Source organism: Juglans microcarpa x Juglans regia, chromosome 8D, assembly GCF_004785595.1.
Source record: "Juglans microcarpa x Juglans regia isolate MS1-56 chromosome 8D, Jm3101_v1.0, whole genome shotgun sequence".
NCBI classification, from domain to species: domain Eukaryota; kingdom Viridiplantae; phylum Streptophyta; class Magnoliopsida; order Fagales; family Juglandaceae; genus Juglans; species Juglans microcarpa x Juglans regia.
This window is the reverse complement of record NC_054608.1, coordinates 25,605,142-25,673,178: the sequence shown is the minus strand read 5'-3', so window position 1 is coordinate 25,673,178 and position 68,037 is coordinate 25,605,142. Positions and strand designations below refer to the sequence as shown.

General features: G+C 35.5%; 1 protein-coding gene and 2 long non-coding RNA genes across 3 annotated transcripts; 2 read left to right on the top strand and 1 right to left on the bottom strand.

The window, feature by feature from the left end:
* The first annotated feature begins 32,602 nt into the window (after positions 1–32,602).
* LOC121243183 lies at positions 32,603–32,947 on the top strand. The gene is made up of 3 exons (XR_005936074.1): positions 32,603–32,670; positions 32,757–32,810; positions 32,894–32,947. It is a non-coding gene; the product is annotated as an uncharacterized LOC121243183 (long non-coding RNA).
* An 18,251-nt stretch (positions 32,948–51,198) lies between these two features.
* Positions 51,199–51,870, bottom strand: LOC121243182. The gene is made up of 3 exons (XR_005936073.1): positions 51,835–51,870; positions 51,577–51,655; positions 51,199–51,399 (listed from the first exon to the last, which is right to left on the bottom strand). It is a non-coding gene; the product is annotated as an uncharacterized LOC121243182 (long non-coding RNA).
* Positions 51,871–65,433: 13,563 nt separating this feature from the next.
* On the top strand, positions 65,434–66,517 carry LOC121243180. The gene has a single exon (XM_041141250.1). It carries the CDS (start codon positions 65,792–65,794, stop codon positions 66,290–66,292), a length of 501 nt encoding a protein of 166 aa, XP_040997184.1. The 5' UTR covers positions 65,434–65,791; the 3' UTR covers positions 66,293–66,517.
* Positions 66,518–68,037: the final 1,520 nt, after the last annotated feature.

Here is a 68,037-nt window from a genome sequence, read left to right as displayed (position 1 = left end):
CTCTCTCTCTCTCTCTCTCTCTCTCTCTCTCTCTCTCTTTACATTAACCTTTGCCTTACCTTTCACTCTCTAAAATAAACAATTGTGTAATATAGTATTCAGTCATACAACAGTCATGTAGTTCTAAAATCATAAAGCATCTATCATAATACATTGGGTTCATATATATAAGAAAGGGACTCTCAAAGGAGGGCTTATACACATACATATATACTTTTGAAAAATACTCTCTCTCTCTCTCTCTCTCTCTCTCTATATATATATATATATATTATATACTTTTGAAAAAAAAAATACTTTCATATGGTTTACTATAAATGATGTAACACTAATCGCATCAGTAAATAACAAAAAACTTAGGCCCAAGTTTCTAATGCACATTTTAAGAAACACATGAAAGTTCCTAATCTTGAAACAAGAAGTTTCAACTTAAAAGTACTATGGTTCCATAGAAGACATAGATATAATGATGTTTAGGATACATGTGAAATTTGAGCCAATGACTTAGTAATTAATGAAAATTTCAAGTAAAAAAAGTCATAAAAAATATTATTGAATAAGATCATAAGCCTGCCTGAGAAAAAACAAATCTGAGAAAAAAAGATCATAAGCCTAATCATGAATTAGAATTAGTTTGTAATTGAGTTCCAACTCTTAATTCCTTTAACTTTCTTTAATTATATCGAGTTTAATCGGTGTCTGGTTTGGAGGGGCCGATTTGGTCAAATATTAATCATGAAAGGGAATGCTGAGTTATGTTGGGTAGGTTTTCAACGTCATAGGAAAACAATTTCCATCACGATTATGCCCAGAACATCCAAATCTGAAGGATTATGTGTGTGCGCATGCGCTACTTTTGCTATACCAAAAATGGTTGCCCTAGTGACCAAACACGAAGGAAATCTGTGACCCCTTGCATGTGACTATGTCGTTTTGGGAATACGACGGCTAGTCTCTTATCTTAGAACATCATCCTCATCCATTAGACCCATGCATCACATCTTTTAGACTATATGACAAAGTATAATGGTCTAGGAATGGGATGGGGTCGTATTAATCTCTATCCTCTAAAACAATAGCTTTGTACAAAGGAGAAAACATGTTGGATTGAGAGAGAATCTCAACTCATCTCTTCTCATATCATTATTACAACTTTTCCAAACTTCCATATAAAATACAATAAACAATTCAAAATTTTCAAATTTAAAAACAAAAATAATATTCTAACAATATTTTTTTCAACTTTAAACTTTTATCTCATCTCAACTCACTATCCCAATCTCCCGTTAACAAAATTCCAAGATCTCGTTAGTTTCTCAACAAATTGGCCTGTATGGTGCAAGTCTAATGTCGCTCGCTCCTTGTGATGACTCTAAAAATTGGCCTACATAGTGAAAGTCTAATGCCATAAAAATAAACATGTCTTCCCTTATACTAATTGATTTTAGTTGGATTGACAGATCTCGGTCCACCAAATGGTATCAGAACTAGTTTTTATGAGTTAATTGAGACGTAAAAGTGTCATCGTGAATGAGGGATTGTTGGGATATATTCACAATAATGCCACATGTAATGTCTTTAGCTTATTCATGATCAATAGTATACTATTCATATATGAACCAACTGTGTTCAAGATAGACATTTTTGTCCATCGATGTGTCTTAAGTATGGAAAACCACTCTGGACTTAAAAGTACCATGCAAACTTCTAATCGCTTATAATCAATCATGCAAGGGTACTTTTGCAGAGTATCTGAGCATAATTATGTAAGATATTGTAGTTATTCTTAATGCAATATATAAATTTTGTATTTTGAAGTACATAATATAAAATCTCAATAATTTGAGGGTGCAAAATGTATCTATCATTTTTTCCAATGACCCATCCTAATGTAAGATATTGTAGTTATTCCTAGCCTTGGTTGCTTTCGCAGATGAGATGAGTTGAGATAAAAATTGAAAGTTAAATAAAATATTGTTAGAATATATATTTTTAATATTATTTTTGTTTTGAAATTTGAAAAATTTGAATTGTTTATTTTATTTTATATGAGAATTTGAAAAAGTAGATGAGATGAGAATAGTTGTGAAAATAAATGAGTATTGGGCTTTTATTAATCTAATCTTGAGCCCAACAAGTGTGTTAAATGGCTTCTTATATTAAATGCATGCATTCTGATCATTTTTGTTAAAAAATCTATTGGAAGGTTATTTAGTTGAGAGCCACTTCCTTGCAGTCCTGCTGTTAATCCTACAAAAACAGCCCTCCATTCAACTCAAGACACGCAAGAAAAAACACTAAAAGAGAAATATGCTAGACCACAGAGAATCAAGGTCGTGGTCGTATGTGTTGCTAGCCCCTTTCTCATTTGCACAGCCCAAAAACATTCTCTTCCTCGCTGCTTCGTTGGTCTCTGTGCACCACCCGAAACAAAAATCTACACGACCTTCAGCTCTCCCACAGTCACTACTCCCACACACTTTAGAAAAAACCCCTTACATTTCATGTTTCTCTTTCACGTCCATATCATCTCCACCACTCCACCTTGTCCCAGCTCCTTTAACTACTACTCTCAATTCTCAAACGTCTATCCCAATCATCGATCTTCAAGCCTTGGACGGAGATGATGATCTTCGTGCCACCATACTTGGGCAAATATCTGAGGCTTGTCGAAAGTGGGGTTTGGCGTGACTTCTTTCACTTGCCAACTACTGGACCGTGCTCGAGAGGTTTGGTGTGACTTCTTTCACTTGCCAATGGAGATAAAACACGTTTATGCTAACTCACCGAAAACTTATGAAGGGTACAGTAGCCGACTTGGGGTGGAAAAAGGTGTCATTCTTGATTGGAGTGACTACTACTATCTGCACTACCTCCCATTATCGTTAAAGGATTGCAACAAATGGCCTACCCTCCCGGAATGGTCTCTGGGGTGTGATTCGGGGTTGTGATTCGTGGGTGGGGAGTTGGTAAGTAACGACGACTCGACGAAGGGGGGTGCGAGGGATATTGTTTTGAAATCGATTTTCTGACGTTTGCTAGTTTAGGATAAATATGGTGGAAGTCATACGTGTAACTGTGTAAGTGGCAGGCTGTTATTTGTTCAAAACCAGCCGGACCGGTCCTAAGGAATTCCCTATTTAGTTTCCTATTAAATACCCATAGGCATTCCATTTAAATATTTTTTATATAGACTTTTGTTATTTGCATTTTTGTTGTCAACATACTAATGTTATAGGATCCCAATAAATAATGCTACTTTCTCTTTATTTACCATCCACCTATTACCCCATGATTATGTTGAGAAGATTACAAGTCTAAAGATGATTTATACAACTTTTTTTTACCCCAATTACTTATAAAATATAAAAATAAATCTGTTAACCTGTTTTTTATATGTTAATGTGTTATGTCTCTATATCCTCCACATTTATGATATAGAGTAATATTAGGTACAAATTCAAAATAAATAAGTTCCCTTGCAGGCCTTTTGTAAAAATGTGAGTCTAACTAATTTTTTTTTTTTTTTACTACACATTTTCATTGTGGGATCCATTTTTTAGAAAATAAACTGCGTGAGACTTGTCTATTTGAGGTTTATACAAATCATTTTTATATGATATATCTTAGTACAATTTGAGTTTGCAAATTGAGGTTTTTTTTTTAATAAGAAATATATATTTATGTTTATATATAGTTTTATACCAATGACAATTCATATGGGTGTGTACTGTTTACTGTGTCCCATTAACTTGTAAATAACCGTAATATTTGCATAAAAATGAAATTTGAAGTAAAAAGATAACGAATCCAATATTTCAAAAAAGGGCAAGGAATTCCAACGGTCCGAAATTGTCGAAAACTCCAAACTTTTCGAAGGGCTATTTGAGTGCTCTGCATTTCCTCGACGCCTCTCATATGTGTTTCATCTTCACCCACACATAAATGGAGAGAGAGAGAGAGAGAGAGAGAGAGAGAGAGAGAGATTGGTTTGTGTACAAAGCTTTTCTTTACGTGACTCAAAGACCAAAGATTTTCCCCTGTTTTCTTTCTTCTTGGTAATTGATTTTAGGCACCCATCTGGTACTCCTCCGCTCTTTGTTTGTTTTCTTCCAATTCTTTTCTTGGATCTCGATCTTTCTTCCTTGTCATACGTTTCTTTTCTTGCTTTCTTTGGTAGCGGAGAAAAAGGGGGAATGGTTGTTTTAGTTGTATTCAATGGTACATCTTTTTCTTTTGCAAACTAATGCGATGCAGCAGTGCCATTTCTAATTTTCCTTTCTTCTCTCTCTCTCTATGCTTAGGATCTTTACTTCTCTGTCATTGGCTTTCAAAAAAGTTATTTAGTGTGACATATAGTTTTTGACATATCGTCTCCGAAAAGGTCAAATTCTATATTTGCCATGTTTTATTCGTATTGGCATGATTTGAGTAAAAATCTGTCAGATTCCATGTTTACTTCAGGTACATCCGGGTTTTCTTTCTTATAATAATTAAAAGTTCAAAGTACTTATCGAAGGAAAAAAAATTGAGTAGACATATGTGATGGCATTCTGGGTGTCGCTCCAATCTGTTCGCCATTAAGGGCCTTTTGCATTTTCACGTGAAGAACCCGTTATATGAACAAGCAACTGTGGCATTTACAAAATTATCCTATAATATCATTCTTTTAGATTAGAGCATAGCTCACCATCAAGGAGATCCACACACCGTTCTTACTGATTGAAAAATTCCATGTTTCTCGGTACAACACTTGAATGAAAGGCAAGTTCTTTTGATTTAGAGACCTTGAACGAAGCAATATTCGTGTTGGTATAGGAATCTTAATTTGTTGTCACAATGTTGGATTTTTGAAATCACCTGCCAATAGGGGTTCTAAGTAGAAAATGACGGATTCTGGGTTTCCATCTTCTTCTAGTTATAACTAACCCATTTGATTCAAATAATGAATTTGATACTAAGCCTACAAGACGAACAGCTCCGGAACACGTGCTGATAACCCCAAATTCTAATACCAACCGTTTTGACAAGGAGGTCGATGATGATGGAAGAGGAGGGCATTCTTCATCATCATCCTTGTATTCTAGTTTTGCAGTGGCAAGAGATATATAGAAATAATTTCCGTGATTCGGGAGGATTGCAGAAATAGAGTGTCAAGAACTGGAGAATTATGCTATGTACAAGGTTGGGGAGAACACAGAGATGGTTAACAACTGCTTGAAGATTGCAGAGGACAACAGGGAAGAAGCTAGAAGAACCCTTGAGAAGTTGCATCATTGGGGTGAGCAAATCACTAGGACCCACACGATGAATGTCGATATTGAAAAGGATTTGAGTGAGGTAAGCTTATTTATATTCTTACTCACGAGAACTTCATTCTTAAGTGTGAAACCCAGGAATGGTTTGTGATGTGGTGGTTAATGTAATCGAACCTTTTTTATATCCTGCCCATCTTTGACTTTGAATATCTAGGGTTGATTCTGCTTTCTTGAAGATGGTAGAAATTTATAATTCGAAGTACAACACTTGAGAACCTTTTGCAATTCATTTCTTGGGGAAAAAGAATAATGAAGCTGGTTTGCATAGCAAATTGCTTGAACTAAATTTAGGGTTGCATATGATTTCAAAGAACGTGGCTGTGAGGTTGTGCATGCGTGGCTGGGTGTGTGATTGTGTGCGTCTGCGGGGGAAGGGCGTGTGTTCATTTGGTTGTGGGTGCACTTGGGTGTGGGTGTGCGTGCGTGTGCATGGGTTTATGTTCGTGTGTGTGTGTGCTTGCGTTTGGTTGTGTATGTGAGGGTGGGTGTCTGGTTGTGTTCGTATGAGGGTGAGCGTGCATGTGTGGGTGGGCAGGCATGTGTGTGTGTTTGGTTGTGGTGTGTGTGTGTGCGTATGGGTGTGGGTGCGTTTGTATATGGGTATGGGCATGGGTGTGCATGCAAGTGCAGGATTGCGTGTTCATGTTCTTGTTTCTATGTGGGTAAGTGCATGTATTTATTTGCGTGTGCGCGTAATTGTGTGCATGTTTGTGGTATTTGATTGAAACTATATGTAGGAGGAATTCAACTTGAACATCTACAAGTTCTACAAGCATGCAAAGGTATGTCTTACATTTCAACAATTCTTTCTCATTTTCTCTCTCTATTTATCTTTATGAGTATTATTTATTTGCTTAAAACTGTATCTTGGAAGAATTCCAATTAGTTGTCACCAAGCTTTATAGGTGTTTTTTTTTAATATATGCACTACTTTGCAAGGCGCGCAATTGTTTTTTTTTTTTTTTTTTGTTAGTTTTTTGCATTACAGACAATATCTATGACAAATAATATATTTTTTGGCATTTGTTCCATCATACAAGAAGGTGAATGGTTTTTACTGTAACAATTACATCCAACATTATAATAGCTTCAATAAGGTATAATTTATTTATCAATATTTACTTTTGAAATTATGTTTCATTTTAGTATAATGTACTCTCTTCTTCAATAACTTTCCATTTACTAGGGAATATTTATATTTATATTAATAACCTAAAAATTATAATTTTTCCTTTATTTTTCTCATCTTCTCCTATTCTCCACCGCTATCATTGTCATCACCTTCTTCTTCTTCTTCTTCTTCTTCTTCTTCTACTCATCCTCAAGTTCTTTTCCTTCTGCTTCTGCTCCTCCTCCTCCTCCTCCTTCATCCTTCCTCCTCCTCCCTCCTTTTCCTCCTACTCCGACTCCTACTCATACTCCTACTCCAACTCTGACTCCTACGCCTACTCCAACTCCCTTCTCACTCTTTTACGCATTCTCATCATCTTCTTCTCATCCTTCCACCACCTCCTCCTTCTACTTCTCATCTCCTCGTTCCTCATCCTCCTCCTACGCCGACTCCGACTCCAACTGCAACTGCAACTGCAACTCTGACTCCGACTTCAACTTTGACTGCCATGCTTACTCCAACTCCCTTCTCCTCTACTCTCTTCATCTTCTTCTCATCCTTCCTCCACTCCTCTTCCTATTCCTCCTCCTCCTCCTCCTCCTCTTACTCTTACTCCCTTCTCACTCTTCTACGCATTCTATTCATCTTTTTCTCCTCCTTCCACCGCCACATCCACCTCCACCTCCTCCTCCGACTCCTACTCCTACTCCAACTCCATAATCTCATTTCTTTGCATTCTCCTCCTCCTCTTCATTTTGCTTTGGTTTTGGGTGCGTGTTGTTGAGGGTGTGAGTGCATATACAGAGGTGTGTGTTTGTGTGCATGTGGGTGGGTGTGCGTGCTTGTTTGGGTGTACGCGTGGTTGTGTGCTTGTGTGTGGTATGCGATTGAAATGGTATGTAGGAGGAACTCAACTTGGACGGATACAAGTTATAAAAAGGTTTTGTCTTACTTTTTAGCAGTGCTTTCTCATTTTCAATCTCTATTTATCTTTTATGTGTGTTACTTATTCGGTTGAAACTTTATCTTGGAGGAACTCCAATTAGTTGTAATCAGGCTCTAGATGTGCTTTTTAATACAAGTAATACTCTACAAGGCAATTGCTTTTTTTTTTTTTCCTCCATTACAGACAATAATGACAACGAACATATTTTTTGGCCTTTGTTCCATCATATAAGAAGGTGCCTGAATTTTGCTAGAGTAGTCGTGTCCAACATTTTGATGGCTTCAATAAAGTATAATTTATTTATCAATTTTATTTTTGAAATTATGTTTCTTTTTTGGAATAACGTAGTCTGCTTCAATAATTTTTCATTTACTATGGAATATTTATATTTATGTTATTGATCTAAAAATTCTAATTTTTCCTTCATTTTTCTCCTCTTCTCCCATACTCTACTGTCATCATCATCATCATCTTCTTCTTTTCCTCCTCCCTCTACTTCTTCAGGTTCAACTTCTCCTCATCCGACAGCGACGCCTACTCTTACTCCTACACCTACTCCGACTCTCTCCTCCCTTTTATTCTCCTTCTCCTACACTTCATCTTCTTCTCGTCCTTCCTCTACTTCTTCTCCTACTGCTTCTGGCTCATCTTCCTCCTTCAAGTCTTACCCCTACTTCTACTCCTGCTTATACTCCTACTCCATACTCTCTCTTCTTCACCTTCTCCTCATATTCATTTCATCTTCTTCGTCTAATTCATCCCCTTTCTCTCTTATGCCTTCTTTACCTTCTTTTCTACTCGTGTTCTTCTCTTCTCCTTTCATTTATTTTCTCTCGATCCTTGAAAGCATTCTTCTTCTTCTTCTTCTCAACTTATTCTTGAATTTATTTATTTAGATAGATAGATCCAGGAATTTGGCTTTGGGTGTGCCAGTGGTTGTGCTTGCATGTGCATGGGTGCGTGTGCATGTGGTTGTGTATGTGTGTGTTGTATTCGATTTAAACTATATGTAGGAGGCTTGGAAATCTACAAGTTCTACAAGCATGCAAAGGTATCTATTACTATTTAGCAGTGCTTCATCATTTTTCTCTCTCTATTTATCTTTATGTTTATTATTTACTCGATTGAAACTCTATATCTTGGATGAACTCCAATTAGTGGTCACCTATAGGTGTTTTTTTAATATATGTACACTATTTTGCAAAGCAATTACTTTTTTTGTTTGTTTTTTACATTACAGACAATATCAATGACAAGTAACATATTTTTTTACCTTTGTTCCATCATATAAGAAGCTTCGTGCATGAATTTTACTATAGCAGCTGCGTCCAACATTCTAATGGCTTTAATAAAGTATAATTTATTTATCAATGTTTACTTTTAAAATTATGTTCTTTTTTAGTATAACGTACTCATTGCTTCAGTAATTTTCCATTTACTAGGGATTATTTAAATTTATTTTATTAACCTAAAAATTATAAATTTTTTCCTTCATTTTTCTAATCTTCTCCCATTCTCCGCAGTCATCTTCGTCTTCAATTTCATCATCTTCTTCTCATCCTCCTTCCTCCTCCTCCTCCTCCTACTTTGACTCCAACTCCAACTTCGACTCTGACTGCTATGCTTTCTCCAACTCCCTTCTCCCTCCTCCTCTACGCTCTTCAGCTTTTTCTCATCCTTCCTCTAATCCTCCTCCTACTTCTACTCCTACTCTGCTTCTGACTCCTACGCCTACTCCAACTCCCTTCTCATATTCTTCTACGCATTCTCTTCTTCTTCTCATCCTTCCACCACCTCTTCCTCCTCCTTCCTTCATCCTTCAACTCCCTCCTCTTCCTCGTACTTGTACTTCGACACCTACTCCTGCTACAACTCCAACTCTACTCTAACTCCTTTCTCACTCTTCTACGCATTCTCTTCATCTTCTTCACATCCTTCCACCACCACCTCCTCATCCTCCTCCAACTCCTCCTCCAACTCCGACTCCGACTCCAACTCCGACTCCAACTCCAACTCCAACTCTAACTCCTCCTCCAACTCCGACTTCGACTCCGACTCCGACTCCGACTCCTACTCCTACTCCAACTCCAACTCCATCTCCTATTTTAACTCCAACTCCTACGCCTACTCCAACTCCCTTCTCACTCTTCTACGCATTCTCTTCTTTTTCTAATCCTTCCACCACCCCTCCTCCTTCCTCACTCCTTTTCTTCCTACTCCTACTCCGACTCTAACTTCCTTTTCACTCTTCTTCAAATTCTCTTCATCTTTTTCTCATCCTTCCATCACCACCACCACCACCTCCTCCTCCTCCGACTCCAACTCCTCCTCCAACTCCCTACTCTCATTTCTTCGCATTCTCTTCCTCTTCTTCATTTTGCTTTGGTTTTAGGTGCGTGTTGGTGTGGGTGTGAGTGCATGTGCAGGGGTGTGTGTTCGTGTATGTCTGGGTGGGTGGGTGAGTGTGCGTACCTGTTCTCGTGTGCACGTGGTTTTGTGCTTGTTTGTGGTATTTGATTGAAATTGTATGTAGGAGGAAATCAGCTTGGACATCTACAAGTTCCAATGCAAAGGTATTGTGTCTTGCTTTTTAGCAGTGCTTTCTCATTTTCTATCTCTATTTATCTTTATGTGTTATTTATTCAGTTGAAATTTTATCTTGGAGGAACTCCAATTGGTTGTAATCAGGCTCTAGACGTGCTTTTTTCTACAAGGCAATTGCTTCTTCTTTTTTTCCCTCTCCATTACAGACAATAATGACAAGAAACATATTTTTTGGCCATTATTCCATCATATAAGATAGTGCATGAATTTTGCTAGAGTAGTTGTGTCCGACATTCTGATGGCTTCAATAAGGTATAAATTATTTATCAATGTTATTTTTGGAATTATGTTATTTTTTGGTATACCGTAGGTTGCTTAAAAAAAAATTCATTTACTAGGGAATATTTATATTTATGTTATTAATTTAAAAATTCTAATTTTTCCTTCATTTTTCTCATCTTCTTCCATTTTCAATTATCGTCGTTGTCATCTTCTTCTTTTCCGCCTCCTTCCTATACTTCTTTAGGTTCAACTTCTCCTCCTCCTTCTACTACAACGCCAACTCTTACTCCTACATCTACTTCGACTCTCTTCTCCCTCTTATTCGCCTTCTCCTACTCTTCATCTTCTTCTTGTCCTTCCTCTACTTCTTCTCCTACTGCTCCTGGCTCCTCCTCCTCCTCCTCCGACTCTTACCCCTACTTCTACTCCTGCTTATACTCCTACTCCATACTCACTCTTCTTCGCCTCCTCATCTTCATCTCATCTTCTTTGTCTAATTCAATCCTCTTTCTCTCTTATCTCTTCTTTACCTTTATTTTCTACTCGTATCCTTCTCTTCTCCTTTCATTTATTTTCTCTCGATCCTTCGAAGCTCTCTTTCTTCTTCTCAACTTATTCTTGGATTTCTTTTAATTAGTTAGATAGATCCATAAATTTCTGCTTGACTTTGCATGTGGGTGTAGTTGTGCGTGCATGTGCACCAGTGCATGTGGGTCGGTGGGTAAGTGTGCGTGCTTGTTTGTGTGTGCGTGTGATTGTGTATGTGTGTGTTGTATTCGATTGAAACTATATGTAGGAGGAACTCTGCTTGGACATCTACAAGTTCTACAAGCATGCAAATGTATCTATTACTATTTAGCAGTGCTTCATCATTTTCTCTCTATTTATCTTTATGTCTGTTATTTACTCAATTGAAATTGTATCTTGGAGGAACTCCAATTAGTGGTTACAAAGTTGTATTGGTGTTTTTTTTAATACATGTACACTATTTTGCAAAGCAATTATTTTTTATTTTATTTTTTTTTTTTTTTTGCATTACAGACAATATCTAGGACAAGGAACATATTTTTTGACCTTTGTTCCATCATATAAGAAACTTCGTGCATGATTTTTACAGTAGCAGTAGCATCCAACATTCTGATGGCTTCAATAAGATATAATTTATTATCAACGTTTACTTTTAAAATTATGTTCTTTTTTAGTATAACATACTCATTGCTTCAGTAATTTTCTATTTAACTATTTAAATTTATTTTATTAACCTAAAAATTATAAATTTTTCCTTCATTTTTCTCATCTTCTCATCTTCTCCTATTCTCTGTCGTCGTCGTCATCATCTTCATTTTCATCATCATCTTCTTCTTCTACTTCTTCTCCTTCCGCTTCCGTTTCTACTCCTTCTCTCTCTTCCTCATCCTACTCCAACTCCAACTAAAAACTCCGACTCCGACTTTGACTCTGACTGCTACGCTTACTTTAAACTCCCTTTCCCCTCCTCCTCTACGCTCTTCATCTTCTTCTTTTCCTTCCTTTCCTCCTCCCCCTCCTCCTCCTACTCCTACTCCTACTCTTATTACTACTGCTACTCCTACTTCAACTCCAACTCCCTTCGCACTCTTCTATGCATTCTCTTATTCTTCTTCTCATCCTTCCACCACCTCCTCTGCCTTCCTCTTTCCTCCTCCTCATCCTCCCTTCTCTTCCTCTTACTCCTACTCCGACTCTAACTCCTTTCTCACTCTTCTACACATTCTCTTCATCTTCTTCTCATCCTTCCACCACCACGTACTCCTCCAACTCCTCCTCCGAATCCTACTCTTGCTCCAATTCCCTACTCTCATTTCTTCACATTCTCCTATTCCTCATCATTTTGCTTTGGTTTTGGGTGCGTGTGGATGTGGGTGTGAGTGCATGTGCAGGGGTTTGTGTTCGTGTATGTGTGGATGGGTGGGTGAGTGTGTGTGCTTGTTCGCGTGTGCACGTGGTTGTGTGCTTGTGTGTGGCATTTGATTGAAATTGTATGTTGGAGGAACTCGGCTTGGACATCTACAAGTTCTAATGCAAAGGTATATTGTGTCTTACTTTTTAGCAGTGCTTTCTCATTTTCCATCTCTATTTCTTTATGTGTTATTTATTTGGTTGAAACTTTATCTTGGAGGTACTCCCATTAGTTGTAATCAGGCTCTAGATGTGCTTTTTTCTACAAGGCAATAGCTTCTTTTTTTCTCCTTTACAGGCAATAATGCTTAGGAACATATTTTTTGGCCTTTGTTCTATCATATAAGAATGTGCATGAATTTTGCTAGAGTAGTCGCGTCCAAAATTCTGATGGCTTTAATAAGGTTTAATTATTTATCATTGTTATTTTTGAAGTTAAGTTCTTTTTTGGTATAACATAGTCTACTTCAATAATTTTTCATTTACTAGGGAATATTTTTATTTATCTTATTAATCTAAAAATTCTAATTTTTCTTTCATTTTTCTCATCTCCTCCCATTCTCCATTGTTGTCATCGTCATCTTCTTCTTCTCCCCTCCTCCTTCCTCTACCACTTTAGCTTCAGCTTCTCCTCCTCCTCCCTCCCCCAATAGCGACGCCTACTCTAACTCATACTCTTACTCCTACACCTACTCTGACTCTCTTCTCCCTCCTATTCACCTTCTCCTACTCTTCATCTTCTTCTCGTCCTTCCTCTACTTCTTCTCCTACTGCTTCTGGCTCCTCCTCCTGCTCCAACTCTTACCCCTACTTCTACTCTTGCTTATACTCCTACTCCATACTCACTCTTCTTTGCCTTCTCCTCATCTTCATTTCATCTCCTCTGTCTAATTCATCCACTTTCTCTCTTATCTCTTCTTTTCCTTTCTTTTCTACTCGTATCCTTTTCTTCTCCTTTCATTTATTTTCTCTCAATCCTTGGAAGCTTTCTCTTTCTTCTTCTCAACTTATTCTTGGATTTCTTTTAATTAGATAGATAGATCCATAAATCTTGGTTTGACTTTGGGTATGGGTGTGGTTGTGCGTGCATTTGCACAGGTGCGTGTGAGTTGGTGGGTGAGTGTGCGTGCTTGTTTGTTTGTGCGTGTGATTGTGTGTGTGTGTTGTATTCGATTGAAACTATATGTAGGAGGAACTCTGCTTGGACATCTACAAGTTCTACAAGCATGAAAAGGTATCTAATACTATTTAGCAGTACTGCATCATTTTCTCTCTCTATTTATCTTTATGTCTGTTATTTACTCGGTTGAAATTATATCTTGGAGGAACTCCAATTATAGTGGTCACAAAGCTGTATTGGTGTTTTTTTAATACATGTACACTATTTTGCAAAGCAATTGCTTTTTTTGTTTGTTCTTTGAAGTACAGATAATATCTATGACAAGGAACATTTTTTTTTTTTTTTTACCTTTGTTCCATCATATAAGAAACTTTGTGCATGAATTTTATAGTAGTAGTCGCGTCCAACATTCTGATGGCTTCAATAAGATATAATTTATTTATCAATGTTTACTTTTAAAATTATGTTCTTTTTTAGTATAACGTACTCATTGCTTCAGTAATTTTTCATTTACTAGGGACTATTTAAATTTATTTTATTAACCTAAAAATTATAAATTTTTTCCTCCATTTTTCTCATCTTCTCCTATTCTCTGTCATTGTTGTCATCTTCATTTTCATCATCTTCTTATTCTACTACTTCTTCGTTTACTTCTTTTTCTTCTTCCGCTTCTAGTTCTGCTCCTCCTCCTCCTCCAATTGAAACTTTGACTCCAACTTCGACTCTAACTGCTACGCTTACTCCAACTCCCTTCCCACTCCTCCTCTACATTCTTTATCTTCTTCTCTTCCTTCCTTTCCTCCCTCCTCTTCTTACTCCTACTGCTACTGATACTCCTACTGCTACTGCTACTGCTACTCCAACTCCAACTCCCTTCGCACTCTTCTACACATTCTCTTCTTCTTCTTCTTCTTCTTCTTCTTCTCATCCTTCCACCACCTCCTTAGCCTTCCTCTTTCCTCCTTCCTCCTCTCATCCTCCCTCCTTTGCTTCCTACTCCTACTCTTACTTCTACTTCTACTCCGACTCTAACTCCCTTCTCACTCTTCTACACATTCTCTTCATCTTCTTCTCATCCTTCCACCTCCACCTCCACCTCCTCCTTCGAATCCTACTCCTGCTCCAACTCCCTACTCTCATTTATTCGCATTCTCCTATTCCTCTCTATTTTGATTTGGTTTTGGGTGCGTGTGGGTGTGGGTGTGGGTGTGAGTGCATGTGCATGGCTTTGTGTTGTGTATGTGTGGGTGGGTGGGTGAGTGTGCATGCTTGTTCGCGCGTGCACGTGGTTGTGTGCTTGTGTGTGGTATTTGATTGAAATTTTATGTTGGAGGAACTCGGCTTGGACATCTACAAGTTCTACTGCAAAGCTATATTGTGTCTTACTTTTTCGTAGTGCTTTCTCATTTTCTATCTCTATTTCTTTATGTGTTATTTATTTGGTTGAAACTTTATCTTGGAGGTACTCCAATTAGTTGTAATCAGGCTCTAGATGTGCTTTTTTTTCTACAAGGCAATAGCTTCTTCTTTTTTTCTCCATTACAGACAATAATGCCAAGGAATTGGCCTTTATTCTATCATATAAGAAGGTGCTTGAATTTTGCTAGAGTAGTCGTATCCAAAATTCTGATGGCTTCAATAAGGTATAATTTATTATCATTATTATTTTTGAAGTTATGTTCTTTTTTGGTATAACATTGTCTACTTCAATAATTTTTCATTTACTAGGGAATATTTTTATTTATCTTATTAATCTAAAAATTCTAATTTTTCTTTCATTTTTCTCATCTCCTCCCATTCTCCATTCTCCATTGTCGTCATCGTCATTGTCATCTTCTTCTTCTCCCTTCCTCCTTCCTCTACCACTTTAGCTTTAGCTTCTCCCCGATAGCGACGCCTACTCTGACTCCTACTCTTACTCCTACACCTACTCTGACTCCCTTCTCACTCTTATTCGCCCTCTCTTACTCTTCATCTTCTTCTCGTCCTTCCTTTGCTTCTTCTCCTACTGCTTCTGGCTCCTTCTCCTCCGACTCTTACTTCTACTTCTACTCCTGCTCATACTCATATTCCTACTCCATACTCTCTCTTCTTCAATTTCTCCTCATCTTCTTCGTCAATTCATCCCTTTTCTCTCTTATGCCTTCTTTACCTTTCTTTTCTACTCGTATTATTCTCTTCTCATTTCATTTATTTTCTCTCGATCCTCGAAAACGTTTTTCTTCTTCTCAATGTATTCTTGGATTTCTTTTTATTATTTAGATAGATAGATCTAAGAATTCTGCTTTGGCTTTGTGTATGGGTGTGGTTGTGCCTGCGTGTGGGGTGGGTGGGTGGGTGTGTGTGCCTGTGCATGTGGGTGGGTGAGTGAGTGTGCATGCTTGTTTGCGTGTGTGTGTGGTTGTGTGTGGTATTTGATCGAAATTGTATGTAGGAGGAACTCAACTTGGACATCTACAAGTTCTAATGCAAAGGTACTGTGTCTTACTTTTTAGCCATGCTTTCTCATTTTCTATCTCTATTTACCTTTATGTGTTATTTATTCGATTGAAACTTTATCTTGGAGGAACTCCAATTAGTTGTAATGATGCTCTAGATGTGTTTTTTTTGCAAGGAAATTCTTTTTTTTTCCCCTCCATTACAGACAATAATGACACGGAACATATTTTTTGGCCTTTGTTCTATCATATAAGAAGGTGAATGAATTTTGCTAGAGTAGTCGCGTCCAACATTCTAATGGCTTAAATAAGGTATAATTTTTTATTAATGTAAATTTTGAAATTATGTTCTTTTTTGGTATAACGTAGTCCACTTCAATAATTTTTCATTTACTAGAGAATATTTTTCTTTATGTTGTTAATCTTCTCGCATTCTCCACTATCTTCACCGTCATCTTCTTCTTCTCCTCCTCATTTCTCTACTTCTTCAGCTTTATCTTCTCCTCCTCCTCCTCCAACAGCGACGCCTACTCTTACTCTTATACCTACTCCGACTCCCTTCTCCCTCTTATTCGCCTTCTCCTACTCTTCATCTTCTTCTTCTCCTTCCTCTACTTCTTCTCCTACTGCTACTGGCCCCTCCTCCTCCTCCTTCAACTCTTAGCCCTACTTCTACTCCTTCTCATACTCCTACTCGAACTCCCTAGTCCAACTTCATACTCTCTGTTCTTCGCCTTATGAGGCATCTTCTTCGTCTAATTCATCCTCTTTCCCTCTTATGCCTTCTTTACCTTCTTTTCTACTCGTATTCTTCTCTTCTCCTTTCGTTTATTTTCGCTCGGTCCTCGAAAGCTTTCTTGTTCTTCTTCTCAACTTATTCTTGGATTTTTTTATTTTGATAGATAGATCCAGGAATTTTGCTTTGGCTTTGGGTGTGGGTGTGGCTAAGCATGCATGTGCATCGGTGCATGTGGGTCGATGGGTGAGTGTGCGTGCTTGTTTGCGTGTGCGTGTGGTTGTGTATGTGTTTGTTGTATTCGATTGAAACTATATGTAGGAGGAATTTAGTTTGGACATCTACAAGTTCTATTACTATTTAGGAGTGCTTAATCATTTTCTCTCTCTATTTTATCTTTATGTGTATTATTTACCCAGATAAAACTATATCTTGAAGGAACTCTAATTAGTGGTCACTAGGTTGTATAGGGGTTTTTTTTAATACATGTAGATTATTTTGCAAAGCAATGACTTTTTTTGTTTGTTTTTTGCATTACATACAATATCTATGAAAAGGAACATATTTTTTTTTTTTTTTTATCTTTGTTCCAATATATAAGAAGCTTCATCCATGAGTTTTACTGTAACAGTCGCGTTCAACATTCTGATGGCTTCAACAAGGTACAATTTATTTATCAATGTTTACTTTTAAAATTTTGTTCCTTTTTAGTATAATGTACTCATTATTTCCGTAATTTTCCATTTACTAGGGACTATTTAAATTTATTTTATTAACCTAAAAATTAGAATTTGTTTCCTTCATTTTTCTCATCTTCTCCCATTCTCCATCTTCGTCATCATCTTCATTTTCATCATCTTCTTCTACTACTCTTTCCTTTACTTCTTCTCCTTCCGCTTCTACTTCTCCTCCTCCTCCGACTCCAATACCAACTTCGACTCCGACTTTGACTCTGACTAATACGCATACTCCAACTCCATTCTCCCTCCTCCTCTACGCTCTTCATCTTCTTCTCATCTTTCATCTACTCCTCCCTCCTCCACCTACTCCTACTCCGACTCCGACTACTACGCCTACTCCAACTCCCTTCTCACTCTTCTACACATTCTCTTCTTCTTCTTCTTCTTCTCATCCTTTCACCACCTCCCCTCCTTCCTCTTTCCTCCTTCCTCCTACTCCTACTTCTACTCCTACTCCAACTCCGACACTAACTCCATTTTCCATCTTCTTCTCATTCTTCCACCACCACCTCCTCCTCATCCTTATCCTCCGACTTCTACTCCTGCTCCAACTCCCTACTCTCATTTCTTCGCATTCTCCTCCTCTTCATTTTGCTTTGGTTTTGGGCACGTGTGGGTATGGATGTGAGTGCATGTGCAGGGGTGTGTGTTCGTGTATGTATGGGGTGGGTGAGTGTGCGTGCTTGTATGCGTGTGCACGTGGTTGTGTGCTTGTGTGGTATTCGATTGAAATTGTATGTAGGAGGAACTCAGCTTGGCTTGGACAACGACAAGTTCTAATGCAAAGGTATTGTGTTTTACTTTTTAGCAATACTACCTCATTTTCTATCTCTATTTATATTTATGTGTTATTTATTCGATTGAAATTTTATCTTGGAGGAACTCCAATTAGTTGCAATCAGGCTCTAGATGTGCTTTTTTCTACAAGGCAATTGCTTTTTTGTCTCCATTATAGACAATAATGATAAGGAACATATTTTTTATCCTTTGTTCTATCATATAAGAAGGTGCATGAATTTTCTAGAGTAGTCACGTCCAACATTCTGATGGATTCAATAGGGTATAATTATTTATCAATGTAATTTTTTAAATTATGTTCCTTTTTTGGTATAACATAGTCATACTTCAATAATTTTTCATTTACTAGAGAATATTTGTATTTATCTTATTAATCTAAAAATTCTAATTTTTCCTTCATTTTTCTCATCTTCTGTCATTCTTCACTGTCGTCATCGTCATCTTTTTCTTCTTCTTCTCCTCCTCCTTCCTCTACTTCTTCAACTTCTTCTCATCTTCCTCCTCCTCCGAGAGTGACGCCTACTCTTACTCCTACACCTACTCCGACTCCCTTCTCCTACTCTTCATATTCTTCTCGTCCTTCCTCTACTTCTCCTCCTACTTCTACTCCTGCTCATATTGCTACTCCAACTCCATACTCTCTCTTCTTCACTTTCTCCTTATCTTCATCTCATCTTCTTCGTCTAATTCATCCTCTTTCTCTCTTATACCTTCTTTTCTACTCGTATTCTTCTCTTCTCCTTTCATTTATTTTCTCTCATTCCTCATAAAATTTCTTGTTCTTCTTCTCAACATATTCTTCGATTTTTTATTTTTTTATTTTATTTAGATAGATAGATCTAGAAATTTTGCTTTGGCATTGTGTGTGGGTGTGGTTGTGTAGGAGTGTGTGTGCTTGAGTTAGTGGGTGAGTGTGTGTGCTTGTTTGTGTGTGTGTGTGTGTGTGTGGTATTCGATTGAAACTATATGTAGGAGGAACTCAGCTTGGACATCTACAAGTTCTACAAGCATGCAAAGGTATTGTCTATTACTATTTAGTAATGCTTCATCGATTTTTCTCTTTATTTATCTTTATGTGTATAATATACTTGGTTGAAACTGTATCTTGAAGGAACTCCAATTAGTGGTCACTGGCTCTATAGGTGTTTTTTTAATAAGTACACTATTTTGCGAGGTAATTTTTTTTTTTTTTTTTTTGCATTACAGACAATATCTATGACAAGGAACATATCTTTTTTTACCTTTGTTCCATTATATAAGAAGGTGCATGAATTTACTATAACAGTTGCGTCTAATATTCTGATGGCTTCAATAAAGTATAATTTATTTTTCAAAGTTTACTAAATATAAATAGTCCATAGTAAATGGAAAATTACTGAAGCAATGAGTACGTTACACTAAAAAAGTACATAGTTTTAAAAGTAAACATTGAATAGATATTGTCTATAATGCAAAAAATAAACCAAAAAAAAAAAAAATAATTGACTTGCAAAGTCAAAAAAATAGTGTACTTGTATTACACTATAGAGCCCCTGGTGACCACTAATTTTAGTTTCTCCAAGCTACAGTCTCAATTGAATAAATAATACAGTTACAAACTTCCCGAAAACTTACCTCCCTGTAGGATTTAAAGGGATAAGTCATGCCAGAGGCTGCTCTACCCCTCCCGAGGAGGAGTGCAGGTCCAACCCTCAAGGCAATTCGAATACTTATCTCGACCTCTGCTGTGAACAAAAATTCAGCACCAGTCTGACCCAAATCTTACCTTTTCCTATGATGTCAACGAGCGGGAGTGAGTTCAGTCTCAAACTGCCCAAACATATTACCTCCCTGTGGGTTAGCAAGGGAGTTGTGACAGAGGCCGCTCAGACCTGCCCACGGAGGAGAGCGGGTCCAACCTTTCGGCTGCTCGAATACTTACCCCGACTCCCATTGCAACAAAAGAGGAGACCTGCCCCATGGCTGTCCGAAGAAGTTACCTCCTCAGGGAATCAAAGAGGCATCTCGACCTCTCCCTACCTAACATGAACAAAGCCTCCAATGGTGAAACGTCGAAGTAATGAGTGCGTCACCTCGAAGGCCAAAATAGCGGACAACACAATGTCAATGAGTGGGAGGGGGTCCAGTCTCAAACTGCCCGAACAAATTACCTCCCTGTGGGATAATAAAGGCGAGTTTTGTCGAAGGCCGCTAGGTCCCTCACCCAAAAGAGAGCGGGTCCAGGCTTTCGGCTATCCTAATACTTACCCCAACTCCCATCACAATAAAGAACAAGTCGGCCCCATGGCTGCCCAAATTCATTACCTCCTCAGGGGTTAAAGAGGCAGGTTGGTCTAAGGCATCCTGACCTGTCCCCGAAGGGGAGTGAGTCTGGTCCTTCGACAGTCTGAATACTATGCTAAGGAATGCGGACATCAACAACCTAGCAAAAAGCGACAAACGAATCGAGTCATAGGCCAAAGGGCCAAGGTTTGCAAAATCTAACATGTTTGCAAAGCTAAGGATGAGGTGATGATGACATGTTTATCTTCCAATCAGGAGCCAAATACACAATGACAACAAACGGGAGTAGGTTCAGTCCTAAACTGCCCAGACAACCTACCTCCCTGCAGACCAAGTAGATGGGTCAAGCTAGAGGCCGCCTTGTCTCCCCGAGGCGGAGAGCAGGATCAGCCCCATGGCTACCCAAATAACCTACCCCGGCCCCCTTTGCAGCGAAGAGCAGCCCAGTTTAGTTACATTCAAACTCCACGGTCACGGAGCTGTTTGGAGGGCATAGCAAAATGCTTCCCGGCCTCTCCCACCAAGGAGGCGATCGAAGTCTCCCTGACGCGGCTTAACTCTAAAGGGGGGATTTCCATCCCCACCAACCTAACGACAGCAAGGGCCAACACACACTAATGACACTTCTCTCTTCTTTCAGTTACATATCAGAATAAAGCACAACAGCACAAAATGGAAGAACTGAAGGACTAGGTGGGGTAGAGAGAGTCCAAGGGTAAGAAGGAAGATATCAGTAAAAAGAAGGAGTGGAGAGACATCTGCCTCGTCAAACAATATCGCTAAAAGCCCCAAAGGAACAACTAACAAAGGGACAACACAAGCAGAAGAGCGGTCGACCAATGAGGTCATCAGGAATAGGTTAGGCGCTGGCGGGGTGGACCGTAAAGCTCTGTATAACGACAATCCCACAATTTCTTACAACAAAACCCCATGCTGGCTATATAAAAAAAAAAAAAAAAAAAAAAAAAAAAGGAAAACATAGAAGGAAACATCAGAGAAGTTACACAACAAAGTATAAAGACAAGCAGCCCAACACAACAAAGTATAAAGCAATTTCATTAATGATAAAAAAATTACACACAAGTCGTATGGAGAAAGAAGAGCAAAATGAGATAACAACAACGGCACCAAGAAGCTAAGGCGTAGCAATGTCAAGCACCATGCACGGAGACCTCGGCATCAGGAGCATCAATCTCAGGGACATCAAGATCATGATCGTCGAGTTCGAGGGTAGCAAGCTCGGGTATGGCCGGGAAGGCAAGACCCGTAAAGGTATTGGAAATCTCTTTCATCCCCAACTTGTAGTCGAACGCAAAAGTTGCATACTCTCCAGGATGTGATCCCGCATCTACTTAAGGCCCTTAGCAAACCCATGCCCCCACGCGGTATTGCAGACGTCCCCGACCAACTTTAGTTGGCTGTCCAGGCAGGAGGCGACGCCCTGCACACGGGACAGGTCACCCCTAAGGTCTGTGACAAGTCGCTCCAAACCCCCCATCCATTGGGTGTCTTCCCTTGCTTTCTTCTTTAGCTTCTTCCGACGACGGTTAAGCTTCTCAGTTTTCTTGCTACCCTCCTCCAAGGCAAGTGTACCCTCCTTAGCTCTTGCTCCACCCACTCCCTCTCATCTCTCTCTCCTCGAGCGTACCGAAGGGCAGTTCGGGTCATGGCATGAAAGGTCTGGTTTTCCTACTCAACGACCTTTTTGCCGTCGACAATGAAAGCTACTAGATGAGAAGAACTCTGACAACAAGAGAGGCCAACATGAAACGGTCAATAAAAGGAATTTAGAAAATAGCGGAAGGAAGGAAAAAGATGGAAAAAAAAAGTCGCCAAACCTCATGGAAAAAGCCAAACAAACACTTGGCGACCTAGCTGATGGCTTCCGCACGCCACCCCCTGTTTCCAGCCAGGCCAAAGGGGGGATAACTTCCATCGAACCCTTAGCATCAGACGCTTATGTGGCTGCCTCGGTCCGACGAGCTTAGTCAACAACCTCCCCAGTTGCAAGGGTCGAAGGATGATATGACCCTAAATCCTTTTTATGTAAGGAGGGACAACCTCTTCAGCATCCATTCTCACTTGCCCTCCCCCCGCCGGGAACCTGCCCAGGGTCCCTTGAGTAAGCCTCGACCTCGCCCTCCAAGGAGCAATTGCTAGCAGCAAAACGAGCAGAAGACCCCACCCCACAACGACCCGCTGAGGTATCCTAACCTCCAAGACTCCCCAGATTATGGTGTCAAGGTCATCGGTTTCTGAGAGCACGTCACTAGCATCAGTCGGTGGGGATGGGGACGGCACCACAGGGAACCTCAGCAGGAGCAACTCAAGGCCAGACAAGAGTCACCTTGTTGTCAAAAGACGCTTAGGCTCTTCTCAAAGAGAAGGGCTTCCGAAAAGATGCTTCGAATCCCATAAAATACGCACCACGAAACGACGTGAAGGCAAACAGCCACCTAACGCCCTCAATAACTGAAAAGATGCCATCAGATACTAGCATAGTTCTCGAGAAACATGCCACCAAAGGCAAGAAGTGAAATGGTATCAGGGTAGCCAAGCGACAAGAAATCGCCTCAAACTTCAGAGCCAAACGCACGTCAACAGAGGGACCCCGACCTCGACGTCAGGGTGGGTTAAAGATTGAAAATAATTCCTATTGTACAAGTTTGATGAGAATTAGTGGCCTACCAGTAAGGGGTTTCCCCGTCTTAGCGGGCTTGGGAAGGGCTACTAAGGGAATGAGAAACGATGGCCCAACCCAAAAAGAATAGACTTTTCATCCCGACCCAAGGGTAGGCACCCTGGACGCAACCTCCTTAAGGGAGCGTATTACAGGGGGATGGGACTCGCCGTCCCTCGAACAGCCCTTAAGTACCTGTCGGCGTAATGGGCCAAAAGTAAGGGGGACCTTCAATCCTCTAACAAGGAGACATCGATGGACCACCAAGGATGCCAGTAAGGTAAGGCAAATTGGGGAACCACGTTGCATTAATGGAACCACTACTCGAGCTACATGCCACATCAATGATGTCGTCGCAAGGCACACCACATTAAAGGATTCTGACAGAAAGAACAATAAAAGGACACGGACTCCATGGGGGTAGCCACAATTTGTCCCCCCTCCCCCCAGACTCCTGGTATAAATAGCAACCCTCAGGTAGAATAAACCTCTCTGATCCCTTGACTCTCTCACTTATTTACAAATTTTCAAAATAATTTACTAACGTTGGCATTGAAGACTCCCCGGCGCCAAGACCGACCTCTCTTAGTTGCTTTCTACTTCACTTTTGCACGCCCAGTTCTGAAGACTTGAGTTGTTGGAACCTGGTCCAAAGGCGTACGAAACACAACGTTAACGGGTTTAATTTTCTCAAATTCCACAATAAAATAAGCCAACACATTAACATTGCGAAAAAACCAACAGTCGGTCGTAATGACCATAAATCCAGTTTATCATCTGACAAAGTCTAAATCTCCAATGGACCAACACACAAATCTCTCACAAGCTCTCTTCTTATACCTCTCTAAAGATTGAAACTAACAATCTTTATATTATCTCTTATTTTTATTTCTCTTGTACTCCAATCTCTAGAATCCATTAAATTTTGCTCGTAATTTGTCAATCATTGAACATTGCTTACACTCCCATTGTTGACGTTCATTGGTGGTTGACGAAGGTGAGAAATCAAAGAGTAAAGATAGATGAATCGACCTTTTCCATTTATATATGTAGTGCGGTTTTACTGCCACATGATTTATGCATACAAAGACTGTAAGAATCAAAATGTAAGCTACACTAGTTTTTCACACTTTCTTTTTTTCTAGAAAAGTCCATACTTGTTGGGATAAACTTGATCGGGTCCAGCCTTTTGAAAATCTATCACTAATAATAGAAGGTGATAAGGCAAGAAGGGATAAGGAAAGTTAACTCAAACTCTTAGAAGGAAATGACTTTATAAGGTAAGTATGACTCAATCACCCTAAGGAAGGAGACCTCTATATAAGGAGGAGATCTCCACAAATCTACAGGGGCTCCCTACGTATAGACTCCACCACACACAATGACTCCAAAGGATCTTCTCTCAAAGGAGACATCATTTTCAATCTCCTGAAATCCTAAACTCCTTTATTCTATTGTGAGAGATTGTAAAATCGCTCATTATAGTGGATTTTGCCCTCCAAACAACTTGTGGACGTAGACATTATGCCGAATCATGTAAATCTTTGCGTCTTTTTATTTATTTTTATTTGCTTATTTATTATTTATTTCATGAATGAATGAAATGCGAAAAGCATCGTATCGACCACAGTTTTAAATTTCGTACCGTACCGGCCGGTACGGCCGAAATTTTTCGTTTCGGCCGTCCGGCCGGTACAGGTACTATACCTGTTCCGTACCGGCCAAAATACCGGCCGTACCGGCCGGTACCGGTCATACCGGCCTAAATTTCGGCCTGTACCGGCCTATATTTCGGCCGATACCGGCCGATATTTCGGCCTGTGTTTTTTTTTTTTTTTTTTTTTTCGTTTTTTCAAACTACAAACTTATTTTTTAACCCTCAATTCAGACTAGACTATTTATAATTTATATATATATGTATTTGTATATAATTTATTTATATATAGACTATTATTTTAGAATATAATTTATATATATATTTATATATATAATTTATTTATAGATCGACTATCCCGAAATATTATCCCGAAACGCTACCCCGAAACGGTACCGGTACCGAAATATTTCGTTCCAGTGCCTTGACCGGTACGGTGTCCGGTACGGTATTCAAAACATTGGTATCGACACCCGGATCACCATCGTGGGTCGAGGATAATTATTTCCTCCATTCCGGTCTGTTGTGCAATTTTGGGCATTAACAATTGGTGTTGTCTGTAGGATCGATTTCTTATTCTTTGTACTGGAAAGGGTAGTAAGACGATTTTACGTCTCATGAGTAGGGGTGTAAGCCGGTCGGTCCAGACCAGAGAAACCGACCGGACCGGACCGAAAAAATGCATGGTCCGATCCAGTCCAATAAATAGGAAAATTTCGATCTTCGGTCCGGTCCCGGTGTGGAGATTTCTCGGACTGGACCAACCGAATAAAAAAAATATTATATATATAATAATTGTACAATTAACAATATAAAATTTTAAATATGTTATTAATACTTGTTAATATTCTATAAATTTAACAATATTTTATATATATCTTCATCTAACCTATCACTATTAACAATATAAAATTCTATGATTTAACTAATATATAATATCAATTAGTTAATTATATAGTAATTATATAAATTAATAATGTAATTTTTATCTAATTTATTATCATTGACCATATAAAATATTTTTTTATTGAGTTTGTTACATAATCCACATTAGTAAATCACTTAATTTAATTTAGTATTTTCAATAATTTTTTTTATTAATTGATTTAAAAAAATAAAAAAATAAAAAGAAATTAGGCCGGACCAATTGGACCGGACCGAATATTTTCAGTCCATCGCCGGACCAGACCGACTGGATTACACCCCTACTCATGAGATCGTTTCCAGCGAAGGAGATAAGTTTCCTCTCAGACATTCAGCCTTATTAATTTCTATAATTTGGCCTTTTTGGATTGGTCCCTATTTATTTATAATTTATAATGTTAGCATAACATCATGCCCTTTGACCTTTGCAGCCCAACCCAATAAAATAAATTTTAAAAAATAGAATTTAAAGCTATAGAATTTCACAACTCATTAAAAGATGAGGAAATGAAATAAAATAAAATAAAATAAGTAAAAGGAAAACCCAAATTAGGTAAGCAAATGTAATTGTTCTGTTCAGAATCCAAGGGCGGACCACGTGCAAGAAGGATTATGCACGTGCAACATGCACGTCCCATGCACAGGGTACGTATGGCCACACAGGGTCGAACCCGCAAGTAGCCACATCTGTGCGTGGGGTGAACTAGGTCTGACCATAAGGACAGACAACTAGACACAACCAACAAGAATTCCACTACTGATTCCTTGCTGCAGTGGCGCACTATGCATGCCATTCACTATGCATGTAGAGGAAGCACCTCGTTGTGCACCCTCCGTGAGCCAGTGAGACCACCACCCACTATCTCCTGACCCACCAGAGTTTTCTATCTCCGGTGAGGTTGTCCTCGACCACGAAGGCCCCTCTTGATGGTTTATGTCGCCATACGTAGTTCTACAAAGGAGCATTTTTGCCAACCACCTCCGTGTGTGGTGTGGCCCAAATTTGGCCACCAAGACTGACGGTCAGACCTTGGCGGTGGAAATGAAGTCCTTGGCATGACAGCGCTACCTATCTTGTCGGTGCTCCCTATGGCCCGCTACCCTTGTGGCTGGCAACAAGCACATCATAGGAGTTGGAAGGCGACGGGTAAATCACACGCTAGCTGTATTCTCGTAAGTGACTACACGGCGGCATGAGCACCCACATTCCCACCATGAGAAGCCACAAAGACCAACAACAATCATTTGTGTTGTCGGCAAGCTTCCACATAGACGAGGAACAATGCCAAAAAACTGGGCATTGCCATAATCCCTGCCATTCTAGTGGCGGGCAATGGCCACACCTAAAGGAATGAGGCCTTTGGCAATCGGCAACACTCCCTTCGAGCTCGCCACCCTTATGGCAGACAACAAGCACACAACACCTCTAGTGAGCAATGAGCATGCAATAACAAGCCTCAGTCGTGCAACATCTCGCCACCCCACGGCGACCAAGCTTTCACGCCATGGAAGCTCCTCGCCACCCCCACCACGTTTCATGCCGCAGAAGCTCCTTGCCACCCTCACCAACATTGTACACCCTTGATATTTCCTTGCACACAAAGACAACCTCAAGCAACCCATGGTGGCAGTCAACTGAAAGGAAACAACAAGTAGCTCACACGACAGGCAACAACTCACCAACACCTCGCCACCCTCATGGTGGGCAACAACCCACCTTTGCTCAACCAACGTGCACCGCCTCATGGCAGCCAACAGCTCCCCAACATCTCACCTCCATCATGGCGGTCAATCTCCTGCCACTCCACAAAAGGCAATGCCCACCACACCACACTCCAGTCATATGGTGCTTGCTCGCCACACTTCAGTCCAACTAAATGCTCGCCTATAAAAACTTGCTCGAAGACAGGCAAATTTTTTCGTCCAAAAGAGGCAATTTTTTCGTGCAAAAATATTTTAATAACTAACTCAATCGAGGCAAAACTGAAAGTAGCGACTAAATCATTCTATTTTGTCTCTCTCAAACTTAATATTTTAATTTTATTTTTACAAACAAATTTTGTTTTTGGATATTTTCCCCACCGAAACTCCTTGAGATTCCATGAGAACCCGAGTGGCCACATGCTCTGAAAATATACTTTGCAAGAATTGCCCGCGTGGCACAGAATTCTAGCTACTAAGTCCCTCTCGGGAGTCACCGGCTTCTTAATCCGTTTGCATTAGAATAGACCGCTTGGTATCCCAGACACCCTAGAACTTTATCATTGTCGAAGCATGGCTACCTGGAGGCCTCGCCTGTGTGCCTCAAGCCTTCATCATGCTCTAGCAAAATGGCTCAGGTTTACGAATCTCAAACTTGTAATTTGTATTACACTAACATATTTGGTTATTGGTGAAAACCTCCTAGGACGATCAAAATTCGTCTCCGACTACAGCAACAAGGTGGAACTTAGCCTCCCGCCACAATAGTGTGGTTGAGCACCTCGCCCACTAATGTCAAGTCCTTAAACTCATTGTGAGGAATAGACCATGCAAGTCCTCATACTGCGTGACACTCGCCCACAAATGGCGAGTCTGTAAGCTCACTATGAGGAATAGGGTGTGCAAGTCTTAGGCTGCCCAACCCTTGCCCACTAATATTGAGTCCTTAAACTCACTGTGAGGAATAGGGCATGCAAAACCTTAGACGGCATGACCCTTGCCCACTAATGTCGAGTCCTCAGACTTCGTGACACTCGCGCCACAACTGCTACCAATGTGTTACCCTCGGGAACGAGCCTCCGAGCTCCACAACTGCCATGCTTGGCAACCACCTAAGATGGACCCAAGGGGTCGACGGGCTTCCTGACCACTTAAGTAAAAGTTACTACTAACAAATTCTAACATCAATCGCAAAATGGGAACATCAAACAACAATTTACATTAAGGGACAAAAGGTCCATTATTGCATACAAATAGCAAAAAATAATCATAGAAATATGTACTCTTCGCTGACAATAAACTGTCTCATGCAACCAAGCAGACAAACGTTCACACAAGCAAACTCAAAGCTGAACTCCACGCTCGCACCTAGTGCGGTCGAGTACATCTCCAGCCCATCCGAGCTCCACGCTCGCACCTAGTGCAGTCGAGTATATCTCCAGCCCCTCCGAGCTCCACACTAGCACCTAATGCGGTTGAGGAAATCTCCCGCCTAACTTTCAAAGCCAAGCTCCTCACTCGCACCTAGTGCGGTTGAGCACATCTCCTACTTAACTTTCAAAGTTGAGCTTCGCATTAACACCTAGTGTAGTCGAGCACATCTCACGCCCAAGTCGAGCTTCGCGCTTGCCACTAGCATAATCGAGGACATCTCTCATCTATCCTCCAAGTTGAGCTCTTCATTGCTTAGCACAAAACAAACAGTAAACCAAAGACCAATTTTTGAAGTTTATTTTTCAGCAAATTATTAACTTGAAGATTTTCAAGGCCTTCTTGTTGAGTAAATTGACCTTAAGAATCATAGGCAACTATTGGGATAAACTTGATCGAGTCTAGCCCATTGAAAATCTATCACTAATACTAAGAGAAGAAATAAAGCCAAGAGATAGGCAAGTTGCCTCATACTCCTAAAATGAAAGGGTTTTATAAGGCAAGTAAGACTCAATCACTCTAAGAAATGAGACCTCTATATAAGGAAGAGATCTCCACAAATCTATAGGGGCTCCCTACTTTCAGGCTCCACCATGCATAATGACTCAAAAGGATCTTCTCTTAATAGAGGCATCGTCTCCAATATTCAGAAGTCTTAAATTTCTTCATAGTATTGTGAGATATGTAAGGTTATGAGAGATTGTAAAATTGCCCATTATAGTGGATTCTCTCTCCCCCCGCCCCCCACCTAAACAACCAGTAGATGTAGGCATTACGCCAAACAACGTAAATTTTTGTGTCTCTCTTTATTTATTTTTATTAATTTATTTATTATTTATTTTATGGATGAAAGTGGAAAGCACCATATCGATGCTCGAATCACCATCGTGGGTTGAAGATAATTCTTTCTTCCATTCCAGCCAGTTGTGCAATTTTAGGCATCGACAATACTTATCCTTTTATTCTTTTGTCTTCTTCTTCCAACTTCCACATGAGCTATGTATTCTACTTCTTATTTTTTTATTATTTTGTTTTGTTTTTTTCCTTTCAATTGCTCTAATTTATAACTTATTTTCTGGTTCTGAATATTAATATTTAGACATTTTCTTTTGTTGTGCAGATTAAGAGTTTTATATCAACTTTATAATTAAATCAAGTTCTCTTGCTCTGTGTTAATATTTATTTAGTTTTAGAATATTCGTAGGAATAGTAAGACTATATAATAGATACTATTCTTTTCACTTATAAGCATTCTTAATTAATTACATATGTCTACTGTAAATTTGTTACTACAAAAAATTTGGTCTTTTCACACGAATTTTTTTTTCAAGATCTACCATCGTGACAAATACTTAGTCGATGACACAAAATTGTTCGTGGAAAAAGAATAAGTCTTTTGCAGCGAGATCACATCTGGCGAGCAATACTTTCTAGAAAAATGACCTTTTGTCGCTGCAAATAAATTTGCAGGATATTAGTTTTTGTGGCGATAATGAACCGCCGCAAATATTTTTAAAAATTAAGAGTGGTTTGGATTTAGAGATAGATTGAGATAGTTTTTAAATAGTAAAATAAAAGTTTAATTATTTATTATATTTTATGTAAAAATTTAAAAAAATTATAATTATTTATTATATTTTATCTCCTTTTCCCCCCTTATTTCTTTCTTCCCCAGCCCGATGACTCGGCCCCCGTCCCTCCCCCCCTCCTCCCCAGTCGAAACTCCACAGCTTACCTCCCAACCAGGCCACGCCGGCGCTATCAACAACACCACCTCCACCGCCACCTCACGCCGGTGACCCTCCCCTTCCGATCATCCCTCTATCTCTCGTGCTCTGTTTTCTCTCCACCGAAGCTCACTCCCTTGTAGCTTTCTCCCTTCTCCTTCAGTTTCTCTCCTCACGGCACAACGCCACCAGCTGCTCCGCCCTCGCCGGTAAGCTCCTCTCCCTCTGATGGCCTCCCTCCGACGACCTCCCTCCCTTCCCTTCTCGGTAGCTCTCTCTATTTTACTCTCTCTCTCGGTAGTCCTAGTGACGCTGTGCGCCGCCGCCGTGATCTCCCAGCACCACCACGAGCCATTATGGTTTCTTCTCCCCCCAACAGAACCTTGCTCTCGACCGCATCCCCCTCTCAGATCTTCTCTCTCTCTCACCATCTGTCTCCCTCTCTGTTTCTCTCCTTCATCCAGGGCCACCACAGTCTCCGCCACCACCAGCTGCCATGAAGAACTGGTAGCGATGCCTTGAGCCTCCAGCCCCTTGATTTTCCTCCAAACCCTTCACCACCAGCCACCTCTCAGCCCCTGCCCAGCCGTGAGCCACCTCACGGGTTGCGTCCACGTCCCAAGCTAGAGCTCTCCACAGGCCCCTCTATAGAAACCCTCATGACACCACCAGTGTACGCCTGCCTCAGCCCTCAGCTGCCACTGCCTACATCGAGAACCACCACATAGTATCCCTTCGATTTATGGTATATTTTGTATCCCTTTACATTTAGAAAATGTTATGTTGTGAAGCTGAAATGGTGTTGTGTTGAATTGGATAGATTTTCTATATGTATTGATTGTGTTGATTGTGGTAGACTTAGAAGAAGTGAGGTGTGGTTGTGATTGAGGAGTAAGTGTGGATGTGTATGGTGTTGTGTTTGAATATATGGATAAATTTAATGTATGTATCAAATGTGTTGGCCTGTGATTAGTTTATGTGAAGTTGTGAAGTGATTGGTTGGACAGATTTTATGCATATTCAATGTAATAGGAAGTTATATGGTTATATTGTTGTGTAATGGGTTTGTGTTGAACTCAAGTGCTAGATGGATTGAGTATGTGTAATTTTGCTAAATTAAATTACATGGACAGCAAGCATGTGGTATTTTTTATTAATTGAATTATGTATATGGAAATGTGTAGAGGAATTTGTGACGTTGGTGCTAAGTAGTCAAGTAGTCAAGATGATGTAATAAAATCATTTTATCGCTCTTGATCAAGAGCGATAAAATGATGTTATTAACTAGAGTCATTTTTATTCGCTGCTATATATTTGGCTTCCTACAAAAGGTAATTTGGTGCTAATACCTGAAGTTTACTATGTTGATGTGTTGTTTGTGTTGATATTTACAAAACAACAATTTTTGACTAACTTTTTCGAGTCATTTGCTTCTTCAGTGTTCTCTTGATGTAACTAACTTTTGAGTTGTATGGTTGTGGAAAGTGGCCATTGACTCTTTATGAACATCCTGATATGATGGTAGATATTTTGTATTTGACCTTCAATTTGATTGGCTGGTTGATTTAATTTCATAGGGTGCTCTTGCATAATTGGTTGGAGACCGTACAAATATGTTTCACATCGAATGAATAAAGTTTAACATACCCAAGTGTCTAGGCAAAGTTTAACTTCATGTGGAAATAGAAGTGAATAGACCAGCGCTGGAGCTGCTAGTAGGCAGAGTCCGTTCCGAACTCCGCCATCTCTATCATATTGCCATGATAAGGTAATTTTGTGTTCAATCGGCTGAGAGTAGGTATGAATTGTTCAGTTCTGTTTGTATTCTAGGAAGATGGAGGACAAAGTGAAAAATATTTCATTGAAATGTCTGGGTACCAAGAGAAGACACCAAATTATAGAATCCCTTCAAATAAGTTTAATATTTTATATTCATGAACTTGGTTCATTTTGTTTTCTTGGCAGTAAACGCCAGAAAAATTACAAGACAAAGAATTTTCTGACTTCTCATCTGTCAACTTGAAGTTTGCACTTTTTATTTCTGATTTGTGCTGGAACTGAATTTCAGATAGCTAATGGTTATTTTACTTATGCTGATCATTTTTTTCATACTTCTTTTCCAATTCAAGTATTTGATTATCTCATGAACATCAAGTGCAAGTTTATAATTGTTGAGTTGAAAGTTTACACGATTTATTGGGCAGGAGTAAAACTTGATCGTGCAGTAGAAAGAATGGCAATGAATTTACCAACAGAGGTCAATGGGGCTTCTTCCCATTGTAATTTTCTAGTATTAGAGGTATGCTTTACTTTTTCCAAACTTATCTTGTTGTGTTGGCGGTATGCTTTTGAAGATTGATAATATGCAACACATTTCTGCTGTAGGTGTCTGAGAGGCTTAGACCAGCTGTCTCATCTGGTGCTGAGGGCCCATATAAGGTTTTCATTGAGCCTTATACCCAAACCACTTCATTACTTCAATTGAGCTAGGAACTGTACTAAATTGATCACTTGCTTTATAGGTTCTTCGTCTACTGAATGAGCATAGCGGAGAAGAGTGTACTGTGTATTTGTGGGAAGAGTGGTAAGTTGACTTGTAATATTTTTATGAAGCATTTTATATCCTCTCCACTATGTCATAAAGAACTTTTTCCCCTAATGTAAAAATGTAAAAATTCACTTTGTGCAAATCATTTGGAGATTGATCATCACTTGATACGTGGCACCTTTTACGTCTTCTCCACTTGTTAACAGTTCTAGTGATGGAACTGTCGTATTATTGATGACTCAGGACAGAAGCATGACTTCATGGCTTCAAGTCTCTATAGTTCATCATCATTGTACAATCACGTTTACAGAATAATTTAACTTGCATTACCAACCATTTTAACCTTTTGATTTATGGGGTTAACCTATGTTGTTTGATCTGATTGGGAATTCAAGTCCTGCTGCATTTTAATTTATATAAACACAACTCCTTTTGGGAATTGGAGTTGTTTTCATTTATATTTCTACAGCATGAATAACTATTGGCTATTAACCCTGTTGTCTTGATGGTCTAGTATTTTTCATCATTGTTGTTCTTGGCAATCGAAGTTTCAATTAAGTGATGAATATTCATTTGTTTTTCTTCTGTCATCTCTCATGAAACTTATCTCCTATTCTTAATCAGGTTGGTTAGAGCATATTTCATTTCCACTTGAATGTTCTCATTAGTGCCAAAGCATTAAACTCTTTCTCGCTCTTGGACTTTTCCTTGGGAGTTTTTCTCGTAAACATGTTAGCACAATTTTAATTGTTTTTTTGAAATTGTTATTAATGTCAATTTGAATTTTCAAGATTTGCATATATATTTTTTAGCTTATATTAGACAATTTTGTATGATTATTTTTTGCTCAGTCTCATCTTCTCTTGCTTTTACAATATTTTTTTCTGAATTCTTGTATTCGCGGCAAATACTATTTTTGCTGGAAGTTGTTTCTTCCACCAAGATGTTCTAGTGGGTATTAGGTACCTATCGTGGTAATTGGTCTTAGTCTCACGAGCAATGATGAATGTAAACATGCTTTTGCAACAAGCTTAGTAGACTATATATTGTCGTGGGAATAGCCTGGTATTTTCCATGACTTCGACTTTTTGTGGGATGAAATACTTTTTGCGGCAACTTATATCCAACGAGCCTTCCACGAATGAAATTGGTGGGAATAGGGTTTTTCCCACAAAAATGATGCTTTTTGCCACCAAAACATGCATGGAAAAACATGGCAAACATGCTTTTGCCGCCAAATGATGCTTTTAGGTGAAACACTTGTAGATGATAGAGAAATACACCAAAATAGTTTAGAAGATAATGAAACAAATCAAGATATACAATAAAAGGGATATGAGGATACTAAAACAAGACCACAAAATCATGATAATGAAAATAATTATGATAGTGTTTAAAGATGTACCGTTACAGTTCTTGTTGGAGAATTTGGGAAAAGCATAGAAGAAAATAAAAATACCAATGATGTATATGATTCTATTCCTACAAATATTTATGACCCTTAATGGAAATATATTGATATAAAATTAAGAGATTTATTAGCATAAAATAGTCCAATTAGAGATAGCGATATGAATTTTCCAACAAAAGGTTTGGTATATAACATCTTAATATATATTACATACTAAATTTATCAAATTGGGAGAAACATGATAGAAAATGGCTAGTGTGTATTTAAAAGCCATGAAAGAACCAATGAGCATATTACTAACATGGTTGTCTAGGTTGATTTAGAAATGAGATTGTTAAGAAATAAAACAATTGATAAAAAAAAAATGTTATTGAGAATTGTTTGCTGATGTGGTAAAAATACTCTGTCCTTTTGTGACAAAGATGAAAAGATCTACTAAGAGAATAATGGAAACTTTTTAAGTCTGATTGACATAATTTTCGAGTTTGAACACATTCGATGTCAAAATGGTAAAATTCATAATCATTATCTTGGACATAATATACAAAATGAATTAATATATTTGCTTAAAAATAATTTTATTAAAAGAATCAAACAATTCCACAAGCATTATTGGAAATATATCTTATTGTTGCAGAGTTAATCTACCAAGAATCTAACATTAGTTCTACGAGCATTATTTATGAAACTATCATCACAATTTACTCATTATCTTATGTTTCTTTCTTACTAGGACACTGTAATTTGTGATGCCTATTCTTTTCATATTTAAAACAGTTTTCAAATTGTTTACTTTGTCTCTTATTCAACCATTTATTTTTCTTAAACTGTTTTTGGTTTATCTTGCTCTGTGGAGAACGTGTGTCTTGAGCCACCATAAGGTTGGATGATCCATTCTCTCTCTTCCTCATTTTCATCATTTCTTCCTCAAGTACCAAAAGTACTGGGAGTGAAGTCATGGTTATTTCATTTCCAATATGTGTTAAGGAACTAACAATGTGTTTTTAAGATAAATGAAGACTATTAAGTATGGTTGTAAGTTGCATTTTATTAGTAAGAGGATGACCAACATCAAATAATTCCTTTGTAATCAATTTCATTTGTAGTACACAATCACTTATACTTCCATTCACTTGAATGCAAGTCCTGTTATACTTATCCAATAATAATTGTATATAAGTATCATATCTTAATCCATACTTGCCTTCAACTGCATCCATGATTTTCTTTGCAGTTTCATAGTCTTCGAAAATAAGAATATTTTCATCATCCATGCAATATAAAATCAAAGTTCTTGCCTAAACATCGTATTCGTCCCATTTATCTCTAGTTCTTTTGTGGCTTCCACTTCCACTTTGGTCATTTTCGATATATTCATATGGATTTGGTATTATTAATGTATATATGGTCTTTTCATGGGTTAGAAGAAAATTTATATGCCTTTTTCATGCCCATAACTTTCTTCCATTTAATTTTTCAATAACAAAATGGAGAAATTATAGTAGATGTGTGTTATTATGGTATTTAAAATGTAGTAGTTCAAACTGTAAAAATTAAATAATATTGCAACCTAATCAATAAAATTAATAATAGTTGCTCTTGCACTTGATCCAACGTGGTTGACAAGAAATTCTTCTATTATATCTCAAACAAGGAGGATAATGGAAGTGGTGCTTTGATCGAATATTGTTTTGAAGTCCCCTCATACTTTCTCTCATTTCAAGAACTTTTTTATGATTATTCCGAGCAACATGTGCTCTATTAAAATTTGGCACAAAACCAGGGATGCAATGGTTTTTAAACAGACCAAAACGGGCTTGAAACGACTTAAAACAATAAAAAAAAACACCAAAATTCGTTTGAATCAAGTTGAGCGGTTTGAACCAGGTCAAGCGCAGTTAACTGGTTTCTGGCGCGGTGAACGGCTTAATATGCGGCTCGCTTCTCAGCTTGGCTTGCGGGTTGAGGTTTGGGTCAAATATGGGTCAAGCAGATATCCGCAGGTCAAAAGCTTGGTCCTTTTCCTTCTGGGTTTGGGTCCAGTCCTTTATAAGCTCGCGAGCGTCAACCGAGTGGGCTAGAATGAGAGTTCGTTTGTGGGTTGTTTGGTGTCACTTGGGTCCGGAAAGAATTATGTCGGTTGATGTTGTATGAGCTTTGTTCAAAATGTTGTTGTGTTGCTTCTTGCACGCAACCTCAAATTTCCACAGAATGATGTCGTATGTGGTCTTGTGCAAGACGACATCATTTTCAATCAGAGTATGAATAATAGATGCAAAGTTTTTGTTTTAATCGGGATTCTTTTCAATTGGTTGAACGACAATGTTGTTTCGACCAACAATGCCATTTTCAACCTCCACCCTTTGGAAGTCGTGACTGAAATTTTCAAACTCTCTCCCTCTTTCCACATTTTGGACAATGATGATACAACAGATGATGAGTCCTCAACACTCTCAAAGCCTGGCGGTGGTGAAACACTACAGCGACCAGCTAGAAATTTTTATGGAATTTCTTAGTTCACCTCTGTTTCGGACACTACATGTTTGTCCCCCTGACTAAAAATCCTCTAATAATTTTCCTCAAAGTAGTACTTGGTAACCAAAATTTTTAAATTACCAGTGTACTCGAGCCCTCCCTTAGTGATTTGAAAAAGCTTTTGTGATGCATCCTTGTTTAAGTGATTGTAATATGCAAGTGTGGTTACAAACCAAACATTGTCTATTACAGGTTTTTTCTATGCGAGAAACCAACCCCTTTGTCATTGACAATGCTCTTGATACCACTGTCGGATATTCATGGATAGATTTGGTGAGAATCTCGTTAGGCTCACGGGTTGGTGTTGGACAAAGGGTTGAAAGTAAATGCTAGTCTCTATTTATAGACCTATAAGCAGTGCTTGGCAAGATGCACAACTATTAGATTAAACCGAACAATTGTGTTTTTTGACACTCCCTCAATCGACACTCCAATGGGAAATCGTCACCATGAGTAGGGTGCACACTGTTTTGTATCATCGTCCCCATTCATCTACTGACCTTGCATTGGAGTTAATGATTTGGGGAGTGATGATATTTTAGAATTATTGGAATTTTAGGAAAAGAAAGCGTGAAGAAGAACAATTGTGAAGGAAGAGAAAGCGTGGGGAAATGAAATGATTGTTGGGCTTGCATTTGAGTTATTTATGCAAATTTTCATCTTTCATTGTGGATGATATCTTAGCTCTAAAAATATCTTTAAACTTGCCTAGCTAGGATAATTAACTTAATATGAAAATATTCTATATAACTTGAGGAATAAATAGGATATTACATGGGATACCTCATTTATATAAATGGTTTATGGTCCTATGTGTTATTAATGTTGATAACATTATATATGAGATTTTAAACAACATAAAAGAGAATAAGAGACCAAATACTTCAGGAAAAGTACTAGTGATATTAGAAAACTTAGTCATTGCAATTAGTTGATAATTATCTACCCTTAAGTCTAAGAGCATGTCAAGTCTGATATTGAAAGATACGTTCGGATTAACTCGAGAGATACATGAAGAAGATAAAACAGTAGACTTTGTAAGAACTTGTAAGGTGACATGGTGGACTTTAGAGAATATATAATTTAAAGGGTCACAAAGGATAAGATAATGGATTGCACTAAAGGATAACGTGGATTGCAAAAAGAATTTGAACACAAATATGCAGTGGAAATGTAGAAATAGTGGTGCTACCTTGGGTCAGGATTTGTTCAAGTATTATATGAAATCACAAGTACTACAAATACTCATTCATACTCTAAAAAAATCTTTTAGCATCTCCATCTTTATTAACCATTAATTTGTAGATCATATATAGTGTATACAGACTTGAAATGTACAAGTTATTCTCACAAGTACTACAAATATCCATATCCCGCTGCCCCGCCCCGCCCCTCCTTCTCATGGGCAGGACGGACCCTTCGCTAGATGCAGGTGACAAGACCACCCGCCCCGCATCTAAATAGTGAGTCTCACATTGCTTAAGTAAGACTCTTGAATTGCTTTGGCCTCTTATATAAAGGTTGGCCTAAAAGGCCAATGTAATACAATCTTATGAACAAGTCTAACAAATTTAAAAACTAATAACATAGTTTTTATGTATTGATTTGTTAAAAATAAGTTATCAAAAAATTATAAGTGTATCATTACTCTATAATTTGTATATCTTTACAGTAGAATCTCATCGGCCTCTAGATCCCATGAACGTAGACTTTATTGTCGAACTAAGCAAACCCATGCCTCATTTATTTTATTCTATTTTCCTCTCTCTTTTTTTTTTTTTTTTTTTTTTTTTTAATAATGTTACAAGTGTGCATCTCCACCATTGGCATCGTCCCCAAGCCATCTAACCAACTGTTGATCGCCGCATCCAAAAATCTGGCAACGAGAATAATAATATCTTTAACTTGGTGATCAGTAGTTTGACAAGATCGTTCAAGCCTTATAAGTTGAGTACTGCAATGCAATATTCTTTCATTGGAATAACTCCAACGTCCATTGTGATAACTTATGAGTCAGACGCAAATTATAATGGGAGAAGAGATCATCAGTAGTTGGGGACAGCACCAGAAAAGCATGTATTGGGGGCCCCCGGAGGAATAGGGCTGCACAAAAACTGTGTCAACCAGCTATATATTGTGTTTCTTCTTCAATCATTTTCACTTCAGGCTTTTAAAAACCTAACCAAGTCTGCATGCACCTAAGACTGCTCTACATAAAATGCCAACGTTTCTTATTACATTCCAGACCAGAGAAGGAAAAACACTGCTTTTCAGACTAGAGAACACAGTACAGCCATGGGAGTAACATTTGTATTGTCCTCAACATTTAATGAACAGTTGAGGACCAATTTCATTTCTCAAAAACCAACACTCCCAAATGGGTCCAACAAAACTAAACTCTCAATAAGCATTTGCATTTTGACTCTGAGGTGTTGATTAGGCACTCTGAACAGTTTGAGGAAATAAGTGAAATACTCAAAAACCAGCCACACCGTGAACAAAATCCCAAACAAATCGATCCAAAAACAGGAGATAAGGAAATCTAAAAATGAAAACAAGTAGACAAAAAAAATGAAAACCAATCCTGGAATAAACACCCACAAAAACCAAAAACACCCAAAAATCTCACAAAACACCCACAGGCCACAGTAACCTTACCTTCGATGGTCGTAGAGTGACTGAGTGCAAGCTGCGAGTTGCGAGAGAGAGTGATTTGCGAGAAAGAGCGGGAGTTGCGAGAGAGAGTGAGAGCAGGAGAGCTTTGGAGTTGTGAGAGAGGGGCAGAGGTTTTGATGTGAGAGGGTTTTGAGTTTTTAAAACGGGTAACGGCTAATACTCGAAAAAAGAAGGAAACGGGTCGGCAAATTCCGGTACCCATTTTATGCGCAACGGGTCGGATTTTCAGGTCGGGTACACGACGGCCTTTTTGTTCAGCCCTAGAGATAGCTGCATGGGGATTTAATACTCAGATTCTCACAAATTATTTGTACTCTTATTTTATGCTTTTTACTGTCACAAATAGATCTTATAAAAATAAATTTATAAATTAATATTACTTTATATAATAATACATTATATTTTTTTTATAATAAAAATAATTTTACAATCTAATTAACGTATCACATTAAAGTCACGTCAGTTTGAAGATTTATTTTTGTTAAATTTTTTTGTGAAAAATATTATATTATATGACCTATTTTTCATCAATTTTATTGATTATAATTAGATGGAATATGATATTTATCAATATTTTAGAGTTCAATGATGCAAAATGTTAAAAGGGAGGGAAAAATACCAAGTATCAATATTGCTGTGAAATTCATGTGATTTATCGTTTAAACTTCAAAACTTCAAAAGGGAGTGAATTGGTGGGTGGTTGACTTTTAACCCTCTAAAGTTGGTAATCATCATTTTCCTTCGTCTTGGGATGGCCAACCACTCTCTTGAAATTCAGGATTCGAAAGAGGTTCCCAGACTAGACATTTTCAAGAGTAAAAAAAGTAATAATATTGGGATAGCCAGTATCGTCCAATCAGGTTAGGTCAGAAATGGTGGCCCTACTCTGTTTTCCACGTGGCATGATAGTCTCCATGGTCTAGCCGACAAGAGCCTCTCATTTTGTATTGAAAAACTATTCAAAGTCCTTTCCCACTTCCGAAAGACATGCATGCACAGAGACTCAAGGGAGAGAGAGAGAGATGAATTTTGGGTTCAACCTGTTTTCGGAGCTTGTGTAAGCACACGCAACGATGATGGATCTTTGTCTTTAGAGGGTTTTGTTTTTTAAAATGTCCATGTAATGTAATGTGAGTTATGAATAACTGATTACATAGAAATATTTTTATAAATTGATGTAGTTTACGTAATTTATCAGATTATAAAGTTATTTTTATTATAAAACATATCTGATAAGTAATATTAAACTACGTCAATTTAAAAAATTACTTTTACGTAATCTCTTTGTGGTTGTAAGACTCTCATAATTATATAATATAAGAGTTTGGAAAACAGAATGAATAAACACAATTAGTTAGACAGAAAATGATACACGTATAATCTTTTAATATAACTATAATTTAAATAAAGAATATTTTTATAAAATAATTTATAAAAATAATATCATTTTTCATAAATATTATTATACAGCTTGTGATGCATGAAAGTTTTAAACAAAGTCATTTTATTCGTAAATTGGAGTCTTCCATCCTGAACTATAAATATAATTTGATCTACAATAGAATTTAATTTAATTTGTTATTCAAATCAAATCGTGTCATATTGGTGGTACGGATAATATATACGTCCAGCTTGAAAATATAATTTTCCAGATTAACCACTAACCCAAAAAACAAAAATGCAAAAAATAAAAGAACTTAATATGTTTTAGGATTATGACTATTAATATCAATTATCATTAGTTTTAGAAGGCGTTGAGGAATAATCTCACATTACCTATAGATAATGTCTTGGGCATGTTTATAAGAAATGAATAATCATCTCTTGTTGAAATGGTTTTATGAGATGAGTTAAGCTTATGAATTTTTTCATGGTATCAGAATCTATCACAGAACGAATGAGAGTCCACACTATTTATCTCGTCACAAGGATCAAGAAAAATACTAGTCTACACGTAAGGAGGGTGTTGAGGAATAATCTTACATTGCCTGTAGACAAGATCTTAGATATGTTTATAAAGAATAAACAATCATCTCTTGTTGAACTAGTTTTATGAGATAAGTTAGACCATAATTAATTTTTTCAGAAGGAACTTTTGACCATAGAAAACGATTTATGAATACGTAATATTCAAATCATGGTATAAACCAAAACAAGCCTAGAATTAAAGAAACATATAATTAATAAATAAGTGGGAAAAAAAAACAAATTAAGACAAAATAACAGAGTAGAAAGGAGTCTAATTGAAGCAAGTGTTTTCTCCCATGCAAACATATAGCGTGTTCCAACATACTTATAGGCTTGTGCACTTTCATTTTATATTAATTTTTCACTGTTTTTCTTTTATTGGTACACAATTCCAAAGAATTGCTTTAATTGTGATTGTATGGTCAAACCCATTCACATATCATCGTATGCTTTCAAGATATGTAATATATTATATATATTATAGACACAAAGACATTATATAAAAGAAAATTTACAAATTAATATAGCTTCACGTGATGTGTTGGATCTACTTTATATTAAAGTAACTTTATAATATGACGTATTGTATCAATTCACGTCAGTTTATAAATTTATTTTTATGTAATTATTTTATCGTTAAAATATTTCTGTATATATACACACACATACATAAACGTGGACAAATCTATTAAATAATAAATTAATTTTGAAGGTCGGCCAAAGCCAGATCATGAATTCTTGATTTCTTTCTTGAATATCTATGAGTTATTTTTTTTTTCTTTTTTTTTTTAACTTTCAATTTTCCTGGTGCATAGTAGTAGTGTGCATTTGAAGTACGACCAGACTGGTACGTTGAGCAAGGAATTAATCCTGCCAACTGTTTCATTGGCTAATCATGTAACGTAAACTTGGATGAAACAATATTAAATTATTAATTATCCTACCTTTGGTTTGATAATTGAGATGTTTTATTTAATTTAATATTGTAATAATATATATGTGCCAAAAATAATTTTATTTTGATGTAAATATCAGTCGTGTACTAAGTTTTAAAAAGATTAAAGAAATACCTTTTATGTTGATTAAATATCTTTTTTTTTTGTTTTTTTTTACATGTAATTTTTAACACTTTTAAATATTTTTTTTAAAAAAATTATAATATTATTTAAAAATACTTCCTCAATTACTAAGTAAAAAAATAAAAAATAAGATAAAATATCGGTAATTTTAAGAATAAGCTGTAAGAGTAGCATTTTTCATTATTTATTGCTTACTCCTTTCGCAATTATAATGTCCTGTTTTAGACATACGTTGCTCATCTATTTCTTTCTTTCTTCTTCTTCTTCTTCTTCCTCTTGTTGGGTCATACCAATATATAATTCAAGGTTTGACAATCTGCTTTTATTGTTCCCCTGTTCCTTGAACGCAAAGGAAGTTTCATTGAAAGAATAATATGCTCGACAACTCCCACCCCCTCTCCGCATCTCCTGGGTAAAACTCTCTCTCTCTCTCTCTCTCTAATATAGTAATACCAGAGTCTCATGGAAGCAAGCACTCTCCCATGTCAACCTTCTGCAACGTTTCTTATGCTAATACCCTAGCAAATTCAAGCTGTCAAAGCTTCCAAAACCCTCTTTCCTCCTTTGAAAACCCCCACTTTTTTTTTCTCCGTTTTTCCCTTCAAATTCTCTCTCCATGCTCTCTTTTCTGATCTCCTCCTCCCCCATGCACCATGGCTTTAAGGCTTTCTCATGTATTAATTAGTCTCCTTCTTTGGCTCTCTCTTCTCCTGCTTTTTTTCTCTCATGGCGGCCGGTTCTTCAGTTTCTATAGTACCAAGAACATCAGAAGCATCCAAAACCACCACATGTCCATCTCTCAACACACCTTGATCAGCAACAGGAAAGTATTGGCCGGAAAAATCGACTTCAAAGCGTACCGCCGGCATCGGCATCAGCGGCATCGTCACCCCAGCGGTCAGGGTCATGTACCTGTGCAGCCTGGACCTGCTGCCGGAAGTGAGATTGACCCACGCTACGGTGTTGAGGAGCGTCTTGTCCCTACTGGTCCAAATCCATTGCACCATTAATAAGGTTTTTCACATATATATATATGCTTGATCTTGTTGTAATCTTCTTAATTACTATTCAAAAAAGAAGAAAAAGAAGAAGAAGTTAGTGATCAGAGAACTTCTGAAATTACTTGTATCATTTTGTAAGATTTTCACACCTCTTTAGAAACTGAGAAGCCCTGTTAGCTCATACTCAGCTCCTTTCATTGATCTCCATTCAAACGGATAAAAACGTACAAAGATATATGTCTGTATCATATATATATATATATATATATATATATATATATGTTTGTCAAGTAATTTATTTTATGTTGCTAATTAAGAATATCGTATAATTTATGTTTGTTTTACAGCAATCCAAAAAAGAAAAGTGTTTGATTAATTCTGCTATAAATGTGTGTGTGTTTGCGCGCGCATCATATTCAGTTTAGCGGACATCAAAACCCAAGCTGATCATGAAACAGATTGATTCTGCCAATAGTATATATACCTACTCTCATCTGTTTCTGATATGAAAGAAAGAAATTAACCAGAGTGACTGAGACTCCACGGCCGTCATGGGAAGAGGAAATTAAGTAGCCTATATAAAATAGACTTTCATATTGAGGTTAGTTACGAAAGTAACTTTATTAGAAAGATATTTAAGTAGTTTTTATGTTGAATTTTGTTATCTTAGTTTCACTTGATATGACATATTTTAAGCGACTTTCTATTTAAGTGGTTCACTTTATAGAATCATCTAAAACATCAAGTCATGTTAGTTGTTGTTATTAATGTGACTGATTACGTTGAGGATGAATAGTGTGCAGTTTGGTTTTTTTGCTCTAAATCCGATCAACCCATTAACCGCTGGATTAAGGTTTACTTATATCTTATATTAATATATCCTTATACAACCGCGCGACATACTCTTTTGTCATCGTCTGAAATAGAACTCTCTGCAACTCTGTGAATTTAGTAGACACATTATCGAACCACGTAAATTTTGTATCGTGTGTGATCGATTTTACATTTTTTTTTCTTGTTCCTAACAATATAATGTAGCAAGGCAGGGATGCAAAAGAGTTGACTTAGGTATACATAAATTATATGTATTGTAACATTATATATAATTAGGTAAAGATTGATCAGGATGATCCTAACTAATCAGAATATTGTCTGATTCAACAGTATCAATATTTTAGAGATCAGGAACGGCCAATTGGGGTTGATTACAATATTCTCTACATAGGATCCTTATAAAGTGGGGAGGTTTCTTGTATTCTAAACCAAAGTGCTTAACATGATGTTTTTCAACGTGCAAGGTCAACCCCCCCCATATGTAGGTTTGTCGTGGTGAGGAACCTTTCCATTCATTTTGAGCTTCACGGGCTAGCGTTCAGCTGATTTCAACACAGAGTTGGTACTAATTAGTTCTAAAAGGTTAAACTACTTCATTTACTTTGTGTTTTGTTTTAGCTAACCCAATGCATTGGCGCATGTACGTACGCACACAGAATTCATTTGTTTTGTGAATGTCCAATCAGTACCACTATTATTTGTTTATAATAGTGTTTGGATGATGATATTGCTTTTGTGTGAAACTGTGACTCAGCTTTATCAAGGTTGACATTTGGGATGTTAGTGGCAACACCACTTGGTCTTTGAGGATTCTCTTGTTTAGGCCATGATTGTGAGAGATTAATGTACCAATACAAGTTTTTCTTTTTCTTTTTTTTTTTTTTTTCCTTTTTTTAGTGAGAATATGGGTCGTCTCTATAAATCAATCAAAGAGATAATTAGCCACTTTTGGGTAATAAAATGAGATGAGAAATAATTTCTCACAATCTCTCAAACATTACAACTTTTATAAATAATTTTTCATCTAATCAAATTATATTCAAACAATTTTTTAACTTTATAATATTTTTATTCAATTTTTTTCTCTCTTTTCACATAATACAATAAAATATTTTAATTCAAATAATTTCATTACTATTCACAGAATTATGAGATCATACTCTAACTCGTTTGTTTTTACATTTTCTTTCAACTCATTTCATGTCATCTCATTTAATCATTATAACTTTCTCAAATTTTCACACAAAATAAAATAAAATAAACAATTCAACTTTTTCAAACCTCAAAATAAAAATAATATTAAAAAAATATATTCTAGTTGTTAACGCCATTTTCCACACACCTTTAGGCCAAGCTCCGACAACTCAAGTTTTCAGAAATGGGCCCTGCAAAAGTTAGAGAGTAGTGCAACTAGGAGAGGGTGGTCTCGGGGCAGAGGAACCTCCGATGTCAAAGTTAGTAAATGTTCTTGGAAGTTTGTAAATAAGTAAAGGAGTCTAGGGATCTGAGAGTTTCTTCGTAGCTAGAGCTGGCTATTTACAACGTGGGTTGGGGGGTGCAAGTCGTTTTCTGTTTCTGTTGTCAAACCTTCTTTAATGCGGCGTGGCTCTGCGACGGCTCCGTAAATGTGGCGTGTAACTCAACAGCGGTGCCATTAATACGGCGTGGTTTTCTGATTTCGAGTCTGGTCTATATGCGCCATAGATGGTTTGACGCCGATAAATCTGAAATGTGTGATGTCGCTTAAAAGCCTTGCTATTGGCTTTCTCAGCCTTTGTTTCAAAGGATTCTAATGCTTCAGCCTCTTCTTTAGAATTGGGAATTCTCTTAACTTCAGCGGCTTTCATCGTTGATGAACACCTGTGCTAATAAGACAAAGAAGTGGGGAGTCTATGCGTTGAATGAATAAGTAACAATGAATTAGTGGAATGAGGGATCAAGAGATGGATGGGGGGGGGGGGGGGGGGGGGGGGGGGTGGGGGGTGGGAATGGCCTATCAATTGTTGGTGCATAGTTGAAATAAGGCCTATATTCGCAATTGAATAACTCACAGGCAAGGAAGAAGTAGCATCCTCCATTGAAATCTTAACTTATAGCTCGTTCTCGATGGCTCATTTAAAAGGCCCTCCACATTTTCTGCTATGCTCTGTGCTAGTCTCTGAGTTCAGAAAGTTGTCGTAGACTGTCAGGCTGATCTATCTTATCTACTATTCGGTGCCCCTCCCTAGTAGATGTTCCTCCCCTTGCGCGGCCTTGGGGCCCCTCGGGCTGGGCATGGGGCCAAAGCCTAATGGGTTTTGAGAAGTGGGAAAAATTCCTTTACAGTTATCCCGTCAATTCCCTTCGGACTTTCTTCATTCACTACAAAAAAAACTAAGAATTGTTGGCATCTATATTATCAACATTTAATTTTTACGCCAGTAAATAATTGAATTTTCTAACGTTTATATTATTGCGCTGATAATAATATATAGTTTTGGCAGCGTTTGAAAAAACGTCAAAACTATATCAATTATACGCCGGTAATTTAGTCGTTTCTCGACGTTTATATTATTACGTTGGAAATAATATATAGTTTTACAGCGTTAAAAAAAAGCCGAAAATTGAACAAGTTTACGCCGGTAAATTATTGAGTTTTCCAGCGTTTATATTGTTATGCCGAAAATTGTATGTAGTTTTTTCAGTGTTTAACAAAACTCCGACAATTGATCCATTTTACGCCGGAAAAATTATTGAGTTTTTCGGCGTTTATATTATTTAAAAAAATGCTTACAATTGATCAATTTTACGCCGGTAATAATATATAGGCTTGGCGGCATTAAAAAAAATCGAAAATTGATTAATTTTACGTCGTACATTCCTTTTGAAAAAAATAGAGTCTATTATTAAAAATTTAATCTTTTAATATGAATTTCATATTTATTATTTTTTTAAAAAGAATGTAGTGTTTGCAAACTTTATAACAAAATATGTTAAAATATGTTGGGAACCTTTTGAATTTTAATGATTGGTTTGAGAAAAATATATAAATTCAAGAGACTTGAATAATAATTTTTCTTTATAAATATGAGAAAGGTTCCTAGTTGCTAAACCAGTTGAATATACACAAACAAAAAGTACAACAAATATATTGTACAAACTCACCGAAGTGTCAAAACTGTATGAATATTATACAAACTAATATCTATCAAATCATGGTTGTCTTCGTACATTATTCTTTAAGTAGCTATTCAATTTTCACCTTTGTATTATGAGTAGATGAAATGCTATACCGAATTCGATTGTTCATTCAAAGAATGGGTCATGAACTCAACTAGTAAAGGTCATTTTACTAAGATTCACAACTTCCAAAAAGAGTAGTAAAACTAATGCATAATCCACCACTTCACCTAGCACCTGACTTCAAAACTTTTATAATCCGTTCTGTGATTACCCAAGTACCCCTGTAACATAGCGAAAATATCTATCAATTCACTCAACAAATTAGTTAGGCGTCAAACATGCAATTAATTTATTAATTAAGCAATATTATAAAATAAACGAAGTGCGTAACACCTAAATTGGTATAAAAGGAAAACTTTTTAAAGAACTTTTTAAAAGTAAAACTCTATGGGACAACCAAACTAAGAAAAATCAATTTGATTGTATGAAAATCAATTACAAGTAAAGTTCAATTATAAAGCCTTTGTCAATTAACATTCTTATTGACTAGACAAATGACCTATTTTGTCTTCTACTGCAATAGCAGTCAGAACTTCTGACGATCTTCAAACATTAACTTTTCTCCTGGAACTCTAGTGGCTGAAACTTGACCAATCAATTCTCCAACATGGAGTATGCATGTACTCAAAAAAATAGATAAAACATTATATACTCAAGTGTCACTCTTTGAGAGAAACAATATAAAAATTCTTCAAGGAATTTTCTCACCAAAATATGCACTAGAAAGTGCTCTAAAAATTATGCAGATATGAATCTCTACAGATCCTAACCAGTAAGATCCTTTAAATAAACAATCTGAAAGCAGTTTTAGTTTCAGTAGGATTCTTCTGACGGTCGCGAAATCGTCTCCTAACGGAATGCTGACATTTCACGATAACTCTTCACTACAGTAACAGATTTCAAATCAGCCTCTTTTCTAGATAAGTGCAGATTCATTGGGACTCGATTTTCCCACTTACGACTTATCTAAACAACCTCTAATACCTCCTAGATAAATTTAATATTGTTATAGATAAAATTAATCGATAATTTACATTCATTCAGAATTACCAACTTAATGATAGGATAAACTCTATCATTTTAGTCACCTAATCCTATACAAACTTATCAACTTACTCACCTAGTTCTATTCAAACTTTTACATCTACAATCCCCCCTTTGGCGGATTGGTGACAAAGTCAACTTGAGAAATGTCTTACATCTACAATCTCCCCCTTTGGCAGATTGGTGACAAAACCAACTTGATGAATGTAATATGTACCTGAGATAAAAACAACCGCAAGACCAAGATCTGGTGTAGAAAATCTTAATATAGTAATGAGAAAAAATGACAAAGAACACTTTTTGAAATTAGTCTAAACAAAATCAAATACCTAGTACATTTGGTTCATCAACCCATCTCAACTCATTACAACTCATCATTACAACTTTTTCAAATTCCAACACAAAATATAAAATAAACAATTCAACTTTTTCAAATCTCAAAATAATAATAATATTAAAAAATAATATTCTAACAATATTTTATCATTTCAATTCAATTCAACTCAATTCAGTTCAATATCCAAACGCAGCCGTCTAAACCTACTAAAATAGTGTTCTAATCATTATCAATAACCATGTTCAGTATTTAGTTTTCACCTTCAATATTCTGCTGCTCCCCTCAAGTATTTAATTCTCACCCTCAATATTCTACTGCTCCCCTCAACCTCTCCTTCTTTTTAGCAATACACTTACTTCACTTACTCATTCAACTCTCCCTAAGTTCGTTCAACTCCCCATCAGCTCGTTCAACTCCCTCTCAACAACATATTTAAATCTCTCCATTTTTGTCACTAATCTGACAAGACTCATAAGATAATAAATACTACTTATGTGAGCCGAGATGAAGACACTAAGAAATACATAATGAACACTATCATGTGTCTCAACTTTTCATGAATTAAATGCACATAATGTATGTGCATGAATGCAAGTAAAATCATGACAAAATGAATAAAGTAACTTGGTTGAGACATAAAAACAAACACTTGGAGCAAACGTCGATATATGACATAACCATAAATATTATCTCAATTAAGGAAAGTTTCAAATACCATTAAACTAAAATATTAATATAATTTGAGATTCTTCACTTATAATCCCCTCAACTCTCGTCATCATCGTTCTCTTCCTCTTATTTATCTTCCTCTTCTTCATCTTTCTCTTCCTCTTCATTCTCTATTTGATTTTGTCCTAAGCCTGAATATAAATTCAAATGAGAGTCCAAAAATTCTAGAATAAGGTTGATTGATATCAACTAAACATATGTGGGGTGCTCACCTGTGCATGCATGAATGTGTTTACTAAGTTTCACAATTCAGTTAATTCGTTCCGCATTTTATCAAACTCTTCCTTGGATATACCATATTCTTGCTTTGAAGTTGGTAATGAATGTTGACAAGTTTGCACACCTATTTCAGGCTCAGTACCTTCAACTATTTCAGGATTAAATATAGGAAAAATATCATGTAACATAGTTGTCATCCCAATGGAGTCTTCATTTATTTGCTCATTATTGTTTTGAGCATTAGTAACAAGGTAAGATGGCTCTCATTTTCTCTCCCCATGAGCATGCCAAATGGTATAACCTTAATAAATTCTATAACTAATCAAATGATCATATACCATGTTGGGCATGAACATCATACGTAATCTACATTTTCTACATAGGCAACAAATCGACAAATGTGTGGGACAATTCTCACATGCAAACTTCAAAAACTCATTGACACCATTGACATACTCTTTTGTATGTCAAGATTTTTTTATCTAACTTTTGTTCATAGCTTAATTATATTTAAAATATGAAAATAGAATTGAATGAGAATGCAAGATCATCAATAATTTATAACATAGTATAGAAAATAATATTAGACTTTAAAAAGTAAAGCAAAATAAAACATAAGTACAAGTATAACGACGTCTATGTGAAAACAGAAACTTGGACGAGATGACCAACTTGATGGTGAGGAGAACTCGGCAAAATGCATACAGTAGCCCAAATCTAAAAACATTATAACAAGTACACACCATTAAATGCCGTTAATTTAATTTAAAAACATAAATTAAAGCCTGCACACCTTGAAGGTAGCATGTGTTTTTCCCAGTGTGAACTTGTTAATTTAATCTAAAAACATTATAATAAGTGCACATCATTAAGGTTACGTTTGGGTATTAAAAGTACATCAAGTACTCTTATTACTATTCTTTATTTTATTATTACTTTTCACTTACTTTTTTATTATTTATTATTTTTTACTTATTATTTGTTATTCTATTATTACTTTTTCACTACTTTTTTACTACTATTCATAAATATTCTCAATACTTTTCAAGTATTTTCACTACCTAAACGTAGCCTAATTAAGCACTCATTAGGCATATCTGAGAGTTTTTTTTATTGGTTCTTCAATTTTTTTTTTAATTTTTTTTCAACATGTTTCCAAGTTTTAAAATTTTTTTAATAACTACTACGTTTTTTTTTTTTTTTTTTTTTTTTTGAAACGTGGCGTGCAATGTGGCATGCCTCATCAGCACCGTTAACAATTCACTAATGGGTTTTAAGAAAGGAAAACCATAGAGAGCAAACAATTCAATTAAAAAACACAAAATGGGTGCTATTATAATCATCTAAAGTTCCTTAATTTTTGGCCCGCTTCATTGAATTACAATAAAGTTTTCTGGAAATATTTTGAGCAAACAATGCATCTTACTTATAAGATAAATTCTATTTACAGTTCTGAGTGGGGTGTTGCGTGTGTAATCTCATTAATAAATGAGAGTAAAAGAAAAAAAAAATATCATTTTAAAAAAGATATTATTATAATTTTAAAAATTTTTAAACATAACTGTATGGATTTACATAAAAAATCCTTATATATAGACTTACTCTACTTATAAATACTGTTTCACGAAGGAAACTTGCTCACAAAGTTACTCTCTCTATATATGACATATAGCCCACTAATCTTTAGGTTGTGTTTGAATGTTGAAGCGAGTTGAGTTGAGATGATAAAATATTATTAGAATATTATTTTTTAATATTATTATTATTTTAAAATTTGAAAAAGTTGAATTGTCTATTATATTTTATGTTAAAATTTAAAAAAATTATAATAATGAGTTGAGATGAGTTAATGATCCAAACGAAATCTTAGACTGCTCTTTTGCAACCTGCCTATAATATCATGCACCCATTAGTCATATCAACTTAAAAATATATTCTATTAATATTTTATTCAACTTTTTAACTTTAATTTCAACTTATCTGATGCAAAAACAAACGAATGCAAGTCATGTCACGATGCAAGCGTAAAGTAGTGTTAAAAAATGGACACAAATCTTCATACTGGTTGGACAACAAGAAACGATCAATAACCTCAAGTGATGATGGGTCAATAGGCCTCTGCAATGTTCAATCATTTTTACCCTCACAAAATGACCTCAATGGGAAGATCCCTCGTAGATAAAGTCAACCATACCAGAATAAGGAATAATCTGAACACAAGATACAACTAAATTTATATGCAACATGATGTTTTCCCGGGAAACCTAGTTCAGAAACCGAGTTAGAGAGTCTTAAGTACGTGCGGGAGTGTTTGATGGTGGAGTGCTCTGTTTTGAGGGTGCAAAACAGAGGAACGTGGTTGCACGATGACAACACTAGATACGTAATGCCCGATGACAACACTGTGTGGAGGAGGAGATGTGAGCAGTGGTTACCGATCGAAGGGACGTTCTATGGAGGCGTTGCAGCACGATGACAACACTGGGAGCAATAAATTTTCGGCAACCCTAGCTATGTTAATGGGGAAGATCAAACGGCATGTTTAAGATGGGGTTATGTGGTGAAAAAATATTTCTCTACTATGAAGTTGACGATCAACGCATGATCAACGGCAATAAAACTTTCAAAATTTTAGTCTTTTTTTCCTTTAAATTAAAAAAAAATGATGATATATAAAATGGGAATAAAGTATAAAATTTGAGAAGTGATAAATTTTATTTAATAATTAGAAGAAGAAGAAGAAGAAGAAGAAGAAGGGAGTTTGGTAGAAGCCAAAGCTGAGAGAATTTCATCAGAGAGTGTTTGCAAGGAAGAAAATAGAAGTAACACTTGGCGGCCTCACACCAACCTACGATACCACTTTGCTAGGCCTTTCACCTATAATTCAAAAGTTAGATTTACATTTTAATAAATTTGTATTTAGGAAAAATTTAAGAATCTTCTTTATTTTCTATAAGTAGTTTTAGACAAATAAATGATTCTAGTAAATTTAGACAAATAAATTTACATTTTAGGACTCGTTTGTTTTCAGAGATGAGATGAGATGAGATGAGATTAAAGTTAAAAAGTTAAATAAAATATTGTTAGAATATATTTTTTAATATTATTTTTGTTTTAAGATTTGAAAAAGTTGAATTGTTTATTTTATTTTATGTGGAGATTTGAGAAAGTTATAATGATGAAATGAGATGAGATGAGATGTTTCCTGAAAACAAACGAGTAAATTTGAGTAAATTACATTTCATACATTATGGTTTAGTGGTCAAGTTTTATATATCCATGTTATTTCATTAATCATTATAACTTTTACAAACAATTTTTCATCTAATCAAATTATATTCAAATAATTTTTTAATTTTATAATATTTTTATTTAATTTTTTACTCTCATTTCACATAATACAATAAAATATTTTTGAATTCAAATAATTTTATTACTATTCACAGAATTATGAGATCATACTCTAAGTGTCCAAACGAGGTTGGATTTTTAAAAGAATATTTTAACAACCTTTGTTATTTTATGCTTTTCTCTTTGAATAATTATCATATGTCTCATGGTCGATTAATTAGAATAATAACTCTTACATGTGTAGTATAAAGAGGATGGTAAAGCAGGGACAAATCACTGATCTGATAGTCTCTAGTGTTTATTGCATGTGTGCTTATAGGAGTGGGCAATGGGTCACTTGGCCACCTGGCCTGCCCACCCCACCAGGGTAAAAGGCCAGCAACCTGGTCAGCTACCATTGATGAGTCGGCAGATTAGGGTATTTTGAAAGGAAAATGTTAACTTGTCCATGGTTTTATCTTTTAGTTTTGACTGTTCGTGTGTTTTATTTTTTTTTTCTTTTTTTTTTTTACTTAATGGGTAAGAAAGTGACTATTAATAAATTTGTAAAATTTGTAAATATTTAAAGATATTTAAAAATGATTGAAAGAAAAGGAAAATAAAGTATAATTTGCACTAAGAGCACGTCCAGTGGTAGGACAGCTGATAAGAGCCCACTGGAACGAAGGATGATAGAAGGGAATGTAAAAGGAAAAAATAAAAAAGACAATAATCTAGATTTTCGAGTAAACTACTACCTCCAAATTTGGGCAAAATGCCTTATAAGTTATCTTCTATATTTACCTTTAGAGCATTCTCATTGGTTTGGTCAAAATCTAATAATAGCTAAACTTTAGCTAATATGTACCAAAAAATCACCACATTGGATTAGGCATTGCTATAAAATCTTAGACTTCAACTACAGTGATTCTACAAATTTGTAGGTGAACAGTAGGTTAGTCAAACATTAAAATATTCAATTCTCACTCCTCTCACAAAATATGTAGGTAGATTTTATAATTAAGAAATTTGGTTTGATTTATTATTATTAAATATAAAATGTGATAAAAATAAATTAATTAGTTAATATTAATTAGAATATTAATTATTACGTTAATTATAATGATAAGTTAATTATAATATAATTATTATTAATATTAATATTTAATAAATGTGATAAATATTAAATTAATTTAATTAGAATATAATTATCATTAACATTTAATTGGTAGAACTACAAAATGTGATAAAAATAAATTAAATAAAAAAATTATTAAATTAATAATTTTTTATTATTATATAGAGAGTAAATAGATAATCCAATATGAGGATTGGATTTTAATGAAATAGATAAATACAAATTCATATAATATTAACTAAATTTTGAAGATGCATTTGGTCAATGAGGATGCAAAATTGACTACAGTGCCCCTAACATGATAATGGGCTTGGTCATTAACCTAACTATAAGTAAGGTCCACGATGCACTATATGAGTTCATTAATAAAAATGCTCCACGAGCCCACGATGCTCAACGGAACACCTAATAGTTAACGACTAAAAACTAAGTAAAAGTACACACTTCCTTGTTCACTTCATTTGCCAACCTTGAGGGTGTCTGAAACCCCAGATCAGCAACATCTGCCTCTCCCGCAAAAGACCTTGCCCTCAGGGTCAGGAGATTACCACCGCAAGTTCCAGGGGTGTAAGACTATTAGTCTGGATTAGAAAAACTTATTAGACCTATTCGATAGTCTTGGTTGGTCTCAGGGTGTGATTTTTTTAGACTGGATTGACCAGACCGAGACCGACTGAATATATATATATATATAAATATTAAATATATAATGCATTATTTTATACAATAATTATATAAATTAATTATGTAATTTTTATCCAATGACTATATATAAAATGTTAAAGAGATCACTTAATTTTAATTTTATTAATTTAATTAATTTTTTATATTAACTTCTTTGTCAAAAAAAGAAAAAAGAGGAAAAATATATATTCATGGACTGAATTGGATCGAATGGGTTGCTGACCGGACCGATAGCTAACGGTCCAGTCCCAAAAAAAATGATAGATCGAAATTTTTAGTTCATGACCTCTCCTGAACCGAACCGGATCAGATCGATTACATCCCTAACTGCAACTGTTCAATTGATGCCCAAGTGGAGTTCTCCTCGAGCTCACCTCTTCATTTCACCAACGCTCAACCAGGGGTTTATTCGACACTGTAAGATGCACTTCGGCTTAACTCTGAGGCCCTATATGGGTCCAAGGGAGCTATGGTTGAGGAGCCCAGGCATCTCTTAAGACAGGCTACATCACCGATTCACTACAAAACCTCAAAGGGGCCAAAGTACCGAGGAGAAAGTTCGGAACTTAAACGACAGGCCACACTCTGCTTCTTATGCTTTTGGAGCTTAAGGTATACCATGTCCTCCTCCTCAAATTCTCTCATCGTATACTTATCGTGTTGTGTGTAAATTCTTCTTTAATACAGCCAAAATTTCATCCCTTGATCTTAATTGTCTGTCAATCTCTGAGTTTTGTATTGTACCCACAACATACTATAGTAAGGTTGGTGGTTTAACACCATATAAGGCCTCAAAGGGAGTGCTCTAAGTGGAAGAGTGAAGGTTGGTGTTGTACCACCACTCCCTTCACAGTAGCTAGTTACCCATTCTTTAGGGCGATGGCTCACAAAGCACCTCAAGTACTGTTGGATCACTTTGTTAACAACTTCAGTCTGACCATTAGACTAAGGGTAATATACTAAGCTAAAGGATAAGCGAGTTCCATGCAACCTGAAAAGCTCCTTCCAAAAAGAGCTTGTGAAAGTAACATCCCTGCCAGTAACTATAGTAGAGGGCATCCCATGGAGCTTAAAGACTTGTAAAATGAATAACTTCGCCACTGTAATTGCAGTATAAGGATGGAAGAGAGGGAGGAAATGGGCATATTTTGTAAGGCGGTCTACCACAACTAATATTACAGAAAATCCCTTGGATGTAGATAAAGGCTTAATGAACTCCATAGAAATATCTATCCAGCTACCCTTCAACAAATTGAACCATGTTAATGTTTGTAATCATTGCTACAAATGGCTCCTCAGTTACGTTCACTTGAGGATTATTTCTTCACTCTCAAAATTTGCAAATTCAAGCAAAGTATCAACTTTTACCACAAACAAAACAAGGTTGATTTTGTGAATGGGGCCCTTGGTTTTTATCCTTTTGGTTGGGAAAACCTTTTTTGTGAGGTCTAAAAATTTTTTGAAATTTTTTCTTTGTGGCTTCAAATGACTATCTTTTGATAGTCTGACCTTTAGGCAAGCCACCATTTTCAGAAATTATATTTACCTTCTTGAAGTCTCATTTCCATCTTGAACCATTAAAACATCTTGGCCTCTAACTTTCTCTTCTATACCCGAATACGCATAACTAAGGTCTCCAAGGTTGTTTCCTTTTGTTTGTGCCGCATAAACTATTAAAACTCCCTCCATGAATATGGTAGCTTGTCAATGATGCCATAAACAATTAGATTGTCTCCAATCTTGATGCATTCGGATCGAACTTCTACTACAACCATTTGAAAATCTTGCGATTGCTCTATGACAGACTTTCCATCTACCATTTGATATCGAAAGAAGCGAATTGCCGCATATTTCTTTGCTCGAACTTCTTCTGTATCATATTTATTTTGTAAAGCTTTCTAAATTTTCTCTGCAGAGGAGTAAGTAATATTGTAATATTCATAAAATTGATCTGCAAGAGAATTTAAAAGATAACATCAACAATTATACTTATCTTTTGTATATTTTTTAATTTTTATTCATAAGCTTTCACTTGTGCTTCAGTCATGTTCTCGATAGTGATCTTGTTAGGATATAATATTAAAAAAATATTCTAATAATATTTTATTCAACTTTTAACTTTAATCTCAACTTAATACATCTTATCTCATCTCATCTGTAAAAACGAAGTCTCAAAGAAGCTTTATCATTTTCATACAGCTTCATATACTTGTGGATAACCTGGATATAGAAAATGTAAACTCTGCTAGTTTAAACTTTAAAGGCTGCAATGACTGCTGCCCTCAAAGACAGAAATAAGGTGATGATGCTTGATAAAGTTCAAAATGGTCTTTTGATGGTACGTAACTGGTCCTAGTTTTTCATAGCTTTATGCATGCCTGATAATTTGTTGGAGGATCTACTGAAACTATATGTATCTGTGATTTGTAAGATGTTAATTAACAATTGACCAAACTTAAGTATTATTTCTAGTGATTGATTAACAAAATTGAGTTTATAGGACGAGATATTCCTGTGGGAGACATATTATGCAATTATGAGTACTACTGCCACAGGAAGTTTCGTAAGGCCTCATTTTTTAAAAAGTCTATTTATTATCTTCACACCATATACCATATATAATTTTTTTTTTCTTTTACAAAATATATAGTGTATGGATAATGAGTAAAAGAAATCAATTAGTTCAGAAAAAATAAAATAAAATGATTAAAAAAAATAAAAATATGTGTAATGTATAGAGACGATGAGTATCAAAGCACCTCATTTTTTACCACCACTTCAGTACATTTTTCGTAAAAAAAATCTATTCATCATTTATTTTTTTATCATTATCTTTTCATCCCATAATATGGCATTAGATAATAAGTTTACAAGTGAAATATAAAAAATAATTTCTAATCATCTAATGTCACATCATAGAATGATGAGAAGATAATAAAAATTGAGATGATGAGTAATATTACTCTTTTTTGTAACTGCTTATCGGATGACTTTTAAGAGAAAATGCATTTTCCACCCACCAACTAATTCGCATTTTGCAATATGCGCTCCAAAATTGACGCATTGTACCCTTCCAAGTACCATCGAATGCCAAATAGCACCCGTTCAAATCCCACCATTTAGATGGATAAAAAATGAGTGATGCCACACAATATTTTGGTCGGATCTCAACGGAGGGTGCACATTTCAACTTTTTGGTAGGTAGAGGACACAATATACCAATTTAGGCAGTTTATTTACAATGTATATTGGGAAATGTATATTGAATTTCCGGTCCGAAATCATAGAAGTAATACAAAGATATTTATTACTGTCTTCATTAATAAAATTTTAATCTCATAAACTATGATGAGTTGGTATTATTCATAAACTATTGAATTATTTCTTTTTCAAAATATAAGAGATGATTCGAGGATAATGAAATGCGTTACATTTATAAAATATGATGAAATGGAAAGCAAGTTAAGCAACTGACCTATTGGTTTATGACCAACTTAAGGTACCAAATTCATGGTATAGTTGATTAGAGGTTGGTCAATAGTAAGAGCTCATATGAAGAAAATGATCATCAAGGTTGACCAAATAAACCAAGCCAAATAGACATGACTTATGACCAACACAGTTGACCTAGAGAGGTTGTGTATGGATAATGGAAGGTTGCCTACCACTTGGGAAACTACAGGCAGCCTTCTTACCTGTCTGTACATGAAGTCTTAATAAGGAGAGATTGCAATTTGGTTGTAATCCAACCATATGCATTTATTCAGTTTTATTCTTTCCTTTCTGAGTGATTAGTGGCCAAATCTGTAATCAAAACCTAACTCTGCTCATGGCCGACGTAAAAGGAAAATGACCCAAAAAGTGTCCTTTGGTGTATATGAAAGGAGAATACTTAAAAGATTAGATAAAAATAATTTTATAAATTGATGTGACATGATATGATTTATCAGATTATAAAAATTTAATAGATCAGATGAAACTACATTAATTTATGAAATTATTTTTATATAATTTATTTGTGAATGTAACAGTCCTCCTAAGAAAATGCCTCATTCTTTTATTTTCCTGGGCCATCAACTAATCCTTTTGTAATAGGATCGTGCTACTTTGCCACCTAACTCTTACTAATGGACGCGATCGTTAGTTCATTCTATTAAATTCTTTAAATATTTAGAAAAAAAAATATAAATTTATTAATAGTAATTTTTTTAAATATTAAATAAATAAATAAAAATTAAATACACTAGCGGTCAAACTCAAGGAGCAAACTAGTTTTGGGTGATTTTATTTCTCTTCAAATTCAGCTTTATTTATTTTTGTGTAAGTAGCCTTGTTGCTGTTTAATTATCATATTGGGAGAGAGAAAATAAAAATAGTTTTGGAGAAAAAACTCAAAATAGGATTTACTAGTTTTTCTTTTTAGGATTTAGAGTGAAAAATAGATAAACACATAATTTGAGAAGAGTAGTACATTATTTATTGACAATTTATTATCGCTCGTGTAAGTTTTAAATATTAAAAAGAACGGTATTCATGCAACTATGCAAGTATCGTGGACTTTGATCAGAATAAAGACAATATGAAAAGGAAGGTACTGTTCCATGATATAAGAACTGAAAATAGATTAATTTTGTTAAGAAAAATTATATTCATCATCTCTACACGGCAAACTTTTTTTAGTTTTTGTTTTTTTTTTCTCTTATTAAATATGTGATATATGGATAATAAATAAAAAAATTTAATTAGTTTAAAAAAAATTAAAAAAATAAAAATAAAATAATATATAATATATAAAAATAATGAATAACAAAACTAACTTGCTAAAGGGTTGAAGTCTCAAAGTCAGATTCTCATCGAGGGGGGGGGGGGACTTGGTCACAAGTCACACAAATTTGGCGGACCCAAGAAAAATGAGAAACACAAATTTCCAACCTATGACCACAAACCTTAACCCAACTTGCCCACTACCTAGAAAATGTTAAAAAAATAAGGTTTGATATTTAGGTATTAACATATACATAATAATATCGTATAATTATTTTAAAAAATTAATTTATTATTAAAAAATTAATTTTTTTATATAATCTTTATATTTATTTTTTTTTAAAGAGATTGTATGACGCTTACGTATTTTACGATGGTAAATAATATTTTTTAATATATATATATACACGTGTGTTTTTCATTTATTGTTTCGCAGCAGAATATAAAAATAATAATAAAATAAAAGACAGAAAGACATTGACAAAGACTTGAGTCACGCCACCTCATGTTGATTCGACTGTCACTTACTTATTCGGGCTCCACCTTTGAGTACACGACACGTGGGAATCATGGATCTGCTGCTTCACTCCTTGATCATGTGAAACTGCGCTCACCGCTCATGATTCTACTCTCGGCAACAGATGGCATTATTTAAGTACTATGCATTGATCTATCCACATGCATATATAAAGTTACCTCTTTTACATATTTATTTTGTCATTCAAACAAAATTTTTATATTGACTTATATATATATTTGAGATAAAATAATAATATTATTTTATTATTATTATTAATTTTTTTTAAAACCGATTTATTTATATATATTTTACAATTAGCATCCACTACATACATTTGATATTAATAATATAAATGTAATAATAAAAAATATAATTTAGGCTTATATTATATTAAAAATATAATAAAATGAAAAATATATATATAATATATTATAATAATATAATAAATGTGTAGATGAAGGTTTGTTGTGTTGTTGAAGAATAGAAGAAAAAAGATTGTGGGAGAGAGAATGGGAGGAGAGAGAAATAATGATTAAAATATATTTTATAAAATAAATAGTAACTCTTCAAATATAAATGAGTACTGTTTATAACTAGTTAAATATATAAATATGTATAAATTAATGTAGATAAATTTAAGCTCATATTATGTAAATATGACCTTACATATGTATATGTATAAATTAATGTGAATGCTCTAACATAACAATCTCATGTGTGTATGTACGACGTTAAATATTATAATAGTAGATAAGTTTGTATGAACTTTTTATTTCTGATATTTCAATATTGGTTATTTCGATTGTAAATCGTTAATACTTCGATCAATGTGCCATTGACAGGTGTTAAAAAATAAAAATATATTTTTAAAAATGAGAATAGATTTGAAAATATAAGAAATTAAAAAAATATACACCGATCCCTCGGTCACTCTCAAGCATCGGATCGAGGCATCTACATTACATATTATCTCCATGACATAATTTAATTTAAAAGATAAATTTTAAAACTTAAATATTACAAATCAAATTATAAGATTTAGTTAGTGGTAGTTTTAAAATAGCAATACTCTTTGTTTATATAACTTTTTAATTTTTATTTTTTAGAATGTGCTTTTATTTTTCATTTTTACACGTGGCACTACAACATTGGAGATGATGTGGCACATTCAGGGAGTATCAACAGTTTATAATATGAGCAATGTCACGTACAGTTTTTAAATAGAGACTACACTACAAACTTAGTTAATTTTGTCTTTAATTTTTTTTAAAATTATAATAATATCTTTATCAAAATGATACTTTTTTTTTATTTAATGAAGAGCTTGCACATATAATTTTTAAATAGTGACTACAAATATAAGTTCTCTTATAATATCTTTAATTATCATTCTTTCGGATGTTAATGCGAAGGTATTTATGTCAATCATTTTTATTTATAATTGACGTAACAGACATATTAATAATTGGTGGTATCACATAGATCTTATACTTGGAATCTTACAAGTTAACTCAATCTATGAAATTCACTTCCATTTTCTGAAGAACTAAAAACATATATTTTCCCATCCTCTCCTATGTCCTTAGTTTTATATCTAAGTTCCAAAAACTCATTTGATAATACGTTAGGAAATAAAAAATAATAATAATAATTAAGAAGATAATAGATAACATTTTACTCTCAATATAAAGGAAGAATCTTATTATTAAAATATTTGCTACGGAACTGATATTTGGTAGCTACTCATTACGCAGTGGAATGCGCATTCCAATTTTAGAATTGATATACATTGTATACTTTTTAATACTTAGAGAGTATAGAGGAGGTTATCAATATTGTGATTGATGATTATTTGAATTCTCCTGTCTTGGGTCCATTATCATCCTAGTTAATCAAAATTATCTAATTAATTAATATATATGATATAGATAAATTATATTTTACCTCACAAATCAAAACTACTATTGCAATATGATTATTAAACTCCCAACTTTTTTTCGTTCTTGTTTTCCTTCTGTATAGTAAAATTAAAAAAGGAATTCGTCTCTTAGACGATTTATTCGTAGAGGTTGAATCCTTCATTTCTATGAAGGGTGAGATTGAGTCTCTGTTTAAGTATAGTGTTATCTCTTGAATATTTGTCTATAGAGAGTATCAGCAGTAGTGAAATCTAGACCAACCCAGTAATGTACTGGTAAAGCTCCAAATGGTTGATAAAATGATATCCCTCCATGTATTTGATCATGGATATAAGTTTCTCTTAATGAATAAATAAATGAATGAATGACATTTCCCTTAAAAAAAAAAAAAACTGTCAAATTTTTTATTTTACCCCTAAATTACGTTCTTTTTACAATTTGCCCACTTCTCTAAGATTTAAACGTTATATACTTATTTTTCATCCATCTTAATGATAAGTGCTTATTGATGAGTTCAAATTTGATTTATCATTAGGAGTTCATGCTTTCTTTTACTTAATCAAGAACAGCTCTTGAATTAGGTGTACAACTTCTGTAATTAATCGAAAAAGGAAATATTCTAGATTCTCCCTCCTATATTTTATAGGAGAGGAATGAATCACTTTATCAAATAATAAAAGGAATTGGGGCATATATATTATAACCTATACTTTATGGCTAAGTGACAATCTCAATAGTTTCAAGGTTATATTATATATAAGAAACAAACCAATGACTTGAACTTCGCTCTCTAGGAAAATCCTCTCCCTTCTCTCTAAACACTCTAAAACTTCAGATCGAACGAAAGGGGGTGGGAGCTTCGGCTCCTCCCCCCTCTTTCTCCTTCCCCTCCCCCTTCTTGTCTGTCCATGTCATTTTCTGTATAGTGTTTTTTGGATTTTTTATTTTATTTTTCAGGCCGAATAAGAGATGATCGTCGTTCGGGTCTTTGCAGCCGTCACCTTCCTACACGCACCCTACCGGGATGAAGCCCAGCCGCCGATCTTCAAGACCACCAAATTTGGCGTTCATCGGAGTGGAGCGTAGCCCGCACGCGCCGGACGAAGCTCCGGATCTCGTCGATGCATGCCCATCACGCGCCACTACGGAGCCCTCTGCCGATGCCACGCTCGGCATCTCTGGACTCCTTGACTCCGGGGCTTCCAAGATTGACCGTCGATTTTCCTCCCTTGTGACTAGTACCCTGCACGCGTCACTGCCGACGCATCGTGCACTGTTCATTCGCTTGGGTCTTATGTTTCTTTGTTGTTCTATTCCAGTTTTTGTTATGTTTGTTTTTGTGTTTTTGTATTCTTTTGTTGACCCAAGTAAGGTGTTGTGCCTTTGGATCATCTGTAATCTGGGGTAAGAGCTATTCGAGAGTGGGGGGTGATGTCATGGCCGGTGATATCGTACAACCAGTGCTCGCACGTAGGTGCTACTTGCGTAGTGGAGGCTGTTGTGTCCGTGCTTGAGCTGGGTGCTCGTGCCATCGGGACTCGAGATGCCGATGACTGTGGTGGGCGTGACGTCCGGGTCACACTGAGGCTTGTGGTTTTGTAGTTTAGTTGTTAGTTGTTAATGTGTTTTATTTATTTTTTTGTTATTTTAGTTTTTAATAAAATAGAAATAGGCTATTGGATTTAGTGTCCATAGCAGTGTCCCATACTTTTCCTCTCTAGGAGGATAGAGGGGCCTTCGGGTTCTGTTTACAGAACGCTTTCTCTATAGAGAATTTATTGAGGACTTAAAGACAATGTCCGCTATAAAGAAATTTGTGTGTGGGGAAGCCCCAGAGCTTATGCGTAGTTGGCTTAGAGTCTGAATTTTTTCATGTATTGATAAGTCATAGTTGTAACTTCAGTTCATTAATGAAATGTGACTATTTTCATCAAAAAAGGTTATATTATATATGTATAAAAAAAAAAATTATTCTATTTTCGGATCAGTGTATAGAACATATAATTTATATCAATTAAATGGTAATACTTAATTTATAAGATTTATTTTTTAAATCAAATTATATATGTGGTGTAGAGACTTTAGAATAGTAATATTTGAAAAAATATATATAATATATTAGAGTAAAGTTTGATTTTTCTTTGTAATTCTCAAGAAGCAGCCATCCCAAAATTGAGTTGACAATTGAAATTTAAGAATGATGGGACCAAAGTTCCAAATCAAGTTGATTTCGAACTTAAATATCATCAAGTTTATTTTAATAAGTTAAAGGTCCTTCTCTTTCAGGAGAATATATGATATGATAGTTTCATTATTTTTTGTGGGGTCTTCTAATAGGGTTTCCCAACTGATTTAATTTATGAATGACAGAAATTCTTAACCATTGATTATTTATGAATGACAGAAATTCATAACCTTTCTTGTGATTCTTTCCAATTATATATATATATATATAATAATTATATGACATTAAAATATGAGTAATGTTAAATATAGTTGTAGGGTGTGTAAGTTTTGCATACACCATTTGAAAAATACTGAGATTCACCATTAAAAAGTGAGTTTTTTCATATTGATCTTAGATTTGACGGCTTTTTTCATAAAAATGGTACTTAACTTGTACAAATAGTTTTCCTTAAAATATCTAAGTAAAACATATAAGTTGTGTTTAGACCAAAGAATTTGAATTTAGATTCCCATTTGTGTTTAGATTTAAAATACAAGATTTTAAAAGCATAAAAGCTTGTCTAAATTTGTTGCAAATCCAAGTGAGAATTTAATATATTATCCAAACATAGGATTTGGAAATGAAACATCAAAATATAAATCCTTCTCTCAAAATCATATTGTTCAAACCAACCAAAAATTCTCCAATTGAGAAAATTAGGCCACGTTTAGTTACGCAGTTAAGATGAGATGGGATATTTTGTTTAAAGATGAATAAAATATTATTATAATATTATTTTTTAATATTATTTTTATTTTGAGATTTAAAAAAGTTGAATTGTTTATTATATTTTGTGTAAGAGTTGAAAAAAATTATAATAATTATATAAAATGAGATGAGATAGTTTGATTTTATGTAACCAGACCGTCTAAATTCTTATTTGTCATTAGAGATGATATCTACTCTCAAGATGGCACGAGACTTTCAAAGTATTTTCTGGAGGTGCATATAATCTTCAGTAAGGATGCAGCACACTATAAATGCTATAAATGCTCCTGTCTTCTTCCATCAAAACCTTCTTCAATTGAAAAACAAATAAATAAATAAAAACAGAGTAGAAGAAGTCAACTACTCAACTTGAGAGCCACCGGCTATCACCGGTCACCTAAGCCCTATCGTCAGCTATAAGCCTATATATACACACTCCATTTTCTTTTCACTCCTGAACAGAGGATTTATAGTAAGAAACCTTCGCCGCCCATATCTATTATCCGATAGGTATTCCGATCAAAAACATGCTAAAAACACCAGAACATGGCTCCGGCTCGTCGAAGCCGAAACCAGCAAGCTTGTTCATCTCCATGTCCGCTTTCATGGCTCTATGCGCCGAGAGAGCTGGCCGAGTCTCCCGCAAGCTCAAACCCAAGAAGACAAGGAGGATGACAACCAGGACCGCTCATGCTCATAAAACGGAGCAGCTTACGTCCCCGACGTTAACTTCCCGTCCGAAGCAGCTCCTGTCCACCATCAGCAACAAGGCGATCAGGTTCATGCACCCGAAAAAGGTCGGTGAGGAGGGAACTGACGCTGGCCGGTCCGATCAACCGGAGGAGTGGGGCGACGGAGGGGTCTGGCAAAAGACGATCTTGATGGGCGACAAGTGTGAGCCGTTAGATTTCTCGGGCGTAATTTATTACGATAGTTACGGACATCAGCTGAACGAAGTGCCTCCAAGGTCGCCACGTGCCAGTCCTCTCCCCGGGTATCTCACCCGTGCGGGGAAATCTGAGCTTTGACTAGTGTAACGGCGGTGAATTTCAACGTTCCATGTCGTGTTGCGATTTTAGTGGTTGGGGAATAATAGGATTGAGGGCCCTCGGTGGACGAAGTCATTCATTTTGGAAAGAAATTAGCTTCCTTTTTTTTTTTTTCTTTTTTTTTTTAAGGGTTTGGGATGTTTATAATTTTGTATGTAGAAAGAATTTAAGTGCACCTATAGAGATAAATGGATGTTTTGCCTTTGTATGTTCTTGATTTTAGATTACTATTATTATTATTATTTGTTGACAAGGATGGAACTAAAGTATTTGTGTTTACACTACACTTGGATTTTTCAAATTGTTTATTTTTTTAATAAGATAATAATTAATAAATTAAATAAAAAATAAAAATCTAATATTAAATTTATATAACTAACAAGTAAAACCTCTATTAAATTATAAAATTTTTTAAAATTTATAAGTAATTAATATCTAACTAGTTAATATTTATTCAAAATAACAGTATATATATTATATATCTGCATATATTATTAATACATATATTTAATATATGATAGCATATGTCTATTTCATACATGATTCCTACATATATACTAGTATATGAAATTATTAAATTTTATCGACTAATTATTATATAAATTATAAAATATACATATGAAGTATATTCATTATATAGACATAAGTAATTAGATTACATATTATATATTTTATTATAAAAGTGGTATGCTTATATTATTAGCTAATATATATATATATATGTATATATACATAGGTGTATATATATATTTATCAATATATGAATGAGTTTTAATCGAGTTGAGGTAATGAGTCGACTCGAGTATAAACGAGCGGGCCTTAATAAGCCTTAGTCGAGTCGAGTCGAGTTTTGTCGGGTATGTATCATTTACAAATCGAGCGGATATCTGCTTTCACGAACGAGCTTTTTTTTCACGAGTCGAGTTCGATTCGAATTTAACCGAGTGAATATCGAGCGGGTTATCAAACATACTGGTTTATCAAAGTTGCTATTATTCACAGATTCTATCAAAACCTTAGTCTTGCATAATATCATTTATTAAGATCTTGTTTGGTTATACAAATGAGATAAGATGTGATATGATTAAAAATGTATAAATAGTAGTGAGATAGTTTGTAAATCATGGTAAAATAATTTGAATTAAGATGCTTTATGAGATTTTGATAAATGAGAGAGAAAAAATCGAATAAAAGTATTTTAATATTTAAATATTATTAGAATATAGTTTTTTAATATAATTTTTATTTAGAATTTGAAAAAGTTGAATTATTTTTTGTATTTTATTTAGAAGTTTGATAAAGTTGTAATGATTAGATAAAAAATTGAACGGTTAAAAATTTGAAATTAAAAAGTATTTGTATTTGACTGATATTTGAGTATTGAGATAAAATGAGATGGGTTGAAACCATCTATAAAACCAAATGGGGCCTTAACTTTAAAAGTAGAAAAAAAAAATATACTATGTTGATGTCATGGGTTGAGAATGGTATGAAACAGGAACTTGTTCATAATGAGAGCCAATAAATTAATTTGTACTTAAATATTCTCCTAATTTCACTTTTAATAAACAAAAACCATTTAGCGAGAAACATAGATTATATTATTATTTTTTTATCATTTTACTCATCATATTTAATTATTCTTAAAAACCAAAATAGGCAATATAGAGCAGAATGTGCTCAAATCATGTGGATTAATCACCCTCCCAAAATTCATTTTTACA

Coding starts and splice junctions, on each gene's coding strand:
- LOC121243180 (XM_041141250.1), top strand. CDS start 65,792: ATGCTAAAAACACCAGAACATGGCTCCGGCTCGTCGAAGCCGAAACCA.